The 72,089-nt window shown below is 40.2% G+C and overlaps 2 protein-coding genes and 3 pseudogenes across 2 annotated transcripts in view; all 5 read right to left on the bottom strand.

Annotated features, from left to right (window-relative positions):
• LOC139472865 (uncharacterized) overlaps positions 1–5,874 on the bottom strand; it is an 8,909-nt gene extending 3,035 nt beyond the window's left edge. The window contains exons 1-4 of the mRNA XM_071255332.1: positions 5,554–5,874; positions 3,818–3,902; positions 2,960–3,159; positions 1,659–1,741 (exon numbers count right to left, since the gene is read on the bottom strand). Coding sequence (XP_071111433.1) covers positions 1,659–1,741; positions 2,960–3,159; positions 3,818–3,902; positions 5,554–5,859 — 674 coding nt within the window. The 5' untranslated portion in view covers positions 5,860–5,874. The remainder of the gene's footprint in view (positions 1–1,658; positions 1,742–2,959; positions 3,160–3,817; positions 3,903–5,553) is intronic.
• An 8,073-nt stretch (positions 5,875–13,947) lies between these two features.
• Positions 13,948–19,965, bottom strand: LOC139472899 (uncharacterized; annotated as a pseudogene).
• Positions 19,966–23,117: 3,152 nt separating this feature from the next.
• Positions 23,118–37,199, bottom strand: LOC139472691 (uncharacterized; annotated as a pseudogene).
• A 554-nt stretch (positions 37,200–37,753) lies between these two features.
• On the bottom strand, positions 37,754–41,681 carry LOC139472690 (uncharacterized; annotated as a pseudogene).
• A 5,574-nt stretch (positions 41,682–47,255) lies between these two features.
• On the bottom strand, positions 47,256–63,925 carry LOC139472868 (uncharacterized). The gene is made up of 6 exons (XM_071255335.1): positions 63,601–63,925; positions 54,086–54,167; positions 52,223–52,422; positions 50,866–50,951; positions 48,457–48,646; positions 47,256–47,493 (listed from the first exon to the last, which is right to left on the bottom strand). Exons 1-6 carry the CDS (start codon positions 63,901–63,903, stop codon positions 47,377–47,379), a joined length of 978 nt encoding a protein of 325 aa, XP_071111436.1. The 5' UTR covers positions 63,904–63,925; the 3' UTR covers positions 47,256–47,376.
• Positions 63,926–72,089: the final 8,164 nt, after the last annotated feature.

Raw genomic sequence — 72,089 nt, 5'->3', positions numbered from 1 at the left:
TAGATTTGTAAGTGTCTTTAGTGTTTCTTAAATGATTGTATTCTTGTTGGTAAATGAGTTGGTTACGATCTGATTTCTTTAGTTTTGTTAATAGAAGGTCTACCCCTGGCTTACCATTTGCCAAGGAAGAAATGAAAAAAGTTTCTGATTCCGAGTGGCTGAGTGAGTGTTGACTTCCCACTGCAATGATCCTCACAGAGAGGACTGAACACGCACTCAAAAGCCGGATTCGACAGACTAGAATACAATTTAGTGATGCATTGCAAAGACAATCCTAGACGGCGCCTCCCAAGAAAAAGGCCTTCCATCACAGACGACGGAGCCGCAATCAAGCTTTGTACGGATCAGCGACCTGTGCAGGTGTAAGAGGGCCGCCCAATCCTCTCCCCACCTCGAATTAGAAACGACTTTCAATAAATCCAGCGCCTCCAGGCATTCAGCGCAAAGGCACCTAACATGTGGAAGGAAAGCTAAGTGGTTATCAAAAACAAGTCCCAAGAACCTAGCACCCCAAACAACCCAGACAGGGGAGCCACCCCAAAAGAGCCCAGGGCCCAAAATAACATCGAAATCGGTCTATAAATAGGTTCTACCTAGAATGGCATTACACTTTGGAGGAAAGTCCACGTTATGAATATCGCAAAAATTCAAAACTTTGCTTCAGCCAGAAATATATTTTTCAGTACTCACGAATGATAATTTAAGAAAACATTTAATAAGATATATACTTGATTTACTTGACCTATTTGTAAATGAAGTAAGAACATCGCCGATTAACAACTTGAAAAGCATTTGTTCATCATGTAATCTGGTGAGAGAAAATGAAATTCGTTTCGTGTTTGTCCATTTTACAATGATTTTAGAAAGAAATACATGTATTTCAAAGATTATCTAATAGCAATGTCACTGATAAATGCTTTTGAAGTTATGACATTGCCCAAAATGAGTCATCTCTTGTCTGTCTTGATTCCCATGTGATATCGAAACTCTCATAAGTACAAACACAATATGTAAAGTGTGGCTTTAATGACTCGCCACATGTACGGTCTTGAGAGTCCGTATCTTCTAACATAGATGCCAGATTGTGTCACACCTAGGCCTGAAGTGCAGCAGATGCGTGTCCTTCTGTTAGCAGAGAATCCGTAAGCTGGGTGCTATTCAAGTGACCTATGTTACATCATAAAGCTTGACGATATCTGACTGTAGCGTTAAATAACAACACAGAAATAAACAAGTGAGCATAAGTATTTGCTATTAAACTCCGCAGTCTGTCCCTTTTACATTAAGAGTATTTTGTAACATTCAGAGTTGTTACCAGGGTTAACCTGCAATAGTTAAATGTAAAATATTTTTACATTAAGAGTATTTTTACATTGAGAGTTGTATCTAGGGTTAACCTGCAACACTTAAATGTAAAAATATTTTTACATTAAGAGTAATTATTACAGACCATCCAGTGTTTGATTTTATGAGTAACGACTCACACCATCACACCGTCAGGGAGCTAGTCAGGGGACCACTCGAACCGTTGCGTCGCAAGATATGTTACTGAGGAACAACGCTAACCTGGAATTGCCACGGAGCCAAATACACACTCTGAGTAGTCACGCTTATTCTTTTGTTCTTCATAATTATGAATGGGAATATATATTTTTTACCGTATAACGGTTGGGATGATGTTCATTGCCACTTTGAAATTCGTTGCATTCCCACAAGGCACGACCATGAGGAAGTTCATCACCTATGTAAATGAAGAAAATGGTATTAAAATGTTTCACAAGCATAATTTCTGAATCCTTTGCAAACATTTACATACATATTTTAGCAGGACCGTGTCAACGGACATCTTATTATCATCTATTTGAAAGAAATTGGTCTCTATAACAATTTTTAAATATGCGTGTGAATACATAAATGCTTGTTTCTAACTTTGGTGTAATGCTATTATCAATTGACATTATGGAAGGCTCTGTCCAGGGGGTTAAAGTATCGTAAAATTATTGTCCAACCACCATTAGCTAAAGCGATGACTTAAATCCCCCTGGGGTATCATGCAGGCAGCAGGTGTACTGTAAGTCCCCACGATCCCCATCGAGGTGGCCCAGCTTTGGTTACTGGTGGCCTATAGCCCGTGTTTTAGAACTTTATACATGATATTGTTATGCTCAAATATGTTTCACAACTTGTTTTTAATTAGAATATATGCTTTAACAAGTAAATTGTAAATTTATTTACTTGGTCTGGTCGCTATATGGCTGAAATAATGCCGATGCGACGTTAAATTTGAACTCACTCAGTTACTTTAGCAGGAGTATACCTACTGGCATAAACACCTCAAATGAAGGTAACGTTTTTTTATATTTGATTTCGCTTTTAATTTTGTAACGTCTTTCGGGATGTTTGGAAAACATTCTTGATTTCCTATTGCATCATAAATTTATTTCCATACCCAAAAAATCTAGCATGGACGTTATCAATTGTAGAATAACATGTCTCTGTCTCAGCGGCATCCGTGTGATGTGATGTTCTTATATGCCGCTAATGGAACACAGTGGCAAACATTTGTATTGACAATGCAAATGTTTTCAGTTTCATATGCATTTTATTGTACGACTGCCTTTGTTGTCTCTGACACATGATTTTGTCCGATTGATATCGAATCGAATTCCCATTACACATGTATTTCCACATACTGTTTGTTCACTCAGTCACACAGTCATAAAAAATCGTTATATTTTACACAAGGGCAGACCAACCGGATCAAGTTCCAAAGACCAGTTCTACTAGTTCTGACATCGCCGATCTATTTGTGTAATGCCACGTACACTCCGTGTCATTGCAGTCTTACTTCGGTTTTATTAATCCATATTATTGAGTCCATCTCACCTATCCATCTTGTCACAATTATTGATGATACTGTCATACTCAACGTTCATACTGTACCACATAACCATCTTACCGGGTTGTCCCAACTGTACTGTGCGCACGGGCCGACAGAACCGTTCCAATGTCCTGTCAACTGACAGACTTTGCTGTTTCTATCCGTGCACATTATGAAGTTGTCCTTGCAAGTGTATTCTGCAACTGCTCCTTCATACACACCGTCATAATGAATCTCAGCATTGGCAACCGAAGGTGGTGCGCCACAACCCTGAAACTCTGTACATTAAAATGCAATCATACAACATATTGGTTTATTTTAAGCTTAAAGTGAGTACATGTATGTTTAACCAATCTGTCATTATTGGGATTTTAGAGTTGAACGCCGCCGATTGCAACAGATTAATGGGGCCGCCCAACTACTAATACATTTCAGAGGTCACTGACAGTTAAGAAATCATGCTCGGACGTTGAAACCTTATTTCTTTTCTCAGTTATTGTTCTTGGGTTAGGTCAGGTCGCTATCAACACGATCAATATACATCACACGATTATACTTGCACTAATTGTGTGTCTGTGTGTGTTCGTTCATGTGTGGGTGTGGCTGCAGTTACTAGTCATGACAAATAACTTATTCTTTGTTGGCCGACTGAAATGCCATCGCGCAGTTTAATATGTGTGTCCCACTCTGACTAGTCCTTGTTTTATTCCCTTAATGCCCGGCGCCAGGCAGGGAAACAACAAATACCAGGTTTTGATATATTTTGATGTGACATAGTCGGGGTGGAAACACCGATCCCCGGGCAGACGCTTTGTTCTGGAAAAAGTCATTCGTGACAAACACTTTCTCATATGGCATATCATGTCAGTCCAAGCCATATGATTTCAATAAAAGATAACGTAAAATAGAATTACCTATTACCAGTAAAAGATTTACCTGTCTCACATGATGCACGTCCTAGTCGATCTAATTGGCACCTGGACGTCGGACAAGGTGTTTTCGAACAGGCGCCAGCGAGTGACTATTTAAAAACAATACATTCATATGGTGTTCAGTGTGCTTCCAATGCACATGATTCAGATAGATATTTAACACAGCGGAATCAGCTAATCTAAAATGTTTCAAAACGAGTTTCTCAAAGCTGATGCTGTTCGGGAGTAATTTGCTTTTATCAAGTAAACGTCCCATATATGGCCAAATCCTGAAGAGACTCTGGAAAGTCTTTTCGTTATAGAAGACAGCTGTGGGACTGTAAGCGGGCATCTTGTATGAATTCGAAACGCTAATGTCAATGTCAGAGAATAATCACTCTCGATTATCTGCCGAAATAGATCCCATCAGGCATAAAAGGCAATGGCAGTTATGTGAAAGGATCACTAAAAATCAGTGATGACACCAGGTAAGCGTGTTTTTTCTCATTGGTGCTGTTTACACACATTTAACACTTAAAACTGACCCATATGTCACTAAGCCCAATCACCTTGGCACGAGATGTTCAGAGAGAGAAAGTGAATTAAAATTTAACATCATATCGACAATATTTCAGCCACGATTTTCGTGGACCAGACAATCCAGTAATTGATCCTCGCAATTGGGATAGATAACATTGGCTCATACAAGTCAGCGAGCCTGACCACCCCATCCCGTTACTCGCCTCTTAAGACAAGCATAGTTGCCTTTTACGGTAAGCATGGGTTGCTGAAGACCCATTCTACCCCAGATCATCACACGACCAGAGAAAGTTTTACATTAATAAAAATTATACTAAGACTGCATAGATTCCCCGTCGTCGATGACAGTAGAACTGTATTATCATAGATTATAAACAAAACTATTCTGAGGACAATTGAAATAATAAATGATTAGAGTGAGTGAGTGAGTTGGGTTTAACACCGCTTTTAACATTATTCCAGTTATATCACGGCGTGTCAGCTAAATGTGGGAGGAAAGCCTGAAGTGATTCAGGTCTTAGACGTTTACCACTTCGGTGAAACCCACGAGCACGGGTATGGTGCCGATAAACCTAGAAACATAATCGGGATGAACCCGGATTCGAACCCACAACCATAGGTTTCTGGCATGTCCAGGGGACGCAACTCTGCACTGCGAATCACGGCGCCTTAGAAGACTGGGCCACCCGTGCCCCCATAAATGATTAGACAAAAATACATTAAAATAATCGGGCTATAGATAAGAAAAGTTAGGCCACACACTCTGGACACAGGGGACTAACAAAACTTCTGCTACCTGAACGCTTCCCCTGCGACATATACATCATAGAGAGAGAGAGAGAGAGAGAGAGAGAGAGAGAGAGAGAGAGAGAGAGAGAGAGAGAGAGAGAGAGAGAGAGAGAGAGAGAGAGAGAGAGAGAGAGAGAGAGAGAGAGAGAGAGAGAGAGATGGTTTAATGTGTCCAGACCACAAGGTGTACGGTTGACCTTTCAGTTATTATAGACCGATGACAACGGCCATTTTTCGCAAATATAAACATATTCCAGTATGTTTATACAACAAACAAATAAACATAAATATCACAGTTTCTTCTTAACATAAAGTAAATATAAAAAGGTATACCAATGTGTAAAGAATGTAAAGAAAGTTACATGACATGGTTTTGACATTTTGACCTCACAACGAAAAATAGGATTAATAAGTGATTGATAATATAACTACCTCAGGCCAGTGGTTGATGTCACTGTAAAGAAATCCTGGCCGCGGTGTGACGGTCACAAGATCACTTTTGTTGCTGTTGAGTTCACAGATGCGGGTCTTGGTCTCAAAGTTGAAGGACAAGCAGACTGAAGACATCAGACATTCCGATGCACAGGAATAGAGAGACTGTGACCTTACTTTCCTAAACACGTAATGTTTCATATGCGCATCTACCTCCACAACAGAAGTTGCGTTGAAGCAAGTGCCACAACTGCCTAATCCTCCCCCTATCAGGACTAGGACTACGGTAAAAAGACAAAATTGCATTTTCCTCTTTTGTGAGAAAAGAAATAAGTAAGGGAAAGGTGTCAGTAATGAATGTTGAATCTCATTCTTCACCTGTAAAGTTGGATCCCTCTACTACAGTTGCTGACACAGACATTTTTAAACAGATACATATCCATCCATCTACCCGTCCCCAGTGAAGTAAAGCCATGTAAACTTCCTCAGTGGGTTTTCTTTGTTATCTGACTGTCTTTGCTTTCAAGTGAAGCAACGCCCATGTGAGAAACAGGAATGAATGTAACTGCGTCATTTCTTTGAAATGAGTGGAAAAATACCAGACCAGATTTGAAAATCTTTGATCTCAACCTCGAAAGGAAGTAACTAAGAATTGATTGAGGTCGGAATGCAGTCGGCGAAGCTACATGCTTCATCGTTTAAAGATCAATATAACTCAGACTGCCTTGGAAGTTCAATCAGAGGCTACGATTGAGCGTTTGAGAGAACAAGTGTGCAAATCGATCGCAACTCTATGGAACTGCTTTTATGTACAGTGATACAGTGCATAATGTTTTTCCCACAATCATGGGATCCTGACACATCGGGCACAGTAGATGATGCCCCTTTGAATAGTTCAGAAATAACACCGAAGACGTTTTCTTTTACATTGATATGGTGATGACTTACCAAGGCTCCAAAATCGATGAAAATGTGATATTTAGCACATCCCTGCACTACTAAAAAATAAATTTCATGTGCTTTAAGTCCACTGGGTCACAGTTGATGGAGTTTCAGTCAAAACTACTCATGAATGTACTTATATATTTGATTTTGTTGTTTAATGTCGCACTCACCAATATTCAAGCTATTGCGATTTGTACATAATAGGATCTGGACGAGACAATCCAGTGATTCACATCATGAGCATCGATCTACGCAATTGGGATACGATTACACGCATCAACCAAGTCAGCGAGCCTGACCAACCGATCCCGTCAGTCACCTCTTACGACAAGCATAGCTGCCTTTAACTGGAAGTTTTGGTTGCTGAAGACCTATTCTGACTTTTTATATTTTAAATTAATAATGACCAAAGAGAGCTGAACAAAATAAAGTACTTGCTCGGGCAGTAGGGTAGCCTAGTAATCAGAGTGTTCGTACTGAAGACCCAGGTTCGATTCTATTGCTTGAATATTTATAAAAGCGGCGGATCAACTCAATCACTTTCTCTAATAGGACTCATAGCTTTGCGTGAACGCTGTATGCAACAGAGAACACATTATTTTAAAAGAAATAGAAATGTATGATACATTTGGGAAACCAAGCTATTTTATAAATTGGTAGTATATAATTATTAAGATGTGCCATCGATGGGGGTTGAAGTGAAACTTTAGAAGCGTTTCTTGTACCGGTATTGATCATCCAATCAATTATTGATCAGCATATCAAACAATGTTCTACGTCCCTGTGTCGAAACACCCCGCTGTCAACCAAGTTATCCATTGTGACCATCCGATCAATTAAAGCAAAACACTTGTTAGTTGTCAATGGCGGAGGTCAATCCAGTGTTTGAAAACGTGAGCATCGATTCACAAAATTGAGATATGATGAACCAAGTCTTCAAACCTGACAACACGATCCCTTAAGTGGCCCCTTTGAAAAGGCTGAGCGCGGCATTATACAAGCCCTCTCATGTTAGGAGATTATGTTTGCTACGTCTTTTGAAGTGAATAAAAAGTATGTTGGAGGTGATATGGTACTTAGTAAACTTTGGAGTAAATATTTGCTGATATAAAATTTCACGACTTATATTAAAGGAGATCTTAGAAAAAGAGAAGTTAAGGACATGTTAATGACTCTTACAATGTACATATTTACATAAAAAAGTCCCTGGTGATTTCTTTGTTATCTTAAAAGCAACACAGAACTGCCCTGATCCCACAATCATCACGAATTCAGGTTGTAACGTCTTTGCGGAGAGACGTCCGCCATATTGTCTTGTTAACAGTATATTAATCTACATCACAATAAAGTGATTTTCTGTTATTCTCGGCATATTGAAGACGCAAACTTAGATATTGTGTGGTCGTGGGGGTGTACTAGTTCATCAAACAAAAGTACCAAATGCGAGGTCTTGTAATTGCCAAGCGAAAAGGTCGATGTAGCGAGAAGGGAATTGAAAACCAACTGGACCAGTCGTTTTGTGTTCGTTGAATCCACACAAACTAAACAAACTTGGTTACGTAAATACAAATATAATGCATTGTTACATATAATCCATGACAGACTACCCTCGACAACAATTACAAAGGACCATGCACTTTTAATCAGATTACATGCTGAGATTATGTATTTGGCACAATTTTGGTGTACATAAATTCACATATTCAGTTCATGGTCTGGCGTACTTGAAAACCTTCTCTGATTCTGCAAGTAAAGTTCTCTCTTATTATATTCACAAAACATGCAGGATGAAGTTTGCTACATTTTTTAGGATACCAACCCCCTCTTTCCCTGAATACCTTATACCATCTCATCTTTCATTTACTCCACCCTGAAACCAGAATACTACTCAACACAAATCACAAAAGCATTGTGAAAAGGGTTTCGATTTCAAGTCAATTACTGAAAACATATGGAAAAAGAATACATATATAAAGGAAACTTTGGTGTACACCATTACAATTTTATATAAATATTGCATCTGCATAACAAATACGATTGTATATGAGTCCTTGGGTACCACATCGCTGAGGACTGAACACCCTCTTAATAGACCCCTGAAATCTTGTGTACCAAAAGGGGCCTCGCAGCCTCATTTGAGGTTACATTATTTGGAAACGAAAAGAGGATAGAAACGAAGATATCTTCGTCTTGAAAAATGAAAAATAAAAAAAAATATCCCGAGCATGAAATTGCCTGATTTGTGATGATGTCAATGTGAAAGAAGTATTTGTGTGTCAATTTTATTGGATATATTATTTTGACAAAAAACTGTTTTAGGTCCAATTTAATTGTATGAATTTGGTGTACATTTTGCGAGGAATTATAATTAAGTGTACTTTTAGTGTGATATCAGTTTGAATTCATGTATTTGTTGTTAAACAGATGGAGTTCATTCTTTATTTGTGTTGTAACCTGTTTGCGGAGAGACGTCCGTCATATTGTCTTGTTAACAGTATATTAATCTACATCACAAATTATTTGTAATAATTGGTAGTCAATGTTGTGATGATGGACGTTGACAAGACGAGTAGAGTTACTGTGCATGTAGTACATGAATATATAATACACATTGAAGAATGCTTCATACTGTGTGGTTAAAAAAAGGTTTCCTTTTTGCTACTGAACCCTTTTAGAATATATTAAGCCTTTTCACACAATAAAACGTGCATATGAATACGACACGTGAAGATTCCAGGGTAGAATAGGTCTTAAGCAGCCCATACTTGTCATTAAAGGTGACAATGCCTGTAGTAAAAGGCGACTAACGGGATCGGGTGGTCAGGGTCGCTGACTTGGTTTGATACATGTCATCAATCCCAATTATGTGGATCGATGCTTATGATGTCAATCTGTGGATTGTCTGGTCCAGACTAGATTATGTTACAGACCGCCGTCATGTAGCTGATTGCGGCGTTGAGCAACAAACAAACAAACAAACAAATATATGAATAAATACCGATTTTTTAGAAAAATGGCTGCTGATCGATAACCCAAAGGAATTGTAAAATGTTTCAATATTTTCACTATTACACGATGGGTCTCCAATACATAAAGGTTATTTTTAATAATATTGGTAATATTATAATTATATTATTGTTCTTTATCAAAGAAATAAAATTGATTAAAAAATAGAGATGTAAATAGGTAGTTTTATAAATTTGTAGTAGGATTATTACCAGAGACTGTGCACGTGAGTTGCTTTACTGCCCTTTTTCTGATCATTTGGTCGAGATTAAGATACAGCTGCCGCTTAATATTGATACGGTGTGTTGCTTATTGACAATAGCATGTTTAAAGAACATTACCAATCAAACCAAATGCCGTGTACAGAAAGGTCCTGATGAGGTTATTCATGGGTGCATGAACATCCTTATGGACCTGTGCTCCTTCACACCCCCAGCGCCAAATGAATACCAACACAATACTTAAAATGAAGATGAACAATTAAAATTAACCCTGGGCGAAAATGTATCGTTCCCACAACACAGAAAAGATAAAAATATATTAAACTTTTCCGCCTTTTCTTTTGTGTCAGCTTTCAGTCTGTCTGAACATCATCTGTCACATTTTGTGCGTTTCACACTTTCATTACAAATATTAATAGACGTTAAGAGGTAATATTTCAGAAAAAAGGTCTAATCAATTACCTGAAAGACAAATATACACAAAGGCAACTAACATTTCAGGTACAAAATTTTGTCCAACAGTTGTCTTGGAAAATCAGAAAAATAGTTATGCACCAATTATACAAAATCTCTGTTACAAGCAGAGTTGACGATTCCGATTTTATGTTGAACATTGTGTATGAATCACTATAAAAAAGTATGATACCATGCTCGATTTAATCTCAAAGGTTCTAACACCACCAAACGCTGGAGCTGCTGGGATAATGCTGGAAATAAAAAGAAAGTTGACTATTGGAAAGTTAAATTCATCCTCTTGTCATGCTGTTTTCTGGGGCAGTCCGAACGACAGTTATGTAGGACTGATTCTGAATGCTAGACATTGCCTTCCCCATCCATCTACAATCGGTTAAACGTTTTAAACACAAGAGACTATGTAAAGCCTATGTCATACAATCTCGGCCATCTGTTAGACATTGCAGAATCTTCTTTTGTTCAGTTTTCAACTTTTGAGCTGAGAACAGTGTCAAATATATTTATCGATTCGACGTCTGAAATGAAAGTCTGAAATGTTTTGCAACGATCGAGAAATGATTTTTTCTGATTAGCTAATTTATATTTCATCGGTCAGTCACAGTTTGACAGAGGCCGTTCCTAACCTGATTTGTTCCCAGGCCGATTATGTCCCGGGAGCGAACACAAAGATCTGATTTTCATGCCATAAACGCGGGTTCGTATCTCAGAATGGCGCCGTTTATGTTTCAAGGTTTTGATTGTATGTTTCAACAACGTGGTAAACGTCCAATATGTGTATCATTTAGACGTTCCCCGCACATTCATCTGACACGCCTTGTAAGAACTGAAAAACTGTTCGATGTTCTTTCTTTGAAGTTGTGGTCTAGGGGCAGACAGCTCCATGTGTAAGAGGAAATGCAATTGTGCCTCAACATATATACTTATAACAGTATTTATTTCCATGATAGGATCTTTAGGTTATGATGCATACTTAAAAATACAACAAAAGTCTTGCTGATGCTAACAGAAGATATATTTATTTGAATACAGAAATAAGACATTTTTCATTGACAAAACAATTTGACAAAGGAAGTTAGATTTCTTTGACTGGGAACTGAAAGAAAGTTTTTTATGTTGGCATTTAAGCGCAAAATATATACTGAAACGCCAATTAACATTGCATGAAAAGTTGTCAGTTAATGTCTGTAAAAATCCATCCAAATGGGATAAAAATAATTCATTATTGAATTGCTACCTTATGCCAAGATTGACAAGAAATCAGCGACACCAAGCCCTTGGACGATTGCAAGGTTGACAAACCGCCCGGCAAGTAGCCAATGCATTTCAAGTCCATGTAAGGACCATATACAAGCTCCAGCAACGGTACCAGACCACCAACACTACAGATGACCGACCACGTAGTGGAAGACCAAGGGTCACCACCCGACGAGAGGATCGTCAGATTGTGCGACAGCATCTTCAAAATCGCTTTGTTTCTGCTGCGGAAACTGCTCAACAGACCATAGGGACACACCAGCAACACATTAGTGTAAACACCATGCATCGACGATTGACGAGCAGACACCTCTACTGTAACAGGCCACACCAAGGACCCATTCTGACACCACGTCATCTTCAGTGGGCAACACAGCACCAGCATTGGCGCCACCAGCAGTGGAGAAGAGTCTTCTTCTCAAACGAGAGCCGTTACTGTATCTCAACAGCAGATGGCAGAGAGTCTGGCGACGCCGTGGGGAACGTTATTCGGATGCTTGTGTTGTTGAGAGAGACTCGTTGGGTGGTCCGAGCATCATGGTGTGGGGTGGAATTTGTCTTGCACCCTCTGTCAGTCCAGAACATCAGTCCAGGGAGAGACAATGGTGTCACTGCAGCTCGGAACATTGATCAAGTTTTGAGACCACACGCCATACCTAATTTGGCATGTCGCCGCAACCACAAGTTTCAGCATGATAATGCCTGTGCCCACACTGCACGAGCAACAAGAGACTTCCTCCAGCAGAATGGCATCAGAACCATGCAGTGGCCTGCCCTCAGTCCCGATATAAATCAGATGAGCACCTGTGGGACGAGATTCAAAGACGGCTGAATGACGTCCGACCAAGGCCGACAACTGCAGCTGAACTGCGTCTGGCGTTCCTCAGAGCGTGTGCTCAATTGCCTATGGCTTCATCACTCGCCTCAGTTATCCCATGTATAGACGTTGCAAAGCAGTCATCAACGCACATGGCGGACACACGAGATACTGACTTGTGATGCCATTTTCTCAGAGACTTGTGTTGTGTTTCACTTTAAGAACATTTGACACTTTAATTTCAACCTTGATGATCAGTTGTACCAAGTGTCATCCTTTTAATATGTCTCAAAGTGTTTGGACAAATACGGTTTCTCATATATCTATCCATGGTGGGGTTTATTATGCAGTTCAGTATATATATTTTCAAAATAATGGCAGTTGTAGTGAATCAAATTGGTTGAAATGTTTGCTAATCAAAGTACATTGTGATTTCTACATGCGTAATGTCACTTTTACTTACCGCTGACTGTGTATTTTTTTCGGTTCATTGAGGCATGAATAAAAAAAACGATGTGCAAACTGTTTTAGATCCTTCGGTCTCAAGGGTTGTATAGACAGGGAATATGCATGAATTTCACTAAATGCCCAGTGCATGGCGATACACATGAGCAGAAAGGGAATTCCCTCAAAAATTCCCTCGCATGTAATACTATGATTCCACGACGTTCTGTAGTAATAAAAGTAGTTGGCTTCAGTGAGCATGGCTTACTTTTTTACATTCAATGAATGCAAAAACACGTGAACAATTCAGCTAATCAGAATGCAGGAATTCAATGAACAGAAGGAAAATTTAATTATTTAGTCTTGTTATTAATTTCCATTCTTGTAAACGAATGTAATATATCCATTGTTCACAACTACAGCTATTGTAGTCCTGATATCAAAACACAATAGCCTGCACAACATGTCGTTGCTTCTGGTATTAAAAATATATTAATGTTTTAATCTTTGGATTCAACCAAATGATATCGATTACATATATTAGTGGTTGAACAACAAAGAGCACTTTCAGTAATCCAATGTGTCATACATCCATTCTATTAAATAAATACCCTAGACCATGTTGCCATGATGTCTGGCATCGCATGTCTCTTGCTTCAGTGGGATAAACATTTGAAACGGAAGAGACTTTCCACAGCCAGTAGGAAGTACTGCCATGAATATTGACCGTCCTGTTCCTTTCATGTGACATTTGATAAGAACATTTGATCGTCATGACGTCGAACACGAGGATAATGTCATACCATCATAAAGGAGGAAAGGTTACATAGCAAATACAACAAGTTTTCAAGTTGCATCCCTTTTGGAATCGATAAATACTATCCGGAAGTTATCAAAGCAAATTGTGTTTGCTATGGTTACATTGAGTCATAAACATAAAAAACGATGGATAGCATTTTGCGCAATATTCTGGCAATATTCCAGCTTTACGTCTTTGAAACCGCAACTTAACCAGAATGAGTTCTACACAAGCCCAGTGATTGCCATATTTAGTTGTAATTGAAACACGTCACCAATTGTATCACGATGTTATACCTGTACAAAAAAACAATATCTGATACTCCACTGACTGCGCACAATGTTCCCATAGCTTTGAATGTCCAGAAACAGTATTTAGCTCTGCTGTGGGATGCAGGGGTTGTTACCGAGAGTCAGTTGATACTGACAACAACATCATATGGTGATGTGCTCCGAGGTGACGTTGGCGTCACCACTGATACGGACGTCTTCTCGGATCTCATTCGGGTATCTGTCTGTGAAGTTGTTTATGCTTGATCCATCTACAGCTAGCTGCAATGAATCAAATGGAACATCTTAGATTATCCAGTGTATTACGTTTCCATTGTGTTCTATTGGAACCACAGCTTCTACTGGACACAATTACAACTGTCTAACCACATTTCTCTCTTTATCAAAAGACATTCTGTGCAATGTTTTTGATAGGAGACATGGATATGGTGACGACAAGTACGAAACAAGGCTAACATGGCGAAATGGTGCAAGGGAATTCATCATAGTTGTAATGCAGGATGTAACGTAAACAGAATGAAAAAAGTTGCATCTTGATTTTACAATGAAAAGTCACATTCTTCTGATTAAGGTGACTCAATTAATAGCCATTCAAAGTTAAGGACAAACGCACTCATTTACTAATAATATTTTTTTCCCTAAGAATGACATATGTATTAAAATTTATTTATTATTTAAGTAATTCATTTTCGAAAATAGTACGTTTTTTTATTTTCAATTCTTAAATAAGGCAGAAAAATCACAAAATATATCATTGAGAATTGTTACATCCAATGACGGGGGGGGGGGGGGGGGGGGGTCCTAAAATGTCCTGACTGATTTGTATTCTTTCTTTGTCAACCCTTGAAAGTTGCAAAAAAACCCGGAAAACCCGGTACAGTAAGGGTGACATGCCCTGACATGACTTAAATGCACATCCAAGAGGCCTAAACCTACTTTGCACACTCCTATGGGAAACGATACTAAATAAATGAAAACTGCCGCTCAACAGGACAATGAATTCACTGATAGGACCGCTACAATTAAGCGTGCAATGTACTTTTTTCATTCCCACTTATCACCGCTGGTAGCACCTACAAATCTGCTGGACACTTTGGATGTTATAGAGTGGGTAATTGCCTTCACTGCTTCAGAAACATTTATGTCTTATCTAACTGTTGATCAGACAGATGCCAACCCAGACACAGTAATTACTACTAGGTTTGTGATGGTGACAAGGCTCAAGAAGAGGACGTGCGAAAAAACAACAACATACCATGTACATGCCCTGGTCCAGTTGTATCTCCACCAAAGACTCGGAACCCACTGCCAATGGGACCGGCGATAGCATAATCTCTGTTTCCCACACCCAGGAGAAGTGTGAGTTGAATACTAGCTTGTTTTGATCCAGTCGGAAGCCAATATGATACAGACATTTCCTCCTCCACGAACATCAATAGATACTCTAAACAATCGGCAACAAATTGTTGATGTAAACTTTGAAATATATTTCCAGATCGAATAAAAAACAGGTACGAATTATGGAAATGACGATGGTGGTCCTCTAGTGTCTCTTTTAATCTGGAATGTTCATTCGAAGTTTGCTTTCATTGAACAAAAATATATGCATTTGGAACAAAGTGATTCATTTCCTGAAGAGATTGGAAGAAAGACTGTTGTTTTTATTTATAGCCAATCAAATTGTGAACATTGACTGACTTTCTGACAAATCGATCTGTATATTCCATCAGTGGCCACTGTGAAAAAATGCCCTGTTAAAAGATGGATGGATGATGAGATTCGATAACAAATGCTTTAATACTGGTCTAAAGTTCTTTATATGCATGAACGACGACTCCCTAAATTAGCTTATAACATGCTTTTATATTCAGATAGCATGTGATATAACTTGGAGATCGCATGGGGGATAAAGTCCGGGTGGGGGGATAAAGTCACCGTGCCTGACCACTCGAAAAGTTGCGTCGCAAGCATGTTGCTGGGGAACAACTCTAACCTGGAATTCCCACGGAGCCAATTACGCACTTAATACATGTGACAACATTCTCTAAGTAGTCACGCTTATTCTTTTCTAAACTTTTCCTTTACTTTAGTCGTTGGAGTGATGTTTATTGCCGCTTTGAAACTTGTTGAATTCCCACAAGGCACGACCATGAGGAAGTTCATCACCTATGTTAACAAAGAAAGGGTACTAAAAATGTTTCACAAGCTCGATAATTTCTGAATCCTTTGCAAACACTTACAAACACTTTTTAGGTGATGTTTCTTTAACTCAAATGGATGTTTTTTTATTTTGCTTTGAATTTTGTCTTTCGGAATGTTTGGAAAACATTCTTGATTTCTTTTGCCATCAAACATTTTTATTTGCTGATCAAAACAAGAGTCATCCGAAGATGACATATCCCCCCCGACGTGGCAGGTCGGTAAACTGTGTGTACCTTCAAATGTATTTAGATTATTGGCAAGGAAACCTTTTTCCTTGATGCCAAAACCAGAAATGTAATGAAGGTTATTAGATATTGCTTCATGTAGCTCACTTTCTGATGATCTCATGAAATTGTAATAACAATTACTTCGTAGAATCGTATATGAATAGCTCTGTAGTAGCCTCATGACACAAGGGCATAAAGAAAATGTACTAGGGATTGTCAAAAAAACAAACCTAAACATCTTCTTTCATCATATGTCAGGGGCTACAAATTTAAAAGATCTAAAATCTATCAATAGCAAACTGCACTACCAGTGAACATGATTGATATTTGCATAAGGTTTGGTGAATCTCTGTCACGTGGTTTAGAAAATATGTTCCAGACAAGGACATAACCTAAAGTTCATCAATTTTCAATTTAAATTGAAAAAAATAATAAGTAAATAAATCTGTTAATAGCATAACCTGCTTGATACTTGTGAACACGTTTGAGAAGTTTTGAGAAGTTGTATGGTTGGGGAGATATGGTCATCATATTTCCATGGAAACGAAAAAAAAGTGTACCAAGTTTTGGGAAGCTAGATTGTACGGTTTAGGAAATATGCTCCGGACAAGAGCACTACCCTCAAATTTCCTAAGTTGATGATATTTCCATGGAAATGACAAAAATATAAAATTCTAAAAATCTCTAAATAACTAAAGGCACTTCTACTGAGCCTGATTGGTAAGTGTACCAAGTTGTAGGAGGTTAGGTTGTACCGTTTAGGAAATATGCTCCGGACAAGAGCACTACCCTCAAATTTCCTAAGTTCATCATATTTCCATGGAAAATGACAAAAATATAAAACTCTGAAAATCTCTAAATAGCAAAAGGCACTTCTACAGAGCCTGATTGGTAAGTGTAGCAAGGTTTGGGACGCTAGGTTGTACGGTTTAGGAAATATGCTCCGGACAAACAATGATTACAGACGGACAGACGGACGGACAGACAGACGGACGGACAGACGGACATACTGATGGCTATATCCCCCCGTCATTATATGTCGGAGGGATAAAAATCTGGCTAAGACTTTATCAATTGTAGAATAACATGTCTCTATCTCAGCAGTGTAGTGTGATGTTCTTATATGCTGTTTATGGAACACAGTAGCACACATTTGTATTGCCAACGCAAATGCTTTCAGTTTCATATGCATTTTATTGTACGACTGCCTTTGTTGTTTCTGACACGTGCTTTCGGTGGAAGCATATCGAATTCCCATTACACATTCACTTCCACATACTGTTCGTTCCCTCTCTTGCATGGTCACAAGAATCGTGAAATTTTACACAAGGGCAGACCGAACTGGATCAAGTTGCAAAGTTCTGCTAGTTCTGACATTGCCTATCTAAGTGTGTAATCCCACGTACACAACATGTCATTGTGGTCTTTTTTTATACTTATAGGAATTTTATTTGGTCGATATGATTGAGTCCATCTCATCTCACCTATACATCTTGTCACAATTATTAATGATACCTTCATACCAAACGTTCATCCTGTACCACATAACCATCTTACCGGGTTGTCCCAACTGTACTGTTCCCACGGGCCGACAGAACCGTTCCAATTTCCTGTCAACTGACAAACTCTGTGGTTTCTATCTGTGCACATCATGAAGTTGTCCTTGCAAGTGTATTCTGCAACTGCTCCTTCATACACACCGTCATAATGAATCTCAGCATTGGCAACAGAAGGTGGTGCGTCACAACCAATTAAACTCAGTCATATAACATATTGGTTGATTTTAATCTCACAGTAAGTACATGTATGTTTAACCAATCTGTCATTATTGGGATTTTGGAGTTGGATCTTTCTACCGATTGCAATAGATTAATGGGCCCGCTCAACTAATGATATATATCAGAGATCACTGTCAGTTACGAAATCATACACGTACGTTGAAACCCTACTTCTTGTTTCAGTTATTGTTCTTGGGTTAGGTTGGGTCGCTATCAACACGATCAATATATATCACACGATTATTATTGTACTAATTGCAAGTGTGCGTGTGTGTGCGTGCTTGCGTGCGTCCGACTGTGGGTACTAGTCATGATTAATAACTTATTCTTTGCTGGCTGACTGAAATGCCATTTTGCAGTTTAACATGTGTGCCACACTCTGACTAGTCCTTGCTTTATCCCCTGAATACCCAGCGCCAGACAGGGAAACAACAAATACCAGGTTTTGACATCTTTTGATGTTACACAGCCGGGATCGAAACACCGACCTCCAGGCAGATTCTTTGTCCTTGAAAAAGTCATTCGTGACAAACACTTTCTCTTATGGCATATCATGTCAGTCCAAGCCAAATGATTTCAATAAAATATAACGTACAATAGAATTAACTTTCTTTTACCAGTAAAAGATTTACCTGTCTCACATGATGTCCGTCCGAGTCGATCTAATTGGCACCTGGACGTAGGACAACGTGTCTTCGAACAGGCGCCAGCGAGGGACTATTTATAAACAATACATACATATGGTGTTAAGTGTCCTTCCAATACTCATGATTCAGAAATTTAGCACAGCCCAATCAGCTTATCTCAAATTGTCAAAACGAGTATCTCTCAGCTGAGGCTGTTCGGGAGTGTTTCACTTTTATGCAGACAACGATTATCTGTCGAAATAAATCCCATCAGGCATAAAAGGCAATGACAGTTATGTAAACGGATCACTATAAATCAGTGATGACACCGGGTTAGCGTGTTTTTCTCATTGCTGGTGTTTACACATATTAAACACTTAAAACTAACCCACATGTCATTAAGCCCAATCACTTTGGCCCGAGATGTTCAGAGTTAGTGATTAAAATTTAACATCACATCAGCAATATTTCAGCCATATCATGACGAGATTGGTAGGTTGGTCCGTTGCTCAGTTGTATAACGCTGCAATATTCCAGTTATATGAAGGCAGTCTGTAAATAATCGGACCCTAGAAGATCCGGGTAGAATAGGTCTTCAGCAACCCATGCTTGCTGTAAAAGGTAACTATGCTTGTAGTAAAAGGCAACTAATAGGATCGAGTGGTCAGACTCGCTGACTTGGTTGATGCATGTCATCGATCCTAATTGCGTGGATTGATGCTCATGATATTAATCACTGGATTGTCTGGTCTAGACTCGATATTTTACAGACCGCCGTCATAAAGCTGGAATATTGCTGAGTGTGGCGTTAAACAAAAAACAGCCAACCAACCAACTTTAAATAATTGAGTCTGCACTTAAGGCTTCAGTGGCGAAAGTTATTGTAGACCAATGACAACGATCATTTTTCGCAAATACAAGACCAATGTGTTATGAATGTAAAGAAAATTACATCTACAGTGGTTTTGACATTTGGAGCTCAAAACGAAAATGGGATAAATTAGTAAATTATAATTTAACTACCTCAGGCCAGTGGTTGATGTCACTGTAGAGAAATCCTGGCCGCGTGGTGATGGCCACTAGATGACTTCTGTTGCTGTTGACTTCACATATGCGGGTCTTGGTCTCAAAGTTGAAGGACATGCAGACTGAAGACATCAGACATTCCGATGCACAGGAATAGAGAGACGGTGACCTTACTTTCCTAAACACGTAATGTTTCATATGCGCATCTACCTCCACAACAGAAGTTGCATTAAAGCAAGTGCCGCAACTGCCTAATCCTCCCCCAATCAAGACAAGGACTACGGTAAAAAGACAAATTTGCATTTTCCTCTTTTGTGAGAAAAGAAATAAGTAAAGGGAAAGGTGTCAGTAATGAATGTTGAATCTCACACCACTCACACCCTGTGCCAGCTACATGCTTTATTGTTGAAAGATCAAAATAACTAAATTTGTTTTGGATGTACAATAAGAGGCTACGGTTGAACGTTTCAGCGGAAAAAGCTAATTTCACATAATGAACAAGATTGCAAAATCGACCTTAACTCTATTGAACTGCTTATGTGTACAGTGATACAGTGCTAAAGGTTTTCAGTTCGAATTGAGAACTTATGGCATAAGAAATTTGCCATCACTAAAATTGACCTGACTTCCTGATTCCGTCAGTCGCGTCTTACGACAAGCATAGTCGCCATTAACGGTAAGCATTGGTTGCTGAAGATCTACTCTAACGATTTATGTGTTAAAAAAATAATGACCAATGAGAGCTCAACAAATTATAATACTTGCTCGGGCGGTAGGGTGGCCTAGTGGTCACAGTGTTTGTGCTGAAGACACAGCTTCAATTCCCTTGCTAGAATATTTGTAAAAGCGGCGTATCAACTCAATCACTCTCTATTACTGCTAATACAATGTTTCATGATAGAAACGTATAATATTGCGAGAACTCTGTATGTAACAGAGAACACATTAATATTTCAAAGAAATCTCGTCACGCTTGGTTCAATTCCCGACATGGGTACAATGTGTGAAGCCCATTTCTGGTGTCCCCCGCCGTGATATTCTTGGAATATTGCTAAAAGCGGCGTAAAACCATACTCACTCACTTTTACAGAAATAGAAAATAAGATACATTTGATAAACAAAGCTGTTTGTTGGTTGTACATAATTATTAAGATGTGCCATCGATGGGGGTTAAGTAAAACTTTTGAAGCATTTCTTGTTGTACCGGTAGCACCTGCCATATTTTGTCTGACAAACGCACCCAGCAGTACTGCTGCCATACAACAAAGAGCATGTAAACATTCGAGTATGAAACATCAAATCGATTATTGATCAAACAATGATTTACTTCGTTGTGTTGAAACACCCCGCTGTCAACCAAGTCATCCAGCACGACCATCCGATCAATTAAAACAAAATACTTGTTAGTTGACAATGGCCCAGATCTCTCCAGAGTTTGACAACATGAGCATTGATTAACACAACTGAGATACGTTGAACCAAGTCATCAAACCTGACTACACGATCCCCTGGGTGGCCTCTTAGGACAAGCGAAGCGTGGCATGAAACAACCCCTTTCATGTTGGGAGATTATGTTTGCTACGCCTTTCGAAGTGAATGAAAAGTATGTTGGAGGGGATTTGGTACGAAGTCTTAGTAAACTTGGAAATATTGGATGATGTTTCACGAATTGTATTAAAGGAGATCTTCCAATAACAGACGTTAAAGACATTTTAATGAATCTTACAGTGTACATATGTGCACCAAAAAAGTGTCCCAGGTGAAGTCTTTGTTATCCAAAAAGCAACAAATAAATGCGATGATCCTGTAATCAGTGCGAATTCAGATTGAAATCCCCCCTAGAGGCTACAGGCTGTACATGTTACGTCATAGTGGCGAGATGATCGCCATTTTGTCCTGTTAACAGTATATAATTCTACCTGACAATGAAGTGATTTTCCGTTATTCTCGGCATATTGAAGACGCAAACTTGGGTATTGTGTGGACGTGGGTGTGTACTAGTTCATCAAACAAAAGTTTAAATCAAATAATAGAGAAGATTACCATGAAGCACCTACCTGAACCATGTTAAGAAACCCTTCTTCTGATTTTTGATGAAATATGGATATCTGATAAATTTCCTTAATTTGTGGCGTGATGCCATACAATTATCTTGTGAAGGGTGACACGGTAGACAGTATTTTATGGATAACTTCTTTAATACTGTGAGTGAGTGAGTGAGTGAGTTGGGTTTAACGCCGCTTTTCACAGTATTCCAGTTATATCACGGCGTGTTAGCTTCATGTGGGAGGAAAGCCCGAAGTGATGCAGGTCTCAGACGTTTACCACTTCGGTGAAAACCATGAGCACGGGTATGGTGCTGACAAACCTAGAAAAATAATTGGGGAGAACCGGGATTCACTTCAGGCTTTGCTCCCACATTAAGTTGACATGCTGCGATATAACTGGAATACTGTTAAAAGAGAAGTCCTTATGTTGCCACTGAAGTGTGAAATATGTATGTATTTCAATTTAATGGTGGTTGTTGTGAATCAAATTAGTTGAGATTGTACATTGTGAGTACTATGTGCGTAGTTTCTCTTTTACTTAGTCTAATTATTAATTTCCGCGAAAAAAAATGTCCTTCTTGTAAACAAATGTAATATATCCATTGTTCACAATTAAAGCTATTGTTGTCCTGTTATCAAACAGTAGCCTGCACAACATATCGTTGCGTCTGGTATTAACATTTTATATGTCAATCTATGGATTTATCCAAATAAAATAAATATTAGTGGTTGAACAACAAAGAGCACTTTCAGTAATCCAATGTATTATACATCAATTCTATAACAATAAATACCCCAGACCATGTTGCCATGATGTTTGGCATCGTCTGTCTCTTGCTTCAGTGGGATAAACATTTCATACGGAAGAGACTTTCCACAGCCAGTAGTAAGTACTGCCATAAATATTGACTGTCTCTTTTGACATGTTCCTTTGAAGTGACATTTGATAAGATGGATGAACAAGAACATTTGATCGTCATGACGTCGAACACGAGGATAATGTCATACCCTCGTAAAGGAGGAAGGGTTACATAGTAAATACCACAAGCTCTCAAATGACTGCATCCCTTTTGAATTTGCTAAATGCTATCCGGAAGTTATCAAAGCAAATGGTGTTATGATTACATTGTGTCATAAACATAAAAAACGACGGATCGCATTTTGCACCATATTCTGGCAATATTAATACACCAGCCTATTGATCACCACATTCGGTTGTAATTTAAACATATGTCACCCATTGTATCACGATGTTATATGTGTACAAAAAACAATATCTGATACTCCACTGACTGCGCACAATGTTCCCATAGCTTTGTATGTCCAACAACAGTATTAAGCTCTGCTGAGGGATGTTTTCGTTTTGCAGGATTTGTTACCGAGAGTCAGTTGATACTGACAACAACATCATATAGAGATATGCGCCGCTGTGACGATGGCGTCACCACTGATGAAGACGTCTTCTCGGATCTCATTCGGGTATCTGTCTGTGAAGTTGTTTATGCTTGATCAATCTACAGCTAGCTGCAATGAATCAAATAGAACATCTTAGATTATCCAGTGTATTGTGTTTCCATTCTGTTCTATTGGAACCACAGCTTCTACTGGACACAATTACAACTGTCAATTGCAGATGCCAACCCAGAGGCAGTAATTACTACTGGGTTTGTGATCGTGACAAGACTCAAGTAGAGGACGTGCGAAGAAACAACAACATACCATGTACATGCCCTGGTCCAGTCGCATCTCTACCAGAGACTCGGAACCCACTGTCAATGGGGCCGTCGATAGCATAATCTGTGTTTCCCACACTCCGGAGAAGAGGGAGTTGAATACCAGCATGTTTTGATTCAGTCGGAAGGAAATATGATACAGACGATTTCCTCCTCCGTGAACATCCATAGTTACTCTAAAAAATCGGAAACAATTTGTCGATGTAAACTTTGAAATATACACATGCACAAAAGTTAAGCGCCACCCACCATATTTGTGAGCTGTTACTTTTGGCACTTAATGATGACTGTCATAACGAGATGTACAAATGTTATAAGCCGTATATGTAAACCTCATGTGATGCAAAATTTGTCTCAGCTTAGGACATATATTCAGCAGACAAACAGTGACCAGACGACTACGACATTATGGTCTCCGGGCTTATCGTCCTTTCAAGGACATGACCTTGACCCGTAAACATCGCCGTGCCAGATTGACGTGGTGCAGGCAAACTCAGCGATGGCGACAAAAGGAATGGCGGCGAGTGCTGTTTAGTGACGAGAGCAGGTTCCAAGTCTTCAAACCTGATGGGCGGACGCGAGTTTATCGACGACGTGGTGAACGTACGGCTCCTTGTTGTGTCCAGGAGGTGGAACCTTACGGGGGCGGAAGTGTGATGGTCTCTGGGGCGGCATTTGCGGGGACAAGAAGACGGAACACAGACGGAACTGTAGCACAACGCTACATTGACAATATCTTACGGCCAGTGGTTCTTCCTTTCATCCAGCGTCAACAATGGACGGTGTTCCTACAAGATAACGCCACATCCCATAAACCCCGTATTACAAGAGACTTCCCCAACGCCAACAACGTGACTGTCCTCCCGTGGCCAGCTCGATCAAAAGATCTGTCACCCATAGATTATCTGTGGGGCCAGCTCGATCAACAGATCTGTCACCCATAGAACATCTGTGGGACCAGTTGGGGCGTCGTCTTCGGAAACGTCAACATCCTCCCTTCACGAGACAAGCATTGATCGAGCACCATACCCGTGCTCGTGGTTTCCACCGAAGTGATAAACGTCTGCGACCTGCATCACTTCAGGCTTTCCTCCCACATTAAGTTCACACACCATGATATAACCGGAATAATGTTAAAAGCGGCGTTAAACTCAACTCATTCACAAATGACTTGCAACATGTATGGTTTGGAGACTCTTTTAACACAGATGCCAGATTATGTTACAACTAGGCCTGAAGTGCAGCAGGTGTGTGTCTTTTTGTTAGCAGAGAAACCGTCATTTAGTGAGTGAGTGAGTGAGTGATTTGAAATGTTGTCACATCGGCAATACTTCAGCCATATCGTGACTATCAAGGGTTTAACATATAAATAAATTGGGACTTTCATAAAAAAACTGCCAACAAAGGATAGTAAGATAACTAGACATATCCCAGAAATATATTTAAAACTAGTATGTAATCATAAAATCAATAGCACTATACATAACATTACATTATAAAAACGGGTTATAGATTGCCAGCAACTAAAGGTAGATCACCATACTAGGAACTATGAGGTCTTACAGCACTTAAGCTTCCTGCATGGACCCCAGCCGGATTTACATCACCTCTTCAGGTGTTGGCGATTGTTGGCAAATTTAGCCAAATTAAAGAACACATATTCTACAATTAAAACTGTAGTTGGAATAACATACTTGAATGATATGGACTTAGGATACCCTCTAAGGGGGACAACAATTTTACACTACTTTAACCCCCTTTGAGGATACAGCCACGATCAATAAGAGATATTGATTTATTCCACTGATGCTAAAAAGTCATTTACTTAATACAAAGCAAATTAACAAAATTTACTAAACAACTCAGTCAAGCAGGACAAGCGGGTGGGGGGATAAAGTCACCTTGCCTGACACTCGAAAAGTTGCGTTGCAAGCATGTTGCTGGGAAACAACTCTAACCTGGAATTCCCACGGAGCCAATTATGCACTTAATACATGTGACAACATTCACTAAGTGGTCACGCTTTTTGTTTTCTAAACCATAATTATGTATATGAATATCTATCATTTACCGATTAACTGCCGTTGGAGTGATGTTCATTGCCACTTTGAAACTCGTTGAAATCCCACAAGGCATGACCATGAGGAAGTTCATCACCTATGTAATCAAAGAAAGGGTACTAAAAATGTTTCACAAGCGTGATAATTTCTGAATAATTTGCAAACACTTACAACACTTTTAAGCTGGTGTTTCTTTAGCAGGAGTATACATACTAGTATCAACAACGCAAATGGATGTTTTTCATGTTTGATTTCGCATTTAATTTTGTAACGTCTTTCCGAATGTTTGGAAAACATTCTTGATTTCTTATGCCATCAAACATTTATATTTGCGGATCAAAAAACTCTGGCAAGGACATTATTAATTCTAGAAAAGCATGTCTCTGTCTCAGCAGCATCTGTGTAATGTGATGTTCTTATATGCTGTTTATGGAACACAGTAGCACACATTTGTATTGCCAACGCAAATGTTTTCAGTTTCATATGCATTTTATTGCCTTCGTTGTTTCTGACACATGCTTTTGTTCGATGCATATTGAATGCCCATTACACATTCACTTCCACATACTGTTCGTTCCCTCTCTTGCGTGGTCACAAGAATTGTTAAATTTTACACAAGTGCAGACCGAACCGAATCAAGTTGCAAGTTCTGACATTGCCTATCTAAGTGTGTAATACCACGTACACATCATGTCATTGTGGTCTTATTTTATACTTACAGGGGTTTTATTTTGTCGATATTATTGAGTCCATCTCACCTATCCATCTCGTCACAATTATTAATGATGTTCAATGTTCATCCTGTACCACATAACCATCTTACCGGGTTCTCTCAACTATACTGTGCGCACGGGCCGACAGAACCGTTCCAATCTCCAGTCAACTGACAAACTCTGCTGTGTCTAGCAGTGCACATTATGAAGTTGTTCTTGCAAGTGTATTCTGCAACTGCTCCTTCGTACGCACCGTCATAATGAATCTCAGCATTGGCAACAGAAGGTGGTGCGTCACAACCCTGAAACTCTGTACATTAAAACCCAAACATATAACATATTGGTTTATTTTAATCTCAAAGTAAGTACATTTATGTTTAACCAATCTGTCATTATTGGGATCTTGGAGTTGGATCTTTTTCACCAATTGCAGCAGATTAATGGGGCCGCTCAACTACTGATATATACTAGCCACATTAAGAAACTGTGCACAGAGAAAATATAGATATAAGGGCACAACGTCCATATATAAAATATAGGTTTGAACACAGCAATTATTGGAGACATTCAAACGCTCATGCACGTGCCATGCGATATGACGTCATTGATGGGGGCCTATGGACATGCAATGTGTTACTGCACGTGCATCCTGTGCAGCTGTACACAGCATGTGCAACTCAAAATTCGCTGTCACTTTGGAAAGCATGATCTGTTGTCATTCAAAAATTCAAAACTTCTCAGGCGCAAACACAAGCATATCACTAGCAAATCATGCCAAGATTGACAGCTGCACAGCGTCATGAAGCCATTGGAATGATCCGAGCGGGAATGAGGAAACAACAGGTGGCAACACATTTCCAATGCCATCGTAACACAATATCGGCATTGTTGAGGCGTTATCAGAACACAAATGACGTTGCCGACCACCCACGTTCAGGACGTCCCCGAGTAACGACGCCAAGACAGGACAGATGGATTCGAGTTACACATCTTCGACACGACACAGGTTCCAAACGGCAGTAACAACGTCCCAGACAATTCCTGGACTGCGCCGTATCCATCCCAACACTGTCAGTAATCGTTTACGTCAGTACGGGATTCGACCACGACGCCCTGCCATACGTCCCATCCTGACACACCGTCATCGAGTCAACCGTCTAAGCTGGTGTCGAAATCATGTTCGCCAACCTCGAATATGGTGGAGAAATGTTGTCTTAGCAGATGAATCAACATTTCCCACATTGACGGGCACCAACGTGTCTACCGGCGTTTGGGAGAACGTTATGCACGCAACTGTATTGTGGAGAGGAATCGTTTTGGAGATGGCTCTGTGATGATTTGGGGTGGGATAACAGCACAGCACCGAACCCCTTTGGTGGTTGTTCAGGGCAATCTCACCGGTGTTGGCAACAGAGATCAGATTCTGAGGCCTGTGGTCATTCCTTTCCTGCAACGTCACGGCCCGGGATTGACATTTCAACAGGACAACGCTCGTCCTCACACGGCTAGGGTCGCAATGGATTTCCTACACCATAACAATGTCATGTTACTGCCATGGCCTGCAGTTTCTCCAGATCCCTCCCCAATAGAGCATGTGTCGGATGAAATGGAGCGCCGTCTGCGTCGTCTTCCACATCCTCCAGATAACGTCCGTGACTTGGCACAGGATTTGAGGAGGATATGGCAGGCCATTCCCCAGGCCTTCCATGCCCATTTGGTGGACTCCATGCATCGCCGATGCACTGCTGTGATTCACGCACAGGGTGGTCATACCCGTTACTGACTTTGTGACTTTGTCAATGACCCCCTACTCCATTTTGATCTTCTGACGTCATGGTAACAGATGTTGTTCAGGTCCCGTTGACATTTCCTTATGGTCCGATCATTCAGCTGCTACAGCGTCTGCATCATTTTGTTCTTGCTGTGTTGTATTTCAATCCAGAATATATTTTCTCCGTGCACAGTTTCTTTATGTGGCTAGTATACATATATTTCAGAGGTCACATGACAGACCTAGAAGAAAAAGCCCTCCAGACATCACCCATCACCCCTCTCTGTTGGTTCCGGAAAGTAGCTAGATGACACCTTTGTCATTCTGCAACAAGACAATGACCCCATAGCCCTCCTCAATCACCCAAGAATTCAGTTCACCATGGAATCCGAGTCTAAAAAACAGTTACCTTTCCTTGACGTCCGAGTCCAGAAAGACCACCTAAACAAGCTCCAGACCAGTGTCTACCGCAAACCAACACATACTGACCAATACCTTCATCATAGCTCTAACCACCCACCACAAGTCAAGAGAGGCATCATCTCCACCCTAGCCAGACGAGCCAAAAACATCTCCTCCACGCCCCAACTCCTAGAAGCCGAACTCAACCATCTCCACACTGTCTTCACCAGTTACAACAATTACCCTGTCAAGTTAGTCAACCAAAACCATCAATAGCACCCTCTACACCAGTGATAAACCTCCCTGCCAACAAACAGCCCCTTTCGTCATCAGCCTGCCCTACATAGGAACTACCAGCCATCAGATCCGCAGACTACTTAAACATGAAGCCAATATAGGCGTTGTGTTCCAGAGAGGCCAGACAATTCAGAACCTCCTCAATGCCACAGGTAAACCACCAAGCACACGCCAACAAGATCCAGCTGGTGTTGTGTACCATATAGAGTGTGAATGTGGTGACTCATATGTAGGTGAAACTTCAAGACCTCTCAACCAACGCTTAAAAGAACATCATACCTCTGTCCTAAAAAAAGACTCTAAATCTGCTATCTCTGACCACACTCAAATCCACCCCAGCCACAATATTAAGTGGGACAACGTCAACATCTTAACAACAAACCAGAAAGACTTCAAGCTCAGAACATTAACAGCTCAAAAGCCATTTACATCAAAAGAATTCAGCCAGCCATAAACAGAGATCAAGGATACTACATCCCTCCAGCTTACCATGATCTCATCAGCTCACCAAAACAACACTGAACTATTATCTCCCCACTGGCTTCCCATACATTCCTTCTTAGTATTCCTTGAGTTAATCAATCACTGTACATCAACCCTATCTCTTGTATAAACTTGTTTATCATAACTACCTATCAATCAGTGTACATCAACCTTATCTGTTATATAAACATCTATCTATTGTTATGTATATATATCATCCTCATACCTAGTTGGTACATCATTTGCTTGATAACGGTGTTAAGGGTATCCAAAGTGCATGTTGGGAGGTTAAGAACGTCACACGTCTGCGTGGTGGATCAATACTTGTGGAATGTGCACGGAGACAGCAATCCGTCAATCTGTTGGGCCTCCAGCAGTTTGTCAATATACAGGTTGTTGTCTCCCTGCACAAGACACTGAACTCCAGTAGGGGCATCTTTCGAGATCGAGCTCGCTGTCTGTCAGTCAGATATGACAGGAGAAGAGATCACAACTGAATTAACACCTCAAGGTGTTACCGCAGTTAAGCGGTTTACTAGAAAAGCAGAAGATGAAAAATGTCAATACTCAAACCTACCTTTTCACTTTTGCTCTCACAACCCTTCCAAAGTCAATAAAAGCAGGTTACTTTAACATCGGAGTCGAGGTCTATGTTCAAAACCCACTCCAGTGTCACAAGTGTAAAAAATTTGGTCTTGGTGCCCAAACTTGCACTAACAAGGCAAGGCGCTTCCGTTGCGAGTTCAGACTGCACAAATGCGATCCGGTGTGCCAACTGCAACGGGGAGCACTTGTCCTCATCAAAAGCATGTCCTGCTTTTATTCTTGAAAACAAAATATTGAAACTCAAGCATACTCATAACATTTCATACACTGAAGCTAGAAAGTTATCAATTCCTCCACAAACACCTTCTTCTGAAAGCTATTCAGCTGCCCTCCCTTCTTCTCCAGTTCCATGTACCCAGGTAACTGCGGTCTCAATACAATGCCACACTTCTATGTCTTGGTTTACCAAATTACCATTGATGACACCATTGAGGCATCTCAAAGCTATCCAGCGATATCAACATCTGCCACCCAAACTGAAAACATTCAATCATCACCTTCTGATCAAACTCACCACTCAGATCTAGACCCTATAAAGGAATAAGAAACATTTCAGGGATAGGCCATTTATCAAAATCAGCTAAAAAGCAAATGAGGAGAAAAGCCAGAACACTCCAACACTTAGAGGTGCCTTTTCCTGTGATAACTACTGTAGAGGTTCATAATCCGTTTGAGCCTCTGGAGATGGACGTCAGTCCAACACAACCAGTCCACGATAGTTGACGTACTTCCCGGTCAAGATCCCCAGTTGAGTCACCATGAGCTGCTCAAGTCACATCGTTCAATGGAATTGCAGCGGACTCAGACATAATTATAATGATCTACAGCTTTTACTACGAGATTGTAAACCATCAGCTCTTTGTCCTCAGGAAACCTACTTGAAAAACACCGATCAAACCGACATCAGACAGTATAGTTCCTATCATTTCTTTTCCCCTCCAGGGGCTAAGGCCACTGGAAGTTCTTCAGTGTTGGTGAGGCAGGGTATCATCCACAGTACTGTTCCTGTTGATACTCCTCTCCAAGCCGTTGCTGTCCGAATAACTTTACACATAGTTTTTACTTTGTGTTCTCTTTATATCCATCTTCGTCTATTCAGCAAACTGATCTCCAAGCACTATATGACCAACTGCCTAAGCCTTGTATCATAATGGGTGATTTGAATGGACATAATCCATTATGGGGTAGTGATTATACCAGCACTAAGGGGAAATGTATAGAAGATTTTATTTCAAACAATGCTTTATGTCTTTAATGATAACTCCAAAACATATTTACATCCCCGTACAGGTACATACTCCTCCCTCGATTTGTCCATTACAGACTCTGATCTGTTGCATGAAGTTAAGTGGTCAGTCCACGATGACCTCTGTGGAAGTGACCACATTCCAACCATTCTGAAAACGGTTAACCCTTCTGACGTTCAGCCATCATCACAATGGAACTGTACAAAAGCAAACTGGCCTTTGTTTGATTTGCTGTCCTCAAACAAATTAACTCCTAATTTGTTTATCAACGCTCCTGATCCTATTCAAATCTTCTCTGATGAACTTCACAAAATTGCTGATGAATGAATTCCGGAGTCCTCTGCAAATCCACACATCCATAAACCATGGTTTAACAATGACTGCAAGCAAGCAAGGAAGGCACGGAAAAAGGCTGAAAACTATTTCCGTCGCCATCCTATGGTGCATAATTTGAATAAATTTAAAATGTTAAATGCTAAAGCACAACATACTTTTAAGCAAAATAAGCGCCAGTCGTGGCAAACTTATGTTTCAAAAATCAATTCACGTACGCCCATGTCTAAAGTTTGGAACATGATTCATAAAATTAAAGGTAAGGGTTTCAAACCCAGCATCCACCATCTCCAAAACGGGGATTTACTACTAACTGATAAATCTGATATTGCTAACAAACTTGGTGAAACTTTGGCTACACATTCTTCCTCAACTAACTATGATCCTAAATTCAGCAAGAAAAGAAAACTATTAATATTAAATCAGATAATGGGGAAGATTATAATGAACTTTTCTCTATTCATGAAATCCACACAGCCTTTGAAGAAGCACACGATACGGCTGCCGGAGCTGATAACATTCATTATCAACTCCTGAAACACTTACCAGAATCATCTTTAGTAACATTATTGACTATTTTTTATCAAATTTGGACGTCTGGGAAATTTCCTCCTTCATGTCGTGATGCTGTAGTTATCCCAATACCCAAACCCGGGCGAGATCATACAGACCCTTCAAATTATCGACCGATATCACTAAACAAGCTGGGTTTGCAAAACCATGGAACGCATGATTAATAATCGATTAGTTTGGTACTTAGAGACCAACAATCTCATTACAAACATACAATGTGGTTTCCTTAAAAACAGAATTACCATCGACCATTTGGTTCGATTAGAATCATTTGTTAAAAATGCAATAATAAATAAACAACATGCAGTGTCTATCTTTTTCGCTCTCGAAAATGCATATGACACTGCATGGAAACATGGTATTTTAAAAGATTCACACGATTTTGGATTACGAGGCCGTTTGCCTCAAGTCATATCTGAGTTTTTAACCGACAGGCAATTTCAAGTCCACATGTGTTCTACCCTGTCTGATCATTATCATCAGGATCAGGGTGTCTCACAAGGCAGTATTTTGTCTGTCAATTTATTTAGTATTAAAATTAATAGCCTTTCAAAGATTTAAGTGATTCAATTGATGGATTGCTATTTGTGGATGATTTTAAAATTTCTTGTCGTGGCAAAAACATGAAATATCTCGAAAAGCAACTACAGCTCTGTTAAAATAAACTTCATAAATGGTCCTTAGAAAATGGATTGAAGTTCTCAAAATCTAAAAGCAACTTTATTGATTTTTTTAGAAAATATAAACCTCATAAAGACCCAGAACTAATATTGGATAAAACTCCTATTAAATTTGTACAAAAAGCCATAATATTTGATCACCATTTAATCTTTCTGCCCCACATTAAATACTTAAAGAATAAATGTCTGAAGCCCCTAGATTTGTTAAAAGTTGTATCTAATTCCAAGTGGAGAGGGGATCAGAAAACCCTGCTCCAACTATATCGATCACTTATCCGCTCAAAACTTGATTACGGCTCCATCATCTATGGTGGGGCTTGTAAAAGCAATTTAAAATTATTAGATACTGTTCATCACCAAGGCTTGAGACTTCACCTATTTGAAGTTTATATCTGGAGGCTGATGAGCCATCCCTTCAACAACGTCGCATCAAATTATCTTTGCAGTATATCTCTAAATTACGTTCCACTCAATCCAACCCAGCATATGACTGTGTTTTTAATCCTCTTTAGAAACCTCGCTACAATAAAAAGACATCTCTTATTCCTCCACTTGGAATACGAATACAATCAGATGCTTCTGCTGCTCAAATCAATCTTGAAAACATGGTCTCAATTCGACTTTTCGCTTCTCCACCATGGCAGTTAGTGAAGCCTGAGGTAGACCTAACATTAACCAAACTCAAGAAATCCGACACAAGTCAACTAATTCATCAACAGCAATATAATGAATTATGAAGCACTTATGACACTTACAAATCTATATTTACAGATGGATCCAAGGACGGTGACGCTGTTGCCAGCGCTACTATCATTGGATCCAGGACCGTCTCATCCCGTTTACCAGGTAAGTGTTCTATTTTCACAGCAGAAGCAAATGCAATTTTAACTGCACTCAAATATATCGACAACCAAACTCAACATAAAGAGTTCATTATTTTCTCAGACTCTCTTTCTTGCCTTCAGGCAATTAAAAACATGTCTTCCGTGCATCCACTTTTAATAAAAATGTTTGAATTGTTTAATAATCTTGCTACTGGCCAATATGACATCGTTTTCTTTTGGTTACCCAGCAGTTGGAATCACTGGGAACACAATGGCCGATGCTGCTGCAAAAGCAGCACTCAACAAATCTGTGACACATCTTCTGATCCCATTCAGCGATATCATTAGATGTTATTAGATGTTACATCAGAGATTAAATGCAACAGCAGTGGGACACCCAAGTAGGTATCAATAAATTACATGACGTTAAACCAAATATCGATTAAACCTACTTGGGTTGTCAGTCCAGATTTAAAGAGGTCATTTTATGATGATGTTGTATTGGCCATCGTAGATATAGTCACGAATATTTATTAAAAGGTGAAGATCCTCCATTGTGTATCCCTTGTGATGAGAGAATCACAGTCAAGCATGTCCTGCTTGACTGTATTGATTTTGCCATCACAAGGGATAAATATTTCAAATCAACTTCTCTAAAGGATCGTTTTAACAATATTAATTCTCATTTGATTATTAGGTTTTTAAAAGAAATAGAATTGTATAGTAAATTTGTATTACATGTCTTGTATATAATGAATGACCATTAACAATTTGTAGAATGAATTTATATTTGAGTTTGTTACTGGCAGTATCCTCAAAGAGGGTTGACCTAGTTTAAAATTATTGTCCCCCTGAGAGGATATAGTAAGTCAATTTCATTCTAAGAATAGTTCTGCCTACTACTCATATAAACGTAGTATATTTGTCATTTTAATTTTGGCTAATCACCAGTTGCTGAAGGGATGATGTACTTCCTGCTGGGTTCCATGCAGGAAGCTAAAGTACTGTAAGTCCCCATGGTACCTAGTATGGTGATCTACCTTCAGTTGCTGGCGATCTACAGCCCGTTTTTATACCGTGATGTTATATTTAGTGCTATCAATTTTATGATTCTATACTAGTTTTAAAATATATTTCTGTGATAAGTCTAGTTATTTTACTATCCTTCGATGGCAGGATTTTATATAAGTTTCAATATATGTTTTATGTTTAACTATTGATAGTCACGATATGGCTGAAATATTGCCAATGTGACTTAACATTTTAACTCACTCACTCACTCTTATGGCACATATCATGATTTCAATAAAAGATACAAGAGAACTTTCTTTTACCAGTAAAGATTTACCTGTCTCACATGACGCCCGTCCGAGTCGATCTAATTGGCACCTGGACGTAGGACAAGGTGTCTCCGAACAGGCGCCAGCGAGGGATTATTTTAGGTTAATGCTTTAGCAAAAGTAGATGCTGCACCATTGCAAGAAAAAACACAAAGACTTGAGTTGGATGTAAGGCCACAGGTTTATATACAGAAAAGTACAAGGACTGGAGAACACTCCCCGGCTGGGAAACGCTAAACACGGCTGACTGTCAACCCGAAGGTGCCCAGACAGAACAGCAAACGCGGCTCCGAGGGTACAAATCATACGGAGCCAAATGATGGGACCCCCCAGGGAAAAGCGCATATGGGGTCTGCTGTAGGCTCTACAACCACCATTATACAATAGGGCCTAGAGGGTATGCCTCAAAGACCCCCAAAATCACTACTCCCAGCCCAAGAGTGTTACGCCACGAGATGTGTCTATACACAACTCCTCCAATACTTGTACTGTGATTACTGTTATATTGGTTGTGGTGTAGGAGATTAATTAGCCAAAAATACCTTACTTTTTACTTCAGTATCTGCCATGAAGTGCTGAAAAGCCTCTTGTAAGGTGTTCACAAACAATGCATTTCCCACTTCGGAAAGATGTACGCCATCATGGCGGACAAATCCTGTTTCAGACATGATAAGATTGTTATAAATACAGCGGCCACCCCAATGCAAAACTGCTTTGAACCCAGCTTGGTTCAGTCGACGTTGAGCCCTCTCTATCGCCTTTGGATTGACAACTCCATGCCAGTATAACCGTGGTAGCAGTTGAGTCAGGTAGTAGATGCCATTATTAACATGCCAAACTAGGGAACCAATATTCTGGTCAACAAGGTCATTTGATCCCAAATGCAAGAGTATTAGACTTGGGGGAGGTATACGGCCTAATTGTGTCTAGACGACTTGCAAGAGTTCTGACCACTTCATGCCCCGCTTTCCAAACCAGTGAAATCGTAACCCTAGATTGTTTCCCAGTTTCAACCTCAATGATTGATGATGAGCCAAATAAATGAATGAGGAGCCTATTATCCATACATCTGGAATAATAATAATTATTTATAATTATCAAATTGCCCGAAGTTATTGACTGTGCATCCAAAGTTTAGAGTCTAATTGAGTTGCGTACGCCTTAGACTTCCATCGACCCCACAACTGTATTGTCTCCGATGACACACCTATTTTGGCGGCAGAAGTGGCTGCTCCAATACGGAACGAGTGCGATTGGAACTTACATGGGTCGAGTCCCATATATCTGATGCATTTGGAAACCATAGCTGCAAACTGGTATCTTGTTAAAGGTTGACTGTTCCCATGGCAAAACGGAAAAACCAAACCCGCTGGACGAAGTGCAAGGTATTGCCTCATTGCTTTTAGTGGGCATATTTCACTTGCATTACCTTGGATGTGGAGCGAGCACCTCCTTGCTAACTGGTCTGTCTTTGACGATCTCAAGGTTACTTCTAAAAATGTCCCTTGGACTGTGACATCTGAAATCCTAAGACATCTGAGATCGTACCAAATGAAGATGGTCTTGCCAACTCTCATGAAACCGAAAAAAAGGCCAGAAAAAATAATGCAGTTGTAAACAAAATAGCTTCATGTGGAGAACAGCAAAGAGCATTAAGAGCTTGAGGCATCTTTAATCAATATGGAATAGGTAATTGGAGCCCTGAAGTCCCTATGACCCTTGGGTCGTTAGGAGCCTTCCAACATCTTTTGGATGATAAAACTGCTTGTGGTATGTCGCAATCCTGTGAGTTTATGTTGGTAGCTTATCGCTGATAGGTGCTGACAATGTCAAGTGGGCCAAACCTTTCGGGGACAAAAACGCAATATATGTTGTTAGTTGTCCTGACGGTGCAGGTCAAGAATAAGAAAAATTGAATTGAAGTAATCGGTTTACCTCTCTTCCACAATCTTCGATACTCTGTCTGGCATAAGAGTTGCCACCAAATCTGCATCTGAAGCCAGCTGCCGGAATTTCTCTAACTGAAAGCGTGAAAGTGCATCAGCAAGAACATTCTTTCTCCCCTCAATGTACTCTCCCCTAATTGTGATATTCAACTCCAAACAGCACAGACAAGGTGCCTAACCAAAGACATGACTGGATCTGATCTTGAGGTCATCTTGTGAATAATCTCGACTACTGCCTGGTTGTCAGATGGAATGTGACCCTTTTTTCGAGTAACTCAGAACCCCATATATCACAATTGCAACTACGATGGGAAAATACTCAAGGAAGTTAATATTAGTCATAAAGCCCTGTTGTAGCCAATAATTCGGCCAAGCTCCACAGGTTATGGACTGGCAAAATAAATACCAAAACCTTTGCCTTGTCCACCAGCATTGTCAGCATAAAAAACTCCAGATCAGCATTTGAAAACTTTGATCGCATTATGGAAACTACATTGAACTCCTTCAAAATCTCTGCCAAACTCTTAGGTCACTCTTCATGTTCTTTGTCAATCGTATGTAGTGGTGAGGCTTCCTACCACGTGTTGCATTAATCATTCGTCGGAGGAAACATCTGTCTGATGGAACTGCCTGGCACAGGACATTATGTAAACCAAAAAACGACTGTATCTCCTTTAATCTAACCTTTAAACCTTCAAAATATTATCTATAGCATCTAATGAATGAGATAGCTTATCTCCGGCACACACACACACATGTTGATTCACCAATAAAATCCTTTACGCTCTGACCTTCTGGAAAGATAGGTAGTGTATTCATCTAGAATCTCCTGGAGCGCTCTTAGGGACCAATCAGGCGTGAAACCTTAACATACGGTATAGGAGCTCAGTCTATTATACCCAAGTCCAACTCTTTTTGGTTTTTTGAATGTGACATAAGATGATTATTTTTAACAAATTTGAGATTTCTTGCCATTTTTTGCCAGAACCTACCACTTTACCATCATATCCTAGCCTGAAGCCATATTTGAAACCATTAACGAGAAACTGAGCCTGATCCGGTAAATGCTTAGCCATTCGTTCCATCACCTGTGTCTTGACTGGTGTTCGACCGAGCTTGTATAACTCTGGAAGGAGTGCTGGCTGATATACATTTGCAGGCTGGATGGGCATTGCTTCCACATGCGGAACAGCTGTGTCGGCACTTGCACTTTTGTCTAAAACACTTGCTCTGATTGAAGTTGTTACATGTGTTGCTTGCCTGTCGATGTAATTTGCCCTGAAATGTGCTGACGTGTCGTTTTTGTATACCAGAAAAACCCAGAAATGAACTGTTGATTGTAAGTGTCTGTACAAACAACATCCACAATTCCACATTCAAGTTTCCCCATGTTAGAGACTGGTCACGAGCCTGGCGAAGACGATATTGTTCATCATAGGTTCTCCATCCCAAACTAGTATGACAGTAAACCTTGTTCCATGTCCATCCTGCGCTGGACATAAATACTCATGTAAGTTGTGAAAGCTGTTGTCCAATCAAAAATGTTCTGATTCTCAGGCCCTTAGACTTGGGCCTCAACTCCAGCTGTCCATCTGTACTGATGAATACTCCCGAAGTTGTATATAATCCATCAAATCCCTGTCTGGTTTAAGCAAAAGTGCGAAAATTGTCAATGTTGTTGTTGTTTGTTGTTGTTGTTGTTGTTGCTTTGTTTGTTTTTTAATGCTGACAGGTGATCATACACACTTTGTGTTGTTGTAGGTGGTGGCATATTTAACATGTCAATATTTTGAAACATGGGAATGACTTGTGAATTATGAGAGGCAATTGGGTTACTGACCATGCTAGGAGCATTGTTATGATACTTGGCTTAAGGGACATGATTAACAAATTCCGGGAGGATACATTTGTGAGTTAAGTAAAGGTTTATATGCATTAGGCCTATAGGGATAAAAACCAATTTGCACCGACTCACCTCCTGAATGAGTAGTGGTAACAGGCGTTATCGTCGATAGCCTCTGGGACCACGTGGACCTCTGTTTCGGCTACGCTGCTGCCGCCATTTTCTCCATGAAACGCATTCTCATAGCTGCAGTTGTTACTGAAAATCTTGATTCCATCCCCGAAACAAATTTGTCCATTGTTTGAAATACTTTTCCATGAGGATAAGTAAAGCTATAACGTTCACCACAATAATAACTAACGCCACAAAAACGAGAATTAGAAATGTTTCTTCTAACGTAAGTGTTTCCGCCATTTAAAAAACGTGTTAATGGTGTGGTTGTGTGGATGAAAAGAGGATGAAGCAACTAAATTCGGCTGCAACATGGGTTAATTCCCTTTGTTTAGAGCATGTGAAGAACAATCCTGAATAATACACTGATTAGGTGCCTTGCACTATTAAACCAGGAAGAGTAGCTTCCCTTGCACTATTAAACCGGGAAGAGTAGCTTCCCTTTGACCGTGGAACACAAATGCATAGGGAGAAAGCCCCTTGAATTGGAATAATATAAGATTACCAAAATAATGCATTTTATTAATTAATAATAAAATTAACTATTTATAAACAATACATGCATATGGTGTTTAGTGTGCTTCCAATACTAATGATTCAGATAGATATTTAGCACAGCCCAATCAGCTTATCTCAAATTGTCAAAACGAGTTTCTCTCAGCTGAGGCTGTTCGGGAGTGTTTTGCTTTTATGCAGACAACGTCCCACATAAGGCCAAATCGGGACTCTGGAAAGTCTTTTCGTTACAGAAGACAGCTGTGGGACTGTAAGCCGGCATCTAGTATGATTTCAAAACGCTAATGTCAACGTCAGAGTATAATCACTCTCGATTATCTGTCGAAAAAGATCCCATCAGGCATACAAGGCAATGACAGTTATGTGAAAGAATCACTAAACATCAGTGATGACACCAGGTAAGCGTGTTGTTCTCATTGTTGGTGTTTACACATATTAAACACTTAAAACTAACCCACATGTCATTATGCCCAATCACTTTGGGCCGAGATGTTCGGAGTGAGTGAGTTAAAATTTAACATCACATCAGCAATATTTCGGCCATATCGTGACGAGATTGGTAGGTTGGTCCGATACAGTGCTAAAGGTTTTCAGTTCGAATTGAGACATTTGCCATCACTATAACTTTTACTTGAAACTGACTAGTATTAAGCTGCTAAACCAAGATAATAAAGGGTATTAAACCCACGATCATGGGATCCTGACACATCGGGCACAGTAGATGATGCCCCTTTAAATAGTTCGGTAACAGTGAGTGAGTGAATATGGTTTTACGCCGCTTTTAGCAATATTCCAGCAATATCACGGCGAGGGTCACCAGAAATGGGCAGTTCGGTAATAACACCGAAGACGTTTCCTTTCACATTGATATGGTGATCCAAATCGATGAAAAATGGGATATTTAGCGGATCCTTGTACTACTAAGGGACGCGTATCTCAAATAAAATTGATGTGCTTTAAGTCCACTGGGTCACCAGTTAACTGAGTTTCAGTCAAAACTACTCATGAATGTACTTGTATATTTATATGTTGTTCTTTTGGGTTGTTGTTTAACGTCGCACTCAACAATATTCTAGCTATATATGACAGCGGTTTGTAAATAATCGGGTCTGGGCGAGGCAATTCGGGGATCAACATCATGAGCATCGATTTACGCAACTGGCATACGATAACATGCATCAACCATGTCAGTGAGCCTGACCACCCGATCCTGTCTGTTGCCTTTTACAACAAATATAGTCGCCTTTAGCTGTAAGCATTGTTTGCTGAAGACCTATTCTAACAATTTATATATAAAATCAACAATGCCCAATGAGAGCTTAACAAATTATAACAATTGCTCGGGCGGTGGGGTAGCCTAGTGGTCAGGGTGTAAGCGCTGAAGACCCAGGTACGATTCCATTGCTGGAATATTTATAAAAGCAGCGTATCAACTCAATCACTCACTCTAAAACTTCTAATACATTGTTTCGTGAGAGAAATCTTCTGAGTAGGACTCATAGCTTTGCGTGAACTCTGTGTGCAACAGAGAACACATTAATATTTAAGAGAAATAGAAATGTATGATAAATGTATGATTTGATAAACAAAGCTATTTCTTAAATTGGTAGTATATACTTATTGATATGTGCCATCGATGGGGGTTGAAGTAGAACTTTAGAAGCTAATTGCGGCAACTTAGATGTCTGCACCACCAGCTTTCGGTGGATCTTCGTCTTGTTCCCAGACAAAGATACTACATAACTATACATGGGGAACATTATGTACGAACTTCTGATTTGTCACAGCAGAACGGAATGTGGTGTCCAGACACATACGTAAGTGCCAGATCGGATGAATGGGCCATATTATTAATGTTGCAGACATAAGTGAGTGAGTGAGTATGTTTTTATGCCACTTTTAACAATATTCCAGCTATATCACAGCGGGGGAAACCAGAAGTGGGCTTCACACATTGTACCCATGTCGGGAATCGAGTTGGCGTCACGAACGAACGTTTTAACCATTCAATCACAGTATGTAGTTATAACTTTTTCAATGGATCGATAAATGGTTATCTCCCACGCACTCACCTTCTGTTAAGTCAGATACATTCGAACACAATTGACAATATTTGCTTCCCTTGGGTCCAGTCATCCCGAAAATAAAAGCCAGTGTGTTGTACACTTTCAGATGCTCGACCAGTCAGATGTGAAAGGAGTGTAGCAATTGTGGTCTCTCAATTTAGAGTGTGACGTTAATGCCTACCAAGAACTGCACACCCTGACAAGGACGCTAGCATGTCGGTGAGGTAACGTGTTCCTGAAACCTCCCATTCTCATATGACAGTCTCTACACACGAGGCAAGAAAAGACGTTACTTACCGTTGTCGGGAAGTTGAGGTTGGCGTTTGGACGTGTACCAGACTCCAGTGGAGGTAAGCTCTACATCCATCTAGCAATCCAATTTTAAAACGACAAACGTTTTGAAATCAATGCATATAACACATGCCACTGCCAGCCATTGATATTGATAATATAATCGAGATTATACTTGATTGATAGCTTTATGACAAACGTCAATATGAGAACATGTTTTAGTCTGTTCCTGTCAATATCATCGATTATCTGTGTATATTTTCATTCTCTTGTTCATGAATTCCTTAATTTCAGCTATGACATTGCCAGGGCGGGCAGCCTAGTGGTTAGAGCGTTCGCTCGGGTTCGATCCCCGACAAGGGTACAATGTGTGAAGCTCTTTTCTGGTGTACCCTGCCGTGATAATGCACGAATATTGCTAAAAGCGGTGTTAAAAACATACTCACTCACTATGACACCGTCAGTTATTGCTGCCAAGTCAAATGACAAAGGACACAAGAGTATTTTTGCTCTGACTGCTCTCTGTCATGTCATTGTTCTCGTGCTGCTGAAACTGAAGCGTCTCTCCATGGAGGGTTAGCTTGGCACATACTGAAATTAACAAACCCTAAAACATTATCATTTATTAGAAATGACGTTTAATGATTTATTTCCTACACAAGTGTTATATGTTGTAGTTGTTTTGTATCAGATGTGTTTGAGAAACAGCTTAAATCGTTATCTCATTTTGTTTTTTAGAAGAATTGTAAGAAACTCTATTGATCCCTGAGACCCCTGAGATCTGGAAGAAACCTTGAGCATGTTATACTTTCTTTCTCTCGTCAAATTCAGGAAGACGACACGAACGTAAGTTAGCCCTTGGTGACTACATATTCGCACTCATATCCAGTGCATGTTTTGGGGGCACAGGTAGCCCAGTCGTTAAAGGTGCAGTGATTCGCTGTGCAGAGTTGCGTCGCTTGGGCACGCCAGAAATCTACGATTGCATCACTTCAGGCTTTCTTCCCACATTAAGCTGACACACCGTGATATAACTGGAATACTGTTAAAAGGGGCGCTGAACCAAACTCACTCACTCAGAATTTTTTTTTAACTCTTTTTGTTTTTCAAAAGAATTGTAAGAAACTTTATTCATGTATTGGTATATGTACATCTTAAAATAGTATGTATGTCTAACGTTTTGTAATGTACATTAGATTATGGTTATAACGAAGCGATAGGGACCACTTAGTTTAGTTTGTAATAATCGTAGTTTCTTAAAAGCATACGGCATATATACAGTAAATGGCCGGGACCAAAAACAGTTCGTTATATCCGTCAGTTCGTTAAAAAAGTGTTCGTTATAAACATATTTTACTGTACATGAGCGATGCCCAGTGAAAAATAAAATAATAACGAAGTAGTGATAATACCCAGACCCCTGAGATAAGAAATTTGTCTTTTGCTGGAAGAAACCTGGAGCATGTTATACTTTCTTTCTCTCTTAAAATTAAGGAAGAAGACACTCTTCAATAAGGTTTGTTTGTTTTTTGCTTGACGCCGCACTCAGCAATATTCCAGCTATACGGCGGTCTGTAAATAATCGAGTCTGGACCAGACATTCCAGTAACTGACATCATGAGCATTGATCCACGCAATTTGGATTAATGACATGCATCAACCAAGTCAGCAGCCTGGCCACCCAATCCCGTAGGTCGCCTCTTACGACAAGCGGAGTCGCCTTTTACGGCAAGTATGGGTTGCTGAAGACCTATTCTACCCCGGATCCTGAAATAAGGTATACCTTGGTGACTACATATTCGCACTCATATCCGGTACATATTTTCACAAAGTTGTGGAAATCTTAAACATGCCCCTTGTGCAAGAGGTGAAACAGATGCCAAAAGCGTTGTTGTCAACTTATCATGCATTGTCCTGATGTAAAACGTCCACTGATTATATAGTTTAATGGAAGCGAGAAGATTTTATGGCCGCTTCACAAAATTATATAACTTCTTTCGAATGTATCTAATTTTGCATTGAATGTGCATACCAACGTATGGCTTAGCGATTGGAGGTGTGTGTCACGACACCTTTATTTGAACATAAGAACAATATCTTCAGTACTAAAGTACTTGTTACTTCATTCCAAGAGCATGCCTACGAAGCGCTGTCAATTCGCCTAGAGGGGAAGGAATAAACCGGACCATATTGCAAGTTATTGTTTGTTTAATTGTTTTTTAACGCCACACTCAGGCAATCGCTCAAAATATATCCATTCTTTTGTACAAGAAATTAATGTTTAGCCCCAAATTGCCATACATAACAGATCAAACTGGTTGTTATATACACAATACGCATTCTACATAACACAATACAATGGATATAGTGAGTGGGTGAGTTGGGTTTAACGCCGCTTTTAACAGTATTCCAGTTATATCGCAGTGTGTCAGCTTAATGTGGGAGGAAAGCCCGAAGTGATGCAGGTCTCAGACGTTAACCACTTCGGTGAAACCCACGAGCACGGGTATGGTGCTGGCGAACCGGGATTCGAACCCACAATCATAGGTTTCTGGCGTGCCCAAAGGACGCAACTCTGCAGCGGCGCCTTAGACGACTGGGCTACCCGTGCCCCCACAATGGATATAATACATTTGGTTTCAACCCGCTTCAGGTGGGGAGGGGGGTGGGATTGGAACGGGGGTGGATGGGTGGGAGGGGTGGTGGGTGCTTGGTGGGGTGCAGTCGTATAAGGCGCCGCGATTCGCTGTGCAGAATTTCCTCCCACGTTAAGCTGACTCGCTGTAATATAACTAGAATATTGTTAAAAGCGGCTTTAAACCCAACTCACTCACTTACTCATCCCGCTTCGTCTTTTTTTTTAAACAGGTAAACAGCAGCTATTAGACAAAGCAGGTATAGTCAGGGATGAGTGACTTTGCTAGTCAGACAAAGTAGGCATGTGGATCGAAATTAAAAGAAAAAGAAAAACTTCCGTGCATTGTTTACTTAACTATCTTAGCACTTAAAATGACAGACAGACAGACAGACAGACAGACAGACAGACAGACATGTTTATTCAGTAAAAGGCCAATGGCCCAAAATACAGACATGTGAGCATGACATTTACAGGGCACAGAATTTATCATTAATTATTTTGTGAGCATAGTATAAGAATTTACAAACTAGAAATAATGTTTGCTCATTATAATTACTAAGAATATTTATTACATGAGAATAACTGTAATGAGTAGGCATAGGAAGATTAACAAGGTATTTTTGTCGTAGGGCAGAATATAAATTACAATTAAAGAGTACATGAAATTCATCCTCAATGACATTAACTCCCTTTCTACTACAATAGTTACAGAATCTGAGTGAACTGTCTGTTTTACTATATCTGCCAGTTTCTAAAGCTATTTTAAAATTTGAACATCTGAATTTAGTAAAAACAATTCTTAAATGGGTTGGGAGTGGACATGACAAGTACCTTTCAACATTTAACATTGATTTAAAATGCTAATAAAGATCACATTTTGGAGAAGAGTTTACAGAAGCACTCCAGACAAACCCAAATTGGAATAAAATATTTCTAACTTTAGTCGCCCAAGTTACCCGCCCAACATCATCTAAAAATTTAAGCATTGAATAGCATTGAGAAGGTAATCTGTGGGGTTGAAGATGTAAAATGAGCCAATGATGTCAACCAATATACGAAACAGATACTTCAGTGTTCACAACAAGTATTAGAATCAAAAATTATTCCACATAGACACTTTAACGTTTATGACAGGCATACGATTCAACAATTATTCCACATGGACACTTCACTGTTCACAACAAGTTCCAAAAAAAATTCAACTGTACTGTCGGAAGTGTTATAAAAATGTTATACATTTTTGCCCGTTTACACATGATCAAGTGTTTCACACACATTTGCTATTAAAATATCAAGTAACTTCCGATCTACCTACATGTGGTTATTATCTGCTATTGATCTCTTAGCTGTCAAACTATGTTATTTCACTTACATGTACATTTCTTGATTGAAAACAAACCTTTAATTTATCGTATTCCATTACTAAGAATTTGAATATATACACTGCTTTATTAATCTGCCTCTCAAGTTGTCCCTACCCAAACACCCCTATCCCTATGCCCACTGAAAGTCTCTCCCAAACAGATCATACGGGTCAGTGACTGCACGGATTACACTGAGATATGGAGAAACCACTTATGCATCAAATTTTTACACAATGTACATTTTCTTTCCTCTCTTACAATATTACGTAAGGAATGTAAAGAAAGTGAGAGAAGTGAGGACCTGTGCTCATTACCACCCCTCAGTGCAAGATGCATATCTGAACTTATACTTGAAGTGTACTCCTTTTAATTGTGGAATCAACTACTTATAAATGTACAATTAAAACTAACACGGTGCAGATAAGGATGTTCATAGTAGGTGGATGGGATGAAATAGCCTTAATCTCTGCTGACTGATTGCTCATGGCAGCGAATGTGGACTGCTTCTGTTAGTTTTAATTTCGTGAAGTCATGGAGATGGACTGGGAATTCAATTATGCGAGAGAGTGAGAGATATATATATAAGTGGGTCGATGAACATCCTAAAGGACCTGTGCACATTACCATCCCTCAGCACAATATATACTAATGTGGAATGTACAATTAAAACTAACACTGTGGAGACAAGGATGTCCAAGCATTGTTGTACATGGTGCAATAGAGCTAAAGTTTATTGATTGATCAATCTTATTAAAACCAGGCCTTAATGATCGCTACTGCAACACAAAAATCTGACGACATCCCATTGCAGGTTACAGGTCACGCCAAACCAATGTAATCATGCAACTACGAACAGTTGCACCATCACAAACACATGCAAAGCCAAACCAAGTGTTCATCTGAAAAGAGCATCAGAGTCAAAATGGGAGATTGCATCGGACATAACTGTTGTCACTGATGCGTCAAATGTCCTCCACATGTCTATTATAAAAACTGTTTTGAAAGCTTTACTGGGGCCTTGAATTTTGAAAACATTGAACAAACAATGTGGATCTAAATATGAAACGGAAGAGGCTGTCTCACTGGTCTCAGGGGGCTTTCCATAAGACACTTAGGGCTGAACGATCGCAACAGATTTGAAATGCTAAATAGCGTCTCTTCTCTTGAAACAATTGCATAAGCATTTAAAATGGAAGAGACTATCCTCACCCTGATGATGGGATAAGGGACGTATCACAGGCAGTAGGAACTACTGCAAAAAGTGTTGTATCTCTTATGACATTCCAGAGGTATCGTTTGTTGTGATTTTCATAAAGATTAAAGAACAAGAACATATTATCGGCAATACATAGAACATGCAGATGCTTCCATTCTCTCCAAAAGGAGGAAAGAAAACACAGCAAATACCAGATATTCACTTTTTAAATCAACAAATACCGTCCAAAAGATAATCAAGCAAGTGTGCATGGTTTACAATACAGTTTCATTGTGTCACAAATATAAGATCACTAAATATTTTTATATACAATGAATACGTTATACAATATACGTTTTTGAAACCGCAATGTCATCTTAAGAGACATTAGGAGTACATTTGGAGTACAGAAGCCACCCATTGTTTTGAAAGAAACGTCTGATACTCCGCTGACTGCGCACAATGATACAATGTTCACATTGCTTTGTATGTCCAGAAACTGTTTAGCTCTGCTGTGGGATGTTTTCGTTTTGCAGCGTTTGTTACCGAGAGTCAGTTGATCATGACAACAACGTTACATGGTGATGTACACTGCTGTGAGGATGGCGTCGCCCCCGAAGAAGATGTATTCCGGAATCACATTCGGGTATCTGTCTGTGAAGTTATGTATGCTTGATCCATCTACAGATAGCTGCAAGGAATCGAAAGGAACATCCTCGATTATCCAGTGTATTTTATTTATTTCTTTACCCTGGACACATTCCCTACCACAGCCTCTTTTGGAGACGCTAGCAATAACTATCTAAGCACATTTCAATCATTATCGAAAGACATTCTGTGCAAAGTTATTGATAGGAGACATGGATATGGTGACATCACTTAAGAAACAAGGCTACCATGGCGAACTGATTCAAGTGTATTCATCATAGTAAAATGGAGATATAATACAATAGGTAATCGAGGATGAAGGTTGAACAGAATGAAAAAAAGTTGCATCTTGATTTTACAATGCAAAGTCTCATTCTTTTGTTTGAGGTGACTAGATAAATATCCACTGAAAGTTACTGACAAAAGCATTAATTTTTATATAATATTTTATTCTAAAAAATGGTAGCATTTTTATTTGGCTTTCTTAGATTAAGACGAAAAATAAAAAAAAATATAATTTAGAATCGTTGTTGTGTAAAGTTACGTCCAATGACTTAGCCAATTCAAATTTGTCCGCATTATTATTCTTGCTATGTCAACCATATCCCCCTGCTGTTAGGTTTCTCCAAAGTGGTAAACTTTTTGGACGTGCCCTGATTTGACTTAAATACACTTCCAAAAGGCCTAAACCTACTTCACACACTGCTATGTCTATGGGATACCAAAGACAAGAAACCTACTGCTCAACAGGACAATGGTTTTATTACATTGAATGGGACCGTTACAAGTTAGTGTGTGATTTTTGTTAGTGCAGACTATCACGGTTAGGAACACCTACAAGTCTGCTGTACATTTTGGATGGTATACAGTGGATAATTGCCTTCACTCCTTCAAAAACGTATATTGTCTAATTTAACAGTTGATTATACCCAGACGCAGTAATTACTACCTGTTTGAGATCGTGACAAAGCTCACATAGAGGATGTTTGAAGAAACAACAACATACCATGAACATGCCTTGGTCCAGTCGTATCTCCACCAGAGACTCTTTACCCACTGCCAATGGGACCGGCGATAGTTTAATCTCTGTTCCCCACACACCGGAGGTTAGTGAGTTGAATACCAGCTGGTTTTCATCCAGTCGGAAGACAATATGATACTGAATATTTCCTCCTCCGTAAACATTTGTTTTTAGTCTAAAAAACAACATATTGTTAGCATAGTATATAATTTTTAAATGTTTACAGCTCGAATACAAAACAGGCACCAATTTTAGAAAACACGATGGTGGTTCTACCAGTTTTTCATTGTGATGTGGAATCCTCATTCGATGTTTGATTAAGAAAGATGTATGGAATTGGAGCAATGTGATTACGTTCTTGACGAGATTGGTATAAAGGCTGTTTGTCAGTATTTATAGCCAATCAAATATGTTTGATTTTGAACAGTTACATGCTTTCTAAAAGGTTGATCTACAGACCGCAGAATTGACATATGGAAAAATTGCCCATGTTAAATGGTGGAAGGTGGATGTGATATATTAACAAATGCTAGTGGCCATAATGTTTTGTCTCAAACTTATTATTTGTGATAATAAATGTAATGTAAAACTGTCGTCCCCATATATGATTGTTGAAGGGAGTTCATTATTGATCACTACATAAACATTGTATTTCTTATAATAAATATATATATAGATATAGATATATATATATGGATATTGGCAAAAGTCAAGATGTGGAGGCTGCAGTCATGCTGCACTAAGGTTTCCCACTGTCCACGGTAAAGGTTGCCTAGTTTTTATTCAAGCAATAAAAAGTATTAATTCTATGTTTAAATATGTTAGACGGATTTTTTTTAGACAACACATGTCATGTGTGTATGGTTTTAGCAATAGTTCTGCAATATCATGGCGGGTGACACCAGGAATGGGCTTCACACAATGTATGGAATCGAATCTGTGTCTTCGGCAAGACGAGCGAACGCTCCCCGACCGGCCCACAAATGTCATGTATTGCTACAACTTTCTAAACTCTGTAGCCTGAAACAGGGCGGACATGACATGTAAGTTTAATTAAAATGCTTGTAACTGCGATAATGGAATCACTGAAGCCGAGATGGTGAGTGAGTTAATATTTAACGTCGCATCAGAAATAAATAGGGGATAACTCCAAACAATTAGGGGAGACAACTTTCAAAAAGTCATACTTCTTTCAAAAGGTTACACCCGACATCTCGAGTCACCGTCAGAGGGAGGACCCAGCGCCTGTCAATCGATTCACAGGTGCCCGACCTGTTTTCAGCTTGTTCGCGTCTTGGAGACACCCATGGACCACCACAAGTGCTCAGATGAGCGAGCTCCATGCTTAGTGTGTCGAGAACCTGTGACCCCAGACGATCGATGCTACGTCACCCCCCCCCCCCCCCCCCCCCCCCCCCCCCCCCTACGTGAAGCCAATGATGCAGAGGGGAGGGAGGAGGGATGCTACAACCAAGTCCGACGAGACAACGTCAAATTCCTCTACTATGATTTTGAATGTACGCAAGAGACGGGGGTGCTCATCCCGAATTTGTGCGTGGTGCATTTATGATGTAGACGGTGTATCGGTTAAGCGACAAAGTGTTGTGCAAAGACTGTCCATAGAGAGGAGAAGGTTATGGTCCCAGCCACGCAAGGGGGTAGCAGCACGTCTAGGGAAAAGTAAACATGACAGAACCCTCCTCAGACGGGATGGGCGCGTCCACCTCCATGGCATCCTCCCCCTCCTCCTTGGACAGTTGACGTCGCCAACGCTTTGTGGTGGGCTTGCTTGAGAGGGTTCTGTCATGTTTTCTTTTGCCTAGGCAGGCTGCAAAAACCTCTTGTGCGTTCTCCACTTGGTTCCTCTTCTTGGTTTTTTCAGACAGGGTCATCAACCATGCACACACGTCGTCTAGCGTGGTGGGGCCTTGAAACACTTTCTCGCGGCTAGGACCATAACCTTCTTCTCGCCATGGACAGTCTTCGCACAACTCCTTTTTCGCTTGATACATCATAAAGCTTGAAGATGGCTGATTGCAGCCTTTAACAACAAAAACCAATAAGCGTATGTGTTTGCTATTGAACCCCGCAGTCCGTCATATTCAAGCAGTATATTTGTAGCCTGTAAATAATCGAGTCTGGGGCGGACCATCCAGGGATTGATTTTGTGAGCAACGACTCACACCGTCGGGGGCTAAAGTGACACGCTGTCAATCAAGTCACTGTGCCTGACCACTCGAACCATTGCTTGGCAAGCATATGTTGCTGGGGACCAACTATAACCTGGAATTCCCACGGGGCCAAATACACATTCAATACATGTAACAACATTCTCCGAGCGCTACCGCTTGCTCTTTTGTGTACCATAATTATGAATGCAAATCTATCCCTTACGTTTTATCGGCCATTGGAGTGATGTTCATTGCCACTTTGAAACTCCTTGAATTCCCACAAGGCACGTCGAAGCGGGAGTTCCTCACCTGTGTAAACAAAAAAAAAGTATGAAATATTTTTCACAAACTTGATCATTTCTGTATCATTTTGTCAACAGTTTACGTACGACTCGCAAACATCCACGTAATAAAGAAAGATTCATGATAAGTTGTAAAAAAACAAACATAATTCAGACAATTAAACAACATACAGGAACTCAGGTCTTTTATGTTTAATTTCCGCCTTTGATTTCGTAACTTCTTTCGGGATATTGTGAAATCATTCTTGCTTATTTATGACATCAAACAATCCACCTTAATTTGCGGATTATTAAAAAGAACTTGTATGGCAAGGACGTGTTCATTGTACAATAACTATCTCTGTGTCGGCAAAATCCGAATAATTACATGCTCTTATATGCTGTTTATGGAACAGTTGTGCACACATCTGTATTGCCAAAGCAAATGGATGACGCTTCTGAGATGTGCTTTATTGTACGAATAAATTATTGTTGTTGCGTCGCTATATGGCTGAAATAATTACGTTAAATTTTAACTCACTCACTTTGTTGCTGATACCTGCCTTTGTGTGATGAACATCGAATCGAATTCCCGTTATACATTTATTCCAACATACTTTTCCTTCCCTCTCTTACACATCTACAAGAATCGTCTTATGAGTAATATTTCACACAAGGGCAGACGGAACCGGAACAAGTTCCAAAGACCAAACAAGCCCAAGATCTGTTACTTCTTCCATTGCCTATATTCAAGAGTATATTGATAAGTGCACTACGTGTCGTTGTTGTTTCTAAATAAATTCTTAAAGCGGTTTTATTTGGTCGATATTTTTCCATCTTGTCACAATCCTTAATTACACCTGGAGAAGGAAAGGTCAATGTTAGATCCCCGACCGCATCATACCAACATACGTTAAAACATGGTACTTGTTGTTGCCCTGCCTAGCGCGGTGCATTATGGACCTAAAACAAGGACTGGTTGGTTCGGAGTCAGTACACTGTGTCTGAGTGGGGAATTGATGTTAAACTGCGGCATGGTATCTCTGTAAGCTTGCAGTATAGAATCAGCATTAGGTCAAGCTAGTACGAGCAGACACACATACACACACACACACACACACACACACACACACACACACACACACACACACACACACACACACACACACACACACACACACACACACATGCATGAACGTCACTGTAAAAGTGTAATAATCTTGGACGCGACATTACACCCCATTTCATATCACCTTCATACTCAACGTTCATTTTACCGCAATGTCATAACAATCTTACCGGGTTGTCCCAACTGTACTGTGCGCACGGGCCGACAGAACCGTTCCAATTTCCTGTCAACTGGCAAACTCTGCTGTGTCTAGCAGTGCACATCATAAAGTTGTCCCTGCAAGTGTATTCTGCCACTGCTCCTTCGTACACTCCGTCATAATGCATTTCAGCATTGGCAACAGCAGGTGGTGCCGCACAGCCTTGAAACTCTGTAACATTAAATAACAACGAAAGCAATATAGATCTTGGATTTTAATCCACCAATAACATCAGATAAATGTGTTGGCTACTGGTATATACTGAACGGCAAAAGAAACGTCACCCAAGTAACATTGCATGAAAAGTTGTCATTTCAATATCTGGGTAATTTTTGCATAAGTTTCTAAAATTTAACATTACCTTGTCTGGAAATATGAAATTTGATGAAAAAACCCAAAGCAGACAGACCATAGGGACACACCAGAGACGCATTAGTGTGGACACCATGCGTCGACGATTGACGAGCAGACACCTCCACTGTCACAGGTCACACAGAGGACCCATTCTGACACCACGTCATCGTCGGGACCGTCTTCAGTGGGCAACACAGCACCAGCATTGGAGATGAGTCCTCTTCATAGACGAGAGCCGTTACTGTATCTCAACAGCAGATGGTAGAGAGAGAGAGAGAGAGAGAGAGAGAGAGAGAGAGAGAGAGAGAGAGAGAGAGAGAGAGAGAGAGTATGGCAACGCCATGGGGAACGTTATTTGGATGCTTGTGTTGATGAGATTGAATCGTGGCGTGATCCGAGCATCATGGAATATGGTGGAATTGATCTTGCACAGAGGGTCGGCCCTGTGCTCTTCCAGAACATCGGTCCAGGGAGAGGCAATGGTGTCACAGCAGCTCGGCACATTGATCAAGTCTTGAGACCACACTCCATACTTCATTTGGCACGTCGGGGCAATCACAAGTTTCAGCATGATAACGCCAGTGCCCATACTGTGAGAGCAACAAGAGACATCCAGCAGAATTGTATCAGAAACTTGCAGTGGCCTGTCCTCAGTCCCAGTTTAAATCCCATTGAGCACCTGTGGGACGAGATTCAAAGACGGCTGAATGACGCAGCTGAACTGCGTCAGGCGTTCCTCGGGGTGTTGGCTCAAGTGCCTATGGCCTTCATCAACCGCCTCATCCATTCCATGTATCGACGTTGCACGGCAGTCATTAATGCACATGGCGGACACACGAGATACTGACTTGTGATGCCATTTTCTCAGAGACTAGTGTTGTGTTTCACTTAAAGAACATTTGACACTTTAATTTCAACCTTGATTATCAGTTGTGTGCCTGACCATGTTTAGTGTGTTTGGACAAATGAGGTTTCTCATATATCTATCCATGGTGACGTTGCTTTTGCGGTTCAGTATATTTTAGAAGTCAGTGTCAGTAAAGAATCATTGATACTCGGTGGAAACTCGGTTTCTTTTCACGGGTATGGTTCTTGCATGAGGTTACATTGCTTTCAACACCATCATTATATCAAGTTTTTTTTGTTCTGGTGATGTGAACTGAACTAGGGTTCAACGTCTCGCCCTTGCGCGCGTGTGTTGCTGCTTGTACTAACCAGGAGTTATGCCGTGCCACAGTTTAACATGGATACTCCACTAAGACCTGTCCTTGCTTTATCCCCTTAATGTCTAGCGCCAGGCAGAGTAATAAAAGGTACCTCTTTTATGTCCTTTCATATGACGCGGCCCAGGGTCGAACCACCAACCTCTCTGGCCTGACACAGTTTCTCATTATGCTTTCTCACCCCAGTCCAAGCCAAATGATTCCAATGAATGATAACGTAAAATAGTGTTAATGTTCTGTTACAGTCAATAGCTTACCTGTCTCACATGATGCCCGACCCAGTCGATCTAGATAACATCTGGACATTGAACATTTCCCCCAGCAGGCGCCAGCGAGTGACTATGTAAAACAATATATGCATATGGCGTTACATGTGCTTCCAATACACAAAACGACTAGGCTGAACGTTCATCCAGCCGAAATGGGAAATGTAAAATGTTTCAAAACCAGTAATTCTACCAGCTGTTTTTATATAAATGAAATGCGACTGCTAACATCCAAGCGCTTCACAGGGCAGCTTGCATTGTATACTCCCCAGGGAGCTGAAAATGAAAAGCGAGTACCCACAGGTCAAATGACCGGGATGATAATGTGGGCGCTTTGAGCATGCACCGAGTGTATGGAGGCTAGCACAATATAACTAGCCACATTATGATAATGATTATGACTATGATGTCCACATGAAAATACAAAATGCAGCAAATAGGGTTTGGGTGATCCTGGCACAGTCAGGCTGGTAAGACTCTTGTCCCCTCGACACGCAGCCCAGTCAGCGAATGTGACTTCTCCCTGGACGCGCTGCCAAGTTGAACCCAGACAGAACTTTTCGGAGAATGTGAAGACTCCCCAATTCTGCAGCCTTCTGCATTACCCTGATTGTCAGAAGGGCTGTATTCGTGGCAGCAAACCTGGGTACTCTAGGATTTGCTGCTAGATCATGTTTAAGAATGACATTTAATTTTTTATCTATATGGGACTTGTAATCTTTGGTTTTGGTTTGGCTTGTTGTTTGATGTTACACTCAGCAATATTTCAGCTGCATGACGGCGGTCTGTAAATAATCGATTCTGGACCAGGCAATCCAGTGATTAATATCATGAGCATCGATCCACGCAATTGGGATAGATGACATGCATCAACCAAGTCTGCAAGTCTGACCACCCGATCCTGTTAGTCGCGTTTTCGACAAGCATTGTCACCTTTTACGGCAAGCGTGGTTTGCTGAAGACTTTAAAACTCTATATATGGAAAATAACTGAAGATATTAATCTATGATCAGAAACCAGAAATGTTTTATTGTATGAAATTGGCAGTGTTAGAATATACATCTGATATTTTAGTTATTAACTGGTACTATACAAGTGATACACTAACTAGACATCTGTTTAATAATTTATCAGTAAAACTTTGGAATGTCTTTGTACGTATATGTATTTATCTATGACACTTCTTTGAATACAACTTTAGTTTTGCTAAGAATGTTTATTAAACTATTCCGTACAATGTTTGATGTAATTAAAATAGGGTAGGGTAGAGATATTTTTACAGGGGAAACCTTGTTAATAAATCCCAATACACATACAGGATTGAACTGACGACACTATATCATCAACGGCAGAGCCCAAGTACTTCTCAAATTTGTATCCCACAATACGTAAATGATGTGTACATGTCAAAACGCAAACTTAGGTCTAACCCTGACACAATCGTCATCACTGAAGACCTGGCCAAACATCGCCATTCACTAATTAAAAGGCTCCTAGAACTCAAGAAAGCCACCTCAATGTACTTATTGATGACATTGGTGATTTGATAAACTCATAAATGTGTTGTGTCCTCTTGACCTGTACCTGTTTAGGTATCATGCCAATGCCATCTATATTCTGAAAGTGACCATCATATCATTTCAGAGCTACCTACTTCTTCCTACTATACACATTAAGATGTCATTAATCAGATGCATCCTGGTCACAGCTATTGCTGTACTTACACAGTCCCACCCAAGCCAACAAAATCAATTTGTGACAACACACCCTACTTGTCGCTATCATTATGTTTCACACTGTACGCTTTTGTATCGTATTTCCTCTATTAATTTTGAACAAGACCCAGCTTTTTCCTGGATCTTTTCTATGTTACTTGTACATACTTCATGTGTTTGTCCTTTGTCCACAAACAGACTACAGTTCAAGACTTTTGAACATTTTGTGCTACACAATCAAGAAGAAGTTAAATGTTCATTATACCTCTACAGAACGCTTAACATTCGATTAATCATATTCATCAAACCAATTATCAAACACTTTAAGAACACGTTCATCGTCGCCCTCACCTGGTTCATTATTTTCTCCAAATTAGTCAATGATTGACATCATGACGTACAGGGCGACGATTGGATTATTTTATAATAAATGTATGCCAACTTACCTCAGTATAAGCATGTTCCACTTGAATATAAGAAGAATGTGGCACAAATTGACTAAAATCTACGATGATATCTGCGATTTCGATGTGTAATGCTTCACTGAATCTCACCTGGACGCCAACATTCAGTCAGCCGACCTGCCCCTTGATCTCTTCCATCAACCTCACAGGAGGGACAGGGATTGTTTCGGAGGTGGTATAATAGTATATTTTCAAATTCACTTAGTGTCAAGCATAGAACAGACTTGAAAGTAATTAATTCTGAATAAATTTGGTTTCAAGTTTATTCACCACAGCATAGTTTTCTGCTTTGTGTTATCTATCGCGCACCCAACACCCCTACCGCATGATAGAAACTGCACTTGATGTATCCCGTGACATCGTCCTTGTTGGTGACCTAAATGAAGATCTTTTCAATACGAATATCCACCACTTACGTGACATAATATCACACAAGAACGTACGCAGTATTGTAAATGAAGCAACACGAATTACAACACATTCTGCTAAACGTATTGACACTATTTTAAAAAGTGATGATTGTAATTGTTCCTTATCCGGTGTCCTAGATCTTAGTTCCGATGTATCGTATGTCAGGGGAGTTTTCGTGTCTATTAATGTATATCTTAATATACAAAAGTCATAAAAAAGAAACGTAAGGCTCTACAAACAATCTAACTTTACTAAAATGAATATACAAATTAAGAATAAAAAATGGAACGAGTCTTTTAAAGAATGTACGGACGTTAATGGAATGTGCGACAAATTCCACTCTCAACTAAAAAAATACATGCACGACTATATACCCTCTAAGAGTGTAACTATTCGCACAACGGACAAACCATGGTTCGATAATGACCTCAGAAATGAGCGTTGCTCCAGAGACCGTCATTGAAAAAAGGCATTACGAACTGGTAAATTAAGCGATCTTGTCAATTACAAAATGCAAAGAAACACATTTAAAAATATGAAAACAATAGCCAAAGTAAAATGCTATAGCAACATTAACGGCTTGTTGGAAACACATCTGACATCAGACAATACCAACTACTGGACCTTATTGAGATTCATTATTAAAAATGCTAATTCACCAGCATGTAATCCCCCCACCCCCCACCCCCCTCTGTGTACCGACCTGAATAAACCCACAGCATTTACCGATGTCGAAAAGGCTTATGTACTTAATACATATTTTGTTTCTATTTGTGATGTAGATGACAGCAATCAGCCACTTCCGGATTTCAGTCAACGTTTTGAAACCCCTCTCTCGGATATCACAGTTACTGAATCAGAAATAAGCGATGTCATAAAGACAGTGCCATGCAATAAATCAAGCGGACCAGATGATATAAACCCTAGACTTTTAAAACCCTTGGCTGACAGTATTGCCGTCCCATAATGTTTAATTTTCAATCGATTTTTAAAAGGAGCAATATTTCAGAAAACTGGAAACTTGCTCACGTCATGCCATTATACAAGAGAGGTGACAAAGCATTACCCTCAAACTACAGACCAATTAGCTTCTTATCTATTCTTGGAAAATTACAGGACCGATTAGTTTTTAAACGCTTATACAACTATTTCAATATGAAGTGTCTCCTGTACAAATATCAATCCGGCTTTGTACCAGGACATTCTACTACCTCACAATTAATAGAAATTTATAATGATATCGTCTCGTCTGTTGACAAGCACAGACACTATTATATGGTATTCTGTGATATATTGAAAGCATTTGACAGAGTTTGGCATAAAGGAGTACTTCATGAATTACAAAAATATGGTGTAACGGGCAAGCTATGACTATGGTTAGAAGACTATATTAGTCAGAGGAGACAAAATGCTTTTGTAAATGGCAGCTTTTCATCTTTGAAATTCACCAGAGCTGGTGTCCCCAAGGGCTCGGTATTAGGTCCACTTTTGTTTTTAGTCTACATCAATGATCTCGCTGATACTCTAGTAAATTCTACTCGCCTTTTTGCAGTCGATACTTCCGTTGGTACATCATCTCTCCACTTACAAATGATAGAACACAGATTAAACAGTGATCTAGAGCTTCTCAATACCCGTGCCAATAGATGGCTAGTAACGTTTAACCCGGACAAAACAACATTTATTCTGTTCACTCATTGTAAAAACCGCACTGAATATATTATTATCTCGCACAAACATCTGGGCGTTACTCTCTCTCATGATATGAAGTGGACAACTCACATTGATAACATTTCCCGCTCAGCTTCCAAAATGATTTGTTCGTTAAGAACCGTTAAATATTTACTTGACAGACCAACCCCGTCCAAAGAGGTATGGGATAACTGCAGTCAAGAAAATTCCGAAATAAATAATTCCAAAAACTTCAACTCGAAGCCGCTCGCACAGTAACAGGTCTCCCTCAAGATCGAGTTTATATTTTGAGACAGGATGGGAATCACTATCTTATAGTCGGAAAAATTAAAAAAATTGTACAATCTACAGTATCGTTGATAACATATGTCCGTCGAATTTACATGACACGTTACCACCCAAAGTATCAACTATTAGTAGGTATGAGTTACGAAATCAGAACAACATGAATTTGCCGAATGCACGAACAGTTACGTACCACCAATCATTTATACCTTCTTCAATCAAACTGTGGAATGAGTTACCCCATGAATACAGAAGTGCAACATCATTATCAAATTTTAAACATAATATCAAAACAACCACCTCCATACTTCTCAACCGGCAACCGAAGAGCTAATATTTTACATACACGCCTTGTAGTTCCCTAAATGCAGACCTCTTTAAAGTAAATTAATTTGATACTTTGTCATGCTCTTGTGGAAACCCATGTGAAATCATACACTTTTTTCTTAAATGTCCCAATTACACTATTCCCAGAAATATCATGTTCGCTAACATTCTAAAAGCTGGAACTACATGCACAATACAAACTATTCTCTACGATGATGTATCCCTAGCTGAAAGTCCTCATCTTCAACAGACTTCAAAAATAGATACTGTCGACTAATAGATAGATTCGAGAAACCCTTTATCATAGAGATAGAATATGGCTCTGCGGCCACTTATTATGAATTACGCCATTAGTGTATAAACTGCATGCATGTACACGAATACATGGGTATCTCTGCCTTCTTCTGTAAGCATAATCTTTACGGGTATGTATATTTTGGTGTATGTGTGTAAATATGTATGTGTATGTATATATACTATTAAAAAAAAACCGCCTCCGTGGTCTAATGGTAGAGCGGAAGGTCCGGGGTTCGATCCCCGGCCGCGTCATACCAAAAGACGTTAAAAGATGGTACTTGTTGTAACCCTGTCTGGCGCTCGGCATTAAGGGGCTAAAACAAGGACTGGTCGGCTCGGAGTCAGTATACTGTGTCTGAGTGGGGTATTCATGTTAAACTGCGGCATGGTATCTCAGTGAGCTAGCACTATAAATCGGCATCAGCCCGGACTAGTACAAGCAGCCACACAAACACACACACGTACATGCACGTCGCTATATAAGTGCAATAATCTTGGACGCGACGTTAAACCCCATTTCACCTCACCACCTCACCTATTCAAAAAAAGAAACGCAAAACCCGTATTTGCTGAGAAAATGTTGTATATTCAAACATGAATAACTTGGTAGGAAATGAATTTGAGTACATGAAATTTTACATCTGTTTAGGAGAGATCAATGTCTGTCTATACAATGATATCCATAAATTGAGGTAAGGCATTCAAAATATTCCTCAAACGTGAATGGAGTATCAATATCTGTTGTGCCCACCACGTGCACGAATAACAGTTCTCACACGCCTTGGCATTGACTGGATGAGACGCTGGATAACGGCCTGGGGAATCCTCCGCCACTCCTCCTGAGGAAATGCAGCTAGTGCCTGGAGAGTTTGGGGTTGATGTTGTCGCTGACGGAGACAGCGATCAAGTTCATCCCACAGGTGCTCTATTGGGTTAAGATCCGGGGAACGGGACGGCTAGGGGAGCACGTTGACATTGTTAGCAGCGAGAAAGGTCATTGTGACACGTGCCGTGTGGGGCCGGGCGTTGTCCTGCTGGAAAATCTCACGTTGGACGTCAATGGCTGACAGGAGGTGTGGTAGCAGGATGGGGTCTCTGTAGCGTACATCCGTCAGGTTTCCCTGGACGTGGACAAGATTGGTACGATCAATGTAGGATATTGGCGCCCACATCATCACACTCCCTCAACCAAATCTGTCGCACGCAGTTAGGGGCATAACGTTCATGAACACGTCTGTTGACCCGGTTCCTACCATCACGTCTCTGCAACATGAATCTGGACTCATTGCTAAACCAAATGCGTCGCCAGTTACGAAGGTTCCAGGCAGTTACGTTGTTACACCAACGGAGACGATGAGCACGATTGTGACGACGTAGCACGTTCCCGGCGTAGGGTCTCCTGGCTCTCGTTCCATGTTCTCTCAGCCTGTTCCGTACAGTCTGGCCTGATATCCTCCTAAGTCCTGGCACCCTGGCTGCAGTGCTCTCACCCGTAGCAGTAAGGTCACGCAAATGGAGGACCCGGATGTAGCGATCCTGTGCTGGTGTGGTGACTCTAGGTCTTCCTGTATGGGGACGGTCATTTGTTGTGCCTGTTTGTTTGTAGCGAGCTGCAAGCCGTGATATTGTCAGATGTCGGGCAACAGAAGATTGGGACTCTCCAGCCTGCAGTCTTCAAATGGCGATGTTCCTTGAGTCAACATCAAGACGTGGCATGTTCATTTGGCTTGGAAACACCTTCTGAACAATTGCCTATTTCCGATAGAAAGCTTGCTTTTTATTGCCAAACACTGCATGCTTTTCCTGCCCAATTTCAACGCGCAAGATGCCTCTTGTTGCGTTGTACTGATGCGTTTCTTACTCATTCTCAAAAAATCACATCAAAGTCAACATTTTCAAGCAAAATCGATTTGTTGCAAACGGAAGTGTGTCAATTGATGCTCTTACCAATATTGAGACATATTTTGACGATAATATGAATACAATAGGTATTATTTTCGTTTTAACATATCAGTAACACCTATGCGTTTCTTTTTTGGGATAGTATATATGTATGCATGCATATACAAGGGTATATGTGTATGTATGTTGTAGGTGTATGCGTGCATATAAGTACATGTATATAAGTATATGTATGATTGTGTAATTATATATGTAATCTTGCATGTATTTTGGATTGATGTGTATATACAAGTAAATTGAGTTTATATAGGCATTTCTTATGTATGTCTATGTTATTCTTGCAAACATTATGTTTTGTGATCTTGTGTAAATATAATTCTCTTTGTTACTATAAATGTAATATGTGCATATGTATATGAGTATGTGTATGTATGTATGAGTATATATGATTATGTGTATATAATATTATGTGCACATGTATGTATACTCACACGCAAAAGAAACGCAAGTGGTTTTAAGCAAGTAGGTAACAAACACGGAACCATAAATTTATACGAGTTTTAGCATGTAGTGAAGCCTGATGGTGTTATCAAAATTTTTGGTTGCATTTTGGAAGCCCCGAGTAAAAACGCAACATAAAAAACACGTATCGCCAAAACGCACCATTTCAATGAATATGTGGGTATCATGCACCCATTTCTCGCGATATCACAAATGCACGAAATGTCACGAACTGTAGTGGGTATAAAACTTTGACCGATTCTTGGACCTACCACTCCTTGGTCAACAATGCCACGCCTAACTCAAATTCAGAGAAACCAGGCTATCGGACGTTAGGAAGCTGGAGAGTCTGTCCAAGATGTTGCCCGTCGTTTCAACGTTAACATAACCACCATTTACCGTCTCCTGCATCGATACAATGCTACACAGACCACAGATTACCTTCCTCGGAGCGGTCGTCCTACGGTCAACACACCTCGACAAGATCGGCAGATTACCCGTCAACACATTAGCCGGGACACGGTGATCCGACGTCGCCGTTCCAACAACCTCAGATGTCGCCGACCAGCACGTCCTCCAGTTCTCCAACCACGGCATCGACAAGCACGACTCGAGTGGGCACAAGGTCATCACATCGTGAGTGGAGGCGTGTCATCTTCTCTGATGAAAGTCGCTTTTGTGTCTCCCATGCAGACGGAAGAGTCAGAAATTGGCGGCGTCGAGGTGATCGTTTTGCTGACAGAAACGTTGTGGAAAGGGATCCATGGGGTGGACGTAGCGTCATGATATGAGCAGGGATTGGACTTAATGCGGGACTTGGCCCATGTGCTTTCCGAATGTTGGTCAAGGTCGGGGACTGCTTAGCGGTATATCGACCAAGTGATCAGACCCCACGTTGTGCCATTTTTTGCACAACAACAACAACACATTTTCCCGCAGGATAACGCTCGTCCCCATGTTGCCAGAGCTACCATGGCCTTTCTGCAACAACACAACATCCGTTTTCTACCGTGGCCAGCCCTCAGCCCTAAACTGAACACCATCGAACACTTTTGGGATGAGGTTCAAAGGCGTCTGCACAATGTGCGCCCAGTCCCTACAACTGCCGATGAACTACGCACGGCCTTCACAAATCGTCTGATCATCTCAATGTACAGGAGATGTGTGGCAGTGATCAATCCTAAAGGTGGTCACTCCAGGTATTGACTGACATTTTCGGTATTGACCCGAAACTGTGTAAGCCCTTAACATTTGCAAAAAAAACAATTATTTCATCTGCCTTTTAATCCATGAAACTCCTTCAGTCAAACTTTTGTCAATCTTGCCCTATTAGTACTTCTTGTCTTTACTGTTGAAAATAAATAACATGTATACTGCATACTCGACTTGCGTTTATTTTTGCGCGTGTGAGTATGTTTCTGTATACGTATATATAAGTATGTGTGTATGCATATGTGTATATATATGTATAATCAATGTCTCTACATATAGAGTAGGGAAAGGGCCACCTAAATTGGATAACTTTTGCACAATCCCGTTGACATATATGTTACTAAAGTATGTTTAAAACAAATCAAAAACTATATCTCCCTGTAGAGGGGATTAAAATCTAGTTTAACATGTTTTCTATAAATGTAATGATGATCATCATGATCAAAACGATCATCATCATCAGCAACATCATCATCTCCAAATATATTTGTTTTACTCTGACGAATGTCGACAACAAACGCAGTCAACTCTGGCATATTTTGTCACTTGCGACAGTATATGCCTGGCAACAACATGTGACGTGAACGTTGGCATACATGTATATTGCACGGCGACAATATATGGGTAACATAGCCTCATTGCGTATGAAATAATTATTGCGCGCGAAAAATAATAGCAATAATTAATAATATAAGAATACCTTAGGCCAGTGGTTGATGTCACTGTAGAGAAATCCTGGCCGCGTCGTGATGGCCACCTGGTCACTTCTGTTGCTGTTGAGTTCACAGATGCGAGTCTTGGTCTCAAAGTTGAAGGACTTGCAGACTGAAGACATCTGACATGCCGATGCACATGAATAGAGAGACTGTGACCTTACTTTCCTAAATACGTAACGCTCAATATGCGCATCTACCGCCACCACAGAAGAGGCGTTGAAGCAAGTGCAACATCCTGATCCTACACCAGTCAGGAACAGGACTATGGTAAAAAGTCTTAAATGCATTTCTGTTTTCTCAGAAACGAGATCGGTAAGAGAGAAGTATTAATGAAGGTTGCTGACGAAAACGTAGTCCTTATAGATATATTGTCCATCTACCCGTCCTCAGTTATGGAAAGCCATACACAATTCCTGAGTGGAATATTCTTTGTGAGCTTACTGTGTTTGGCTTCAAAGATAAGACCGCCCCTTTTAGAAACAGTACTCGAGTTTGGCGTCACTTCTACATTAATTATTATACAGTAGGAGTTCTTAGATATTTTCTCGTTAGCAAATACGTAAGAACTGATTGAGTAAGCGATATAGTCGACAAATCACCATTGTCAAAGAATCAATATAACTAAATTTGCCATGGCTGTCTCATGAATATGTTCTTTTGTACCACACGACACAGGGAAACAGAGAGAATAATCGATTGCAACTCTGTTTCTCAGTGATATAGAATTTGTTAAGCTGCCGAGTTCAGATTGAGAATTGACAACATGACAAATATGACACACTCACACCAGTTGCGAAATTCCGTTATTTGAATTCACGAGCATGTAAGAACCAGGAATTCAATCAGGAATTTTCATCAACGATCGTAGGATGCTGGCTCGCATAAAGGACAGCCTAGAGAATTCGTCCATTATAGATATGGATAGTTTTTTCAGTAAAAATGTCGGAGGCGTTTTCCAGCACATTGGCATGTTGAAGATAACTGCAGTTATAAAGCGATGTTAATGCACGTGTGTGTGTGTGTGTGTCTGTGCGTGTGCGTGTGCGTGTGCGTGTGCGTGTGTGTGTGCTTGTACTAGTCCGGATCTTTCGCCCACAGACGTGCTCGACAACTTGACCATTGACTCTACTTAAGAAGGGTTATGACGATATATAAATTAGATAAGGGAGCTCAACAAATTCTAATAATTGTCAATAAAATGAGACAAAACTGATCAAGATCGCTAACTTTTGTGTTCAAGAGATATTAAGTCATACAATCACAGGAAAAGAGGCTCATGATGTGGACAAAACACATCTGAACATATCAGCTGCATAGAATGCTGTCCGTCAGTTTCGTCCTTTGCCATTGATTCGGTACTTTTAACATGTTTATCAGGGATTTAATGATATTATCCATTTTGAAATACATTAACCTTTGATGTAACAATTAGCGCCTGTTGAAACAATGGCCAAAATAGTAAGACTAAGTATCTAACTATGTGGTGGATTGTAGACATAGAGGTTTACAAACCACGTCAATTAACGCTGACCTTAAAGGTTTAAAACACAAACATCCACTTCGTCAATCAGCAATCAAGCCTCTCTGAGGTTAACGGATATTGCACTCTTCAAACAAGCTGGGTATCAGGACATGTTTATGCCATCTATTAGAACACAGATAAATTATAACAACAAACATCCCACGCAAGAACATTTATGTATGTTACCTATAATGCCAAAATGCATCCTATGGTTTCCATGTACCTCACGATGTCATTCTTGATTTTGATACTTTCAAGGACTAATCAATGTGGACCATTATTTCTCTCAGGTTTAGTTCTGTTCTTCATACAGTTGTGATTTACTTTATGTCGTTCATTGTTAGTGATTAGGCGTCTGCAAAGCACGGAGCGTCTACGTGCTTTCGACACGCTGGAAACTGGTAAAAGTGTGCAAAGCACGGAGTGTCTACGTGCTTTCGACTCGCTGGAAACTTGTAGTAGTCTGCAAAGCTCGGAGCGTCTACGTACCATCGATACGCTGGAAACTGGTAGTAGTCTGCAAAGCTCGGAGAGTCTACGTGCAATCGATACGCTGGAAACTGGTAGTAGTCTGCAAAGCACGGAACGTCTACGTGCTTTCGACACGCTGGAAACTGGTAGTAGTCTGCAAAGCTCGGAGCGTCTACGTGCTATCGATACGCTGGAAACTGGTAGTAGTCTGCAAAGCACGGAGCGTCTACGTGCAATCGATACGCTGGAAACTGGTAGTAGTCTGCAAAGCTCGGAGCGTCTACGTGCTATCGATACGCTGGAAACTGGTAGTAGTCTGCAAAGCACGGAGCGTCTTCGTGCTATCCACACGCTGGACAATCGATTGATCCGAAACCAGTGTTGTGCCGCATCTTATAAATCGTCATATTGCCAACGGAGGTCAATGGTGTGGACAACGTCGAAACTGGGGAAAACGTTGCAGGTCGCGTGTGATGTTTTCAGATGAGTCCCGATTCACTTTGAACTTTCTTGGTAGCCGTGGCGACGTCAAAATGAACTTTAAGCCAAGGCAACATGATATCATACCAGATTTGACTTTGGATCGGTTATAGTGAAGGATGGTATCACTATGGCTGGCGCTACCCCACACCATCTTGTGCAAGGAAGGGTAACTGGACAGTATTATTGGGATAACACACTGGCACCCTTGTTGTCCCGTTTGCAAGGCGTGTGGGTCGAGGTTATGTCTGTCAGGGCGACAACGCCCGTACTCATCGTGCAGCACAACATCCATAGAATCCCATGGCCAGAAATCAACTCGGACCTTTCCCCCACATGTCTGGGACATGATGGAAGATGTGTGCGTCAACGTCATAGGCCGCCGACCGCATGCAATTTACCATACTGACTTGTACAATATGCGTGTTTGGACTTGAAAACAATTGCCTTGCCTTAGCATGAGTTTCTGACGATGCTACTGACGGGACAGGCTTTTCGGTAACACTTTGTGTTATTATTATTTGACAGTAATTTACAATTACATGCTCAAGATAGAATAATAATACAATTAACTCTGTTTTTAGCCGAGATTTCCTAAGATCATGAAAGTGATTTTGAAGCTTTTATTATTTGATTTTATTGATCCATTGTATCCAATATGCACACATATACATATAAAGCAAAGCCCTAGCATGTTGTCATTGTGGTCAGTTCAACTGGACCTGTGTGTAGTCATACAACAATCCTGGGGAGCTTAATACTTCACTTGTAGCAGCATGCAAGAATAATACATGATTCGTAACACTAAAGAAATGCAAACATTGCACATACTGTCATAGCAACTGATTTACGACAACCATTGTTTGAAGAACATTTCATTTAAAAGGATAATTAAGCTGTAAATCCCCGTTGTTAATCCTCACCACCATTTCATTGTATATTGACTGTCAGCCAACCTGGACTACTATATCACTTCCCGTTAATTACTGTTATTTATAGTATGACATTTAATGCCTTAATTGTTCATCCCCTGAGCAATGTCGGTTCATCACCCCTAGAAGTCCCATGTCCAGAGCAACGTCATTGTCTGTCCATTGTTGTTCATTACTATATATGTGTTACCATTACACTGTTAGGAAGCTTGGTATTCCGAGTGTTTGTGTGGGGACGACCCCGAGCAGGATGTGCCGCTCGTAGGAAACGTCCTGAGGTGAGCTGGAGCTCCGCTCACCTCATGTATGCCTGAGCTGGAAGGTCCGCTCATCGCTGTGTTTGTGTTGTCAGAGCAGGTATTCCGCTCATTGTGCAATTGTTGTTTATTGTTTACATGTTGTGCATAAAGCGTTCCGGGACAGTGATGTCGGTTTTGTCCTTTATTCCCCCAAGAGCTTATTCCCCATCATCATCCACGTTGACAGTACCAATACTTACGCATCCAGTTCTTGCTCCCTCGTAAAATATTGTAGGTGGGGATATCTACTTGTATGTTGTAAATATGACAATTTAAGGAAAAAATATATTGAACAGAAATACTATGTACATCCAAATAAATACAAGTTTATCTCTTTAATTTCACATGTGAGCAAAACGGCTATACAAAATCTCTCTCTCTTTATATATCATGCCATGTTATTAAGAAATGAATCATTGTAACATTCCTAACCGCTTCCACATTGTCATGTATTCTGTACTACGGGCCTGATTGATTGATATCTGAGGAAGAGTCACACTATCATTTATTAAACAGTCTATTATAGTAAAACAAGTGGTAATCCCATGTGGCTTTGGTTGTGTGCGTTTGTCTCTTAACTATTCATGATTAGCAGCATATAAAGACGTCTTGTACGTTATATATTTATGCCTGAATAGAGTCATACTGGAACTTGTTTTCAACTTTAACAACGGTATCCACAACACAATTTATACATCAGACTCACAATGCTGATGTCAGCTTGAAATGATGTAACATTAATTATGCACATATTTTTAGTATCATTGTCACATAAGAGCTCGTGAGTTACACTACAACATACTTAGGTGGTACATACAGTTTGGACAGTGCAGATTACTTCAGTGATCAAAACATACCAAAACGATATGACAGATCTCAAATAAATTGAACACTAACTTGGCAATAAACTTGCGCAAAACATAATTTCAAGTTCCAGAAATCTAAGTCAGTACTCATAAAATACATTCAACATTTATGAAAACAGCCATTGAAGCAACGCCAGATGTGAGTGCTGTGGCCTGTTCTCTTTCAAGTACATACAATGAGGGGGTCGGTTTGAAAAGCTGCAATATCAAATATTTTAGCTGTTGTGGTCGAACTTATACATATTGTCAGCTTGCTGAAGCACATGGTTTGCTTCAGTTAGTCCCATCATAATAATGTCTTCAAAACACGGACAGCCTCCATGGTCCAGTGGAAGAGCGTCGAAGTCCGTATACTGTGTCTGAGTCGGGACATACACACAAGTGCATGCACATCGCTATACATGTTCAATAATCTTGCACGCGACGTTAAACCCCATTTCACCTCATGTTTCACAACACATACTTCTTTCACTGGATATTCTTACACTACTCTATACTGGTTAGACCTGTGAATATCTGGGATAGAATAGGGCTTCTGCAACCCATGCTTGATGTAAAAAGCCACTCTGTCGTCGTAAGTGGCGACCAGTGGGATCGGGTGGTCAGACTCGCTGACTTGCATGGATCCCAATTGCATGGATCCGTGCTCATGATGTCAATCTCTTGATTGTCTGGTCCAGACTCGATTATTTACAGACCGTCGTCATTTAGCTGGAATATTGCTGAGTGCGGCGTGTTTAAACAAACAAACATACTCCATGGTTAAGTGACTGCTCATTACTACAATAGCCGTGTTTGTAATTGGAGTTGGATGCTGATGTCAAAATGGATAAAAGGGGAAAAAAGACATTCCTCGTAGTATTCATCTGATACATTCACATATTCATCAGTGTTACTCAGCAAGGTCTGAAGTGTGGCTTCCGGTGAAGGTACTTCTTCCATTTCATGGTAAGGGTTTGCTGTTGCTGTTGTTGTTTAAGAGATTGCCTGCTGTCCGCAGCAATTTCGGCTAACCGTTGTCTTTTCAAAACATTTGATACACAGGAGGTATCCCCAGTGTCTTTTCATAACATTTGATACACAAGGGAATCCCCAGTGTCTTTTCATAACATTTGATACACAAGGGAATCCACAGTTTCTTTTCATAACATTTCATACACAAGGGAATCCCCAGTGTCTTTTCATAACATTTGATACACAAGGGATTCCCCAGTGTCTTTTCATAACATTTGATACACAAGGGATTCCCCAGTGTCTTTTCATAACAGTTGATACACAAGGGATTCCCCAGTGCCTTTTCATAACATTTGATACACAGGAGGTATCCCCAGTGTTCTCAGACGTGCATTGTCCAGTTGAAAGCTTTGAAACGGGATGATTATTGGAAGGTTGCAGTTTTTTAATCAAGAAGTATTTTTGTTCTAAAGATGAATTGTATATGAATCCGTACTATCACCCAAAGGTATGATAACTGGTTCAACCAGGCTGTGTTGATCCTCCGTTTGATATGTGTGAGTTTGAATGCTGTGCTATGTCTTGTCTCGAACCCTTTACAGTTAGACAATATATTCCGGGAACGGTCGTCTTGAGACTACTCATAGATGGCGCGACAGTATCTGGTTCTTGACGTTATATCAACTGACGTTATCCACGACAATGTCACTAAGGTTGTTTAGATTTTGCAGAAGCTCATCTTCCAACCACCTTTCATTTCCTTATGATAATCACCAGTGTCCTTTATCGCCTCGAAAACCGGCTCTCATCTACCAAATAAGCTCCAGACCACGGGTTATGGCGTGCAAAACAATGACACGATTACCTGATGGTACCATTGGGTGCTGTTCGTCGATGGTAGCCTCATGCAGCGAGTGGAATGATTCTTATTCATCCAGATTTATGACCTGGAAGTCCTGACTGTGATGGTTATGAATGGTGCGGAGATAATGTGACCTCAGACAGGATGGACTATTTCCCCCTGAAAACTGATCGGCCATCGCCCAGCGCACTGTATCGAAATCCCATCTCACGGAGAGCAATGTTTAATGTAGTCCAGGAAATTATAATTGTGTCTTCAATTTCCTCCTGAATTCTACTACAAGCTGGGGGTACTATAAATCTTTACACTATACGCCTATTCACCCCTTTATCCTAGCTGCCTAATATCCTTCGGTAACACACCCTATCTCAACTAATAAATGGTTTCCTTTATCTATCTCAAGTGTAACAAATGTGTTTACATTTCCTAGTACAGTCTGCATGTCGTGTACCATGGCTGTGGCGATGCAAGTGTAAGAATCGTTTTTACATTTCCTAGTACAGTCTGCTTGTCGTGTACCATGGCTGTGACGATGCAAGTGTAACAATCGTGTATACATTTTCTAGTACAGTCTGCATGTCGTGTACCATGGCTGTGGCGATGCAAGTGTAACAAATGTGTCTACATTTCCAAGTACAGTCTGCATGTCGTGTACCATGGCTGTGGCGATGCAAGTGTAACAAATGTGTCTACATTTCCTAGTACAGTCTGCATGTCGTGTACCATGGCTGTGGCGATGCAAGTGTAACAAATGTGTCTACATTTCTTAGTACAGTCTGCATGTCGTGTACCATGGCTGTGGCGATGCAAGTGTAACAAACGTGTTTACATTTCCTAGTACAGTCTGCTTGTCGTGTACCATGGCTGTGGCGATGCAAGTGTAACAAACGTGTTTACATTTCCTAGTACAGTCTGAATGGGGCAGTGTTATGTTTGAGTGGATTAGATTTTTTATGAAGATAACATTATTATCACAGAGTCAAGTACTCATATTTCTATTGTCCGTTTTAGATTTCCATCACTGACCTTCCAAACAGTAAGTAGTAGTAGTACTTCAGATGAACTTCCTAAGCTTAAATGTGTATGGACTGCATGCAGGGAAAATATGAAATTTTCAAATCTGTTCACGTTTTTAAACAAGGTGCTCACGTGATTTGATGCACTTCGCGATGTAAGACCCATTTTATCACAATATAGATCTTGATTATCGATCAGATCGTCCTGACTCGACGATACGTGATACGAGAGGTGGAATCTGATTGGTCAATAGGAGAAGCTTTGAAGGGACATTACTCATAATAACTACTGTTGGCGCTACGATCGAGCCAAGGAATTCCAGCCTGATTTGGCAAGGGTGGAAACTGGACTTGCCTCGGAAAGATGACCACTGCCAGTCATTGTTATTGATAATATAATCGAGACTATAATTGATTGATAGCTTTATGACAAACGTTAATATGAAAACATGTTTTGGTCTGTTCCTGTCGCTATCATCGAATATTTGTGTATATGTTCTTATTCTTGTACATGAAGTCCTTAATTTCAGCCATGACATTGTCAGTTATTGCTGCCAAGTCATATGACAAAGGACGCAACTCCATGACGACTGCATATGTTTTTGGGAGTATGTTTTCTCCGACTGCTCTCTGCCATGTCATTGTTCTCGTGGTGCTGACACTGAAGCGTCTCTCCAAGCTTGGCACATTTTGAAAATAACAAACCCTAAAACAATATCATTTATAGGAAATGACGCTCAATGATTTATTTCCCACACAAGTGTGTTATATTTAGTAACTGTTTTGTATCAGATGTGTTTGAGAAACAGCTTAAATCGTTGTCTCATTTTGTTTTTTAGAAGAATTGTAAGAAACTCTATTGATGTATTTGTATATGTACATCTTAAAATAGTATGTATGTCTAACGTTTTGAAATGTACAGTAAACAATGGTTATAACGAACCGAAAGGGATCACTAAGTAAAGCATATTTACGGCATATATACAGTAAATGCCGGGACCAAAAGCAGTTTGTTATAAAAGTGTTCGTTATAAACATAGTTTTTACATGAACAATGCCCAGGGAAAAATA

The sequence above is a fragment of the Haliotis cracherodii genome, unplaced genomic scaffold (assembly GCF_022045235.1).
Source record: "Haliotis cracherodii isolate W230 unplaced genomic scaffold, xgHalCrac1.p SCAF_25, whole genome shotgun sequence".
In the NCBI taxonomy this organism is placed as follows: domain Eukaryota; kingdom Metazoa; phylum Mollusca; class Gastropoda; order Lepetellida; family Haliotidae; genus Haliotis; species Haliotis cracherodii.
Note: the sequence above shows the minus strand (reverse complement) of the source record. Positions and strands in the feature narration are given on the sequence as shown.

Excerpts from the sequence above, each read along its gene's own strand:
- LOC139472868 (XM_071255335.1), bottom strand. The coding sequence starts at position 63,903 with ATGCATTTAAGACTTTTTACCATAGTCCTGTTCCTGACTGGTGTAGGA. Across the intron at positions 54,168-63,600 it reads ACATCAACCACTGGCCTAAG|TCACTCGCTGGCGCCTGCTG; the intron begins GTATTCTTATAT and ends TGTTTTACATAG. Across the intron at positions 48,647-50,865 it reads ACTCCAATGGCCGATAAAAC|ACTAAAAACAAATGTTTACG; the intron begins GTAAGGGATAGA and ends GTTGTTTTTTAG.